The sequence below is a fragment of the Amphibalanus amphitrite genome, unplaced genomic scaffold, assembly GCF_019059575.1.
Source record: "Amphibalanus amphitrite isolate SeventyFive unplaced genomic scaffold, NRLGWU_Aamphi_draft 001753F_arrow, whole genome shotgun sequence".
NCBI classification, from domain to species: domain Eukaryota; kingdom Metazoa; phylum Arthropoda; class Thecostraca; order Balanomorpha; family Balanidae; genus Amphibalanus; species Amphibalanus amphitrite.
Window position 1 is genome coordinate 42,848 of NW_024883246.1, and position 71,456 is coordinate 114,303.

At 47.1% G+C, this 71,456-nt stretch overlaps 4 protein-coding genes and 1 long non-coding RNA gene across 6 annotated transcripts in view; 1 reads left to right on the forward strand and 4 right to left on the reverse strand.

The window, feature by feature from the left end:
* LOC122374995 overlaps positions 1-295 on the reverse strand; it is a 6,204-nt gene extending 5,909 nt beyond the window's left edge. The window contains exon 1 of one of the 2 annotated variants that reach the window (XM_043354123.1): positions 1-295. This exon is cut by the window's left edge and continues 198 nt beyond it. The gene's annotated coding sequence lies outside the window, so the exon portion shown is untranslated. The other variant, XM_043354122.1, reaches the window with a different exon arrangement.
* Positions 296-11,956: 11,661 nt separating this feature from the next.
* Positions 11,957-28,657, reverse strand: LOC122374996. The gene is made up of 6 exons (XM_043354124.1): positions 28,143-28,657; positions 21,487-21,531; positions 19,132-19,405; positions 16,936-16,963; positions 15,086-15,194; positions 11,957-14,144 (listed from the first exon to the last, which is right to left on the reverse strand). Exons 1-6 carry the CDS (start codon positions 28,186-28,188, stop codon positions 13,915-13,917), a joined length of 732 nt encoding a protein of 243 aa, XP_043210059.1. The 5' UTR covers positions 28,189-28,657; the 3' UTR covers positions 11,957-13,914.
* Positions 28,658-48,401: 19,744 nt separating this feature from the next.
* Positions 48,402-51,702, reverse strand: LOC122374997. Its single transcript, XM_043354125.1, has 4 exons — positions 51,624-51,702; positions 50,724-51,010; positions 49,664-50,055; positions 48,402-48,975 (listed from the first exon to the last, which is right to left on the reverse strand). Exons 1-4 carry the CDS (start codon positions 51,641-51,643, stop codon positions 48,856-48,858), a joined length of 819 nt encoding a protein of 272 aa, XP_043210060.1. The 5' UTR covers positions 51,644-51,702; the 3' UTR covers positions 48,402-48,855.
* Positions 51,703-52,637: 935 nt separating this feature from the next.
* LOC122374992 (phenazine biosynthesis-like domain-containing protein 1) lies at positions 52,638-60,675 on the reverse strand. The gene is made up of 4 exons (XM_043354118.1): positions 60,462-60,675; positions 54,941-55,261; positions 54,293-54,553; positions 52,638-53,351 (listed from the first exon to the last, which is right to left on the reverse strand). The coding sequence occupies exons 2-4, from the start codon at positions 55,226-55,228 to the stop codon at positions 53,028-53,030; spliced, it is 873 nt and encodes a 290-aa protein (XP_043210053.1). The 5' UTR covers positions 55,229-55,261; positions 60,462-60,675; the 3' UTR covers positions 52,638-53,027.
* A 4,333-nt stretch (positions 60,676-65,008) lies between these two features.
* Positions 65,009-67,037, forward strand: LOC122374993. Its single transcript, XR_006255316.1, has 2 exons — positions 65,009-65,223; positions 66,922-67,037. It is a non-coding gene; the product is annotated as an uncharacterized LOC122374993 (long non-coding RNA).
* Positions 67,038-71,456: the final 4,419 nt, after the last annotated feature.

Sequence of the window (71,456 nt, forward strand, 5' to 3'; positions counted from 1 at the left end):
TTCACTCTTGAAGAACACTGGGAGGTATCTTGTATGACAAGGATCAGGTCAAAGCCCCTGAATTCTTTGATTGCCGTCGATGAATATCGACGGAAGAGATCACTTTTCAGCTAATCGATCGTCCGGTCGACGAAACCCCTCGACCTGTAGCTGGATGAAACACTGCAGTTATAAAGCAACAGGGCCACTGCTGAAGTTGTTTCCTCCGACGTGCCCGCGTCTCCAGGTGTCGTCTCGCCACAGGTCCTGGCCCTCCCGCTGGTCGCCGATCCCCTGCCGGCCCCGCCACCCGACTGGATGCCGCGGCGGTCCGCCGGTCCGGAATGCACCATTATCGATCGGACAGGTGCCGCCGGCCGACAACGGGGGCGCACGCGGTGGCCGTCGGTCGACACTGGCGGGTGACACGGTACACAGCGTCGATTGGTCCCCGGAACCGGCGGATCGTTACCTGCTGGAACTGCAGCCCCGCCGACAGACGACATGGGCGGGCCGATCGATTCTCCACTGTGTACTATTCTGCGCCACTTACCGGGAACTGGATACGCCGCGGTAGAATAGCTGATTTCACCGTGAGTCAGTGAGTCATGACCTTTCTGATCAGATTTCTTGTAATAACACACGTCATCCTTCTAGAAAAATCCCAGGTGCATGCGTTAATGGATTTGAAAAGTAATATTGTGATTAACCCGCGCCCCGTAAAGTTGATGCCCGGAGGAGTTCTGAAAGTTTAGTGGCGATATCTACAGCCGTTTAGGAGATATCCACGGAAAAGGACAGGGGAGCCGTTTCGGCCTCTCTGTCCTTTTCCGTGGATATCTTCTAAACGGCTGCAGATATCGCCACTTAACTTTCAGGAACCCTCCGAGCATCAATTTTACACATTGAAACCAAAGAAAAAGTTCCAGAGGCTATGATAGGTTGGCCACAAATGACGTCAGAATAACGTCATGTTCTGCAATTTTCAACCCCGAAAAAGGTTTTGCGAGAAGAGCTGTCAGGCCTACAGCTTTGAAGATACAGAAAAATGTCATACATTAAAGGTGTAGAATTGACAGGGCTACAAAACTACTATCTCGGATTTTTGAAATTTTGGTATTTTGACCCCAAAAAATGAAAAAGTAATTTTTTGGATATATTTGCCAGAAAATCCAAAACGCTCTTGATATTAGAAATAACCGAAATACATATGATAGTACCTACCATCTTCTATCTACATACCAAATTTCAGATCCATATCTCGTTTTTTGGCCAAGTTATAGCGAAAAAAACTGTTCAAAAATGATGACGTCAAATTTTCAAACTCATTTTTGGCAATTCTAGACCACGCAGCGCAAAACAAAGACCATCATTAGACTCCCCGTGACAAGCTGCATCGAATCTATACCCGTTTTATGCAAAAATATCAACTTTGAAATTTGACTTAATTTGACCTGACCTTGACCTGACCTTCACCGGAAATTAACCTTAACTGGCCCCAAAGGCTGCCTGACCCACACAATCGTATTTGTCATGTAAAATGGCCCATAAAACATGTAGCACACGACGCTTTCATATTGTGACCCTCAGCTTGACCTGACCTCTGTGACCTGACCTGGCATCAGTGACCTCAGATAGCAATGTATGTGTTTGACGAACAATCTACCATCGATGATTTTCAATAACTTACCAATTTACTCGATTTCACAAAACATTTCTTGAAATGCTTGTGAACGGTGAAAATCTAACCTTTGACCTGACCTGTGACATCATCGGTTGGACCGAGGTCAATGAAATTTGGTCACAAGGTAATAACGGCTATTAACGCCGTTTGAATTGTGAAAATCGGCCGGTAAAGTTCCAAAATCTTAGGGGGGGGGGGGGCTAAACGGCCCTTCCCCTACCGGTGGTGGGGTCCGCCGATAGCCCTACGGGGCGCGGGTTAAAACATGTATATTCTGTTGACATTATGCAGTGGTTCTGCATTGTCGACAAATCATATTTCTCGAAGACAAAAGGCTGTTAGATTGATGCGCTGCCCATTGCTCAATGCTCACCCACTGAACGCCTATTAATTGAGTTAAAGGTGAGTTTTACCTTTGAAACCCAACTTCATCTCCATGCCGCAGAAAAGCATTCCTACCGTACTGATGCCGTAGAGAGACATCTGTATTTATCCGATTAATTATCATTCAGGTTAACCACTAACCAGTGTCATGGAAGATGAAGTTACGAATTGGTGGCCCTTTGGCTATAACTAGTTACTAGTTACGCCAAAGAGTGTAACTTATGAAGTTTCCCATTATCAAAACTGCGTGGAACTGGTGTGTGGTGTGCATATTTATTCTACATATTGACGCACCATGCTGTGCATGCGTGCGTCGTGCACGTAGATGTGGGTTCGTGTGTTCGTGTAGGTATGCGATGCATGCATATTGAAAATGCGTGTCGCCGTGTCATACCAAACAAGACATTGGCAGGAGTAAGGCCCTAAAAACAAGTGGCTGGAATTCCTTCAGATTTGGTGATTACCGCAAATGACCATCGCTATGTTTATATCACACCGACACTGACACTGAACATGACTCCTGTATCGTCTCCGCACATGGTATGGCGATGGATAAGAGCCATCTCAAATCAGAGGCTCACATATGCCCGGGTTTTCCCACCAGTAACCTATTTCCCCTGCCCTGAAAGCTGGGGAAGACTAATCCATTGGGAGCCATGTCCTGCCCGTTACTATGCATTAGGTGAAACAGAGACGAGTGATTGGCTTGTTCAGCATGGAGAGAGAGAGAGAGAGAGAGAGAGAGAGAGAGAGAGAGAGAGAGAGAGAGAGAGAGAGAGAGAGAGAGAGAGAGAGAGAGAGGAAAAAAGAAAGAGAAAGAAAGAGAGAGAGAGAGAGAGAGAGAGAGAGAGCCTGCATGCAACCGTGAAAGGGTCACGTGACCACCACGTGGCTGTAACTTTTGACCTGCTCTTACACAGGCCAATGCTTGCCGGACGATTGTATGCTCACCATGCGTATTGCTTACATATCAGCCTGTAGTTACTTATCTGTGTGCAAATTTTGAGGTAATTTAAAGGGGTCCACCCTGAATGACCTTGAACTTTTACCCTGAATTTCGCAGCCCCTAGGGCTTGCCGAGCTTAGGCATATTTTTTTTTTGTCATGATAACCGTTGTGCTGACTGCTGGATGACTGGTGTACCTAAATACCAACAGGTAATGCTAAGCGTGACTTCACAAGCCACTAACCAGCCACTAACTTCTGACAAACCTTGTTGTAGGTATATGACAAAGCATGCATAAAATATGATGGACTAGTTACTGAATTGACCGACAATCTGTTGATGTCAATTCTGGTTGGCCAGAAGACATACCTCTGGACATACCGTTGGAGGCTGACATTCGGACGTACCGTTGGATGAGCCAATTCGTTTGGTACTGTAATCGGCCATTTAAAGTGGCCATTTCACCTTTTAGTTTTGAGTTGGGATAGCCAAATTGAGGTCCCTGGCCTGTAGAGCACTTCATGGGCCGGATAAATCCGTTATCCACGGATAAATCCGCGGACCGGATAGGATTGGATTCTAAATTTGTTAAAAAAGAACGGATATGGGCGGGCCGGATTTGGGAATTGAAAGTTGAACCCGGATCAAAACGGATCAAAATTTTAACATTCAACATTGAAGTTAAAAATTAACCTAATGTGTTAAGCGGCAGGATGATACCTAGTTTACCAATGTGGTGATTTTCATGTGGTTTTAGGTTTATAAGCATGGTTTTTGGAACCATGATGGTCTGTGAGATGTATGGCTGTCTGGTCCCTTAGATTGAATTTGTTAGTCCAGTTTTGGGTGAAACCAGTTATTGGTGAAACGGATTATTACGGATATTTTTTGGAAGTTTGACTCCAATACGGGCCATGGGTGGGCCGGATTCTGATATTCAAAGAAAGGCGGATAATGGGCGGATCTGGATATGACTTGCCGTTGCCAGATATGGGCCGGGCCGGATCTTAAAAAGCCTATCCGTGAAGTGCTCTACTGGCCTGCACTTCCCGCCTTACCGGTCTGGGCACTCACAACATCGAGAATGGCTTTAATTCGGAGATATTTAGTTTGAATCTTGCAGTTTTCAGATTCTAAGGGGCTAATGCATTTGAATGCCCCCTTAGAATTTGTGACGTCAGCGCAGATCTAACGATTTTTAAATCTTCCAGAACGTTTGGTAACACGTGGTGCTATATGCTGCATTGCGCGCAACATTTGCCGCACTTAAGGGATGTCAAATTATTGCTTTTAAAATTCATATGCCGTTGTAGGAACAGCGGATGTCCCAAAAAGTTAATAAAAGTAAAAACATAATATCCTGAAAACCAGAGAATATTTTTCGGTGAAATTCGGTAGACATTCATTTTTAATCTTTTTGAACCAAGGGGCATCACTTTTATGTCAATTCATAACTTTTTGAATGTGGGAGGATCCCTTTAATACGACATGCTGCGATCTAGGAAAATCGGTTTAAAAACAAAACCGTTTAACATTTTTCTGTTGTTTCTTCGCAGGGTGATGTGTAACGCAACAATTGATTATGCAGACCATTAATTTAATATTTTTAGATTTTTCTTTTGTCTTGTTTGATTCATAGGTTGTGCCGCAGTCAGCTTGTCGCAATAGCCCCACCAACTTTCGGTATATCTGTTTTTAGGCCCCGAGAGTCATTTACCTACAACAACTTAATTCGAAAACTTCACTGTCATTGACTTAGAAATAGGCATTGCTAATCATCCTGGCGTTTAAAAAAATAAGGTCTCCTCGTCATATTATTACAGCCCTGGCATAAAGTGGTGCAATTTTATAAGTTATAACTGACCGAAAGGCTGTGTCCTACGGAAAAGGAAAAGTTTGATCATGGGTAAAGGTCTACCTATAATATAACAGTATTAAAAACAACAATTTTTGCCGGAAGGATCGAAAGCTCATTTCGAATCACATCGCATTAAAAAACGCCTAGCGTGATCGATTTGCTTCAATTTATTCGCGACTTCTCAAATAGCCCCACCCAGTGGAGCTATTTGAGACAGCACTTAATACTAGCCGCATCCTGTTTCTCCGGGTGGCGGCGCCCGGCCTTAATTGGCGCAAGCGGTAGACCCGGACTCAGATTGGTGTATCGAGGGTTCGAATCCCGGAAGCGCCATTTTGTTTCAAGTGAAGTGACTTGTTATGTAAACGTGTTCATTTTAATATCCTAACGTATTAAGCAGCCTGTCGATCACACGCCAGCCATTTACATATTTGTTTAAACGTCACATGCGCGCATCACGGCCTACCGCAAGTGCTATGCTACTATTAACTATACCATTTCTAGATAGAGCCAAGGCCCTAAATACAGATATAGAGCATAAGATTTGCTAGTCCCGACACTTTGCCCGATCGTTAACAAAGTGTGCTGAGCAATCGAAACTGACAAAGTAACAATTACAATGGATGTGAACAATCAGGCACTTTTATAGCGTTTATGCATATCATTATCACGGTGATAATAATATGCATAAACGCTACAGAAGTGCCTGATTGTTATATCCTGATTGCTATAGAATAGCATGACGCTACGCTGGTGGTAATATCACCAGCGTAGCGTAAGCGATCCAGCAATAGCCAAACACACAAACCGATCTCCTTCAATTTTTAAGACCGGGTATTGGGTGATGTTTTTTTATCCCCCGAAATGTGGGACTTAGCAAACTGGAACCCACAAAGGACGAACTCCTGCCTTGCATGTTGTCTCGGACGCGTATTTACAAATTGCAACCGAGCTCCGCCGTAGGGTATTTTATTTCCGCCGTAGTGTATTTCACTTGGGGGATTTTCTACCATACATCTGCCTGAGCTTAGGATAATTACAATTTGTCGGCGACGTTAAAAAATGATGCACTTTTTTCGCAGTATAGGATATCGCATGTGCATATTTCTGCCTTTTTGGGTGCGCTTTATCGGTTTTTCGTGAGTAACTCGCGTAAAAACCGCCCGATCGCGACGAAAATTTCAATGCCCCCGATTTTATCAATTTTACACCTACCCTGAAAATTTCATGACCCTGACCTAAATGACCTTTGACCTGTGACCTATTTGACTCGAGATCATGTTTGGACCGAATCGCGATTCGGCGTATGTCGGATCGCATTAGCCGCGCGGTTGCAGTCTTCACGTAGTTTCAAGCGTTGAAACATGTGATATGATGCTGGTCCCATGCATTAGGGTGGGTGTCAAGGTCACCTGAAGGTCAGGTCAGCTCAATGACCTTTGATGACCTCGGTTCCTTTTTCGAGTTTTACATGTTTCTAGGCTAGTTTTTGGAGCTGATTTCGAATTTAGCAACTATTTGAACATTACAGGGGGTGTAACGAAATTATCCGGACACCTTTCTTCCCGCTGTAATTAAAAAGCAAAACAATCTGTTACTTTTTCTTTTAACTGAGCTTGTAGCCACCTTTCATAAAAACACAGTGGTGAATGTTCTGGAGCATTTCAGCCAATGAATTCTCCAGCACACTGGCTTTGATGCGGACCAACGCCGTCTAAACCTGTGCCTGCGGTTGAGCAGTGCTTATGGCGGGTGGCTCTTCATTCACCTCCTGCTGAACAAGAGCCCACAGGTTTTCGATTGAATTGGGATTGCGACTTTTTCCAAGCGTTAGCCCAGAATGATTGAAGGTTCTATCGGCATCACTTCCCGTTCTTTTAGGGACTTTTAAGTAGCGCGCCGCCCCGCATGAAGACAGCGTGGCTTGAATCAGGCATCAGTGCGCGTTCAGAAATCGTGCCCTCCTATGCCGTCTGGTTGAGCGCCTCCAATCATGCTCCACCACCTTTCCTGGAAAAGCTCCACCCTTGCCTATGGGGCAAAATATAAGGGACAAAAACACAAAACAAGACAGATAAAAACAAAGCAAAATTAACTCATTATCTAATAAAATTCAGGCTGCAGCAAAAACATAGGAAATAGGTATCTATGTCAAATTAGAATGAAAGATTAAAATCAACCTGACCAGGCCTTACGGTCTGACCTGGTCCTAACCACCTAACTTCGCCTAACTTAACCCAATTCATCCTAGTCTACCACAACACTGCAGACTGCAGAGGTACCTTCCCGGAAAAATGACGCCCAGGGAGGTGACTGTCCAACTTATTGGAATACTACCATGATTGCTTGTCAAAATGTGTGTCATCATGCTATTATTTGACAAGTGATGTATAATAAATGTGATATTAAATAATTATCTCCTGACTGTTGACTGTTGAGTGGTCAAAATATTCAAATAATCAGGGTACAATGCTGTGCATAGTGCACACTAATCATGTTGTTTTTGTGTAGGCCCTCTGCACATTGTTGTGTGCACTGCTATGTGCACAAAAAAGTGACTGGTGCACAAAAAAGTGACTGGTGGTACATGACAAAACAAAAGGTTGTGCAACTGTGAAGTTCATGCCCTTGGTCAATCTGGTGCCAAATGCCTATAGCTATAGCAGGATCAGTGAGGGTTGTAGACATGCTACATACATTGTGCAATGTGCATTGAAGATATTGGCACAAAGTTCAACCGTAATTACTATGCTTAACACCTAATGTAGGAAGCGACATAAATGCCCAGATGATAAAACTCTCTGGTCAACATCACACAAATTTATTGACATACTTTGCAGGTACATATTTACATTCATGCCAAATACTTTCGATTTGATTCAGAAACTAGTTGCTAGTAAGCTTGCATTTTTGTAGGTACAACAACGACCATATATTTAATCATAAAAAACCTTCTCATGGAATTCATCACAACCTTTTTTACCGAACAAGTACCTAGCTACCATACAATGATTTAAAAAAAAAAATCCGCAATCCATCTATGTCTCAACAGTCAACTGACACAATGAATTTGAAATACCCTAACAAAACCTATAACTGTACATAAGAAGAATGCAATACTACAAGAACTTTGAATTTCTGAAGTTATTCTCACATGCTGGAATGTTGAAACTCTACTTTTGTCGTCCATTTCCACGTTTGATTGAGCCATCATGTCGAACTGTTTTCGTTCTTCAGTCATAAACTTTCGCACAAATCTTGAATTTTTACGCATCATCTTGAACCATGCTCCAGTCTTTCCAACAAGGTACAAGGTAACATTGAAGCAATTTTGATTTGTTATAACAGCTTCAGATCATGATAGGCTTGAGGTTTGTTACACCATTTGCCAAACAAATCTCTACAAAATGTGTATCAATTCCCAAACTAAGTAATTGATCATATCAGTATTATGTTTATATAAAGAAACTCAAAAAATCCACATATTGTTATCGAAACACTCCCACTTCAAGAATTCACAGCAAATAACAGTACAAGTACAGAAGCAAACAAACATTGCGCCAGATTTCGTATGAAACGCGCCATCGTCCTGAAGTTTCTACCACAGACGGTAGTTCAACCGCAGCCGTAGTGCGAAAACCCCTGCCCACCTTACCCCACGGCGGAGCTCGGTTGCAATTTGTAAATACGCGTCTCGGACAGTGCCCGAGGCAGGGGGGTACGCTCCGGCTGTTTAGCATTACGAAAAGTGGTGACAGACGTTTGTGGAGGATTGTCGACGAACTCTTGTTCCGCGAGCAGTACTTACACGCTAGCGGAAAATCCACCAATCAGCGCTCGGCAGTACTCGACGCTGATTGGCCCGGTGCTCGTGACGAAATTGCGGGGGACCGCAGTTATTCTCTATGGATCCGAATAGGCTTTTGGATTTCGGAGATGTTTCTTTAAGAGTATATGCTGTTTCGAGCTGTTTTCGAGTTGAAATTTATTTCTTGTGATTGTTAGCTATATAATGGCACCATGAAATCATGATTTTTAATAAATATTACCGATGTAATATCGACCGAAAAGACATGCTGTCATGGCACGGACTGCCCTGTGGCTGATGTGGGGCCCCTGGTGCCAGCGTATGGTAATAATGGGTTGACGAAGGGTTATTGGAGACTCTTAGAGCCACATCAGGATTCAGAATAGGGTCATCAGAGGCCGGGAACGTCCATCAGGGGTCTGAGTAGGCCTGTCATAGGGGCATACATGACACATCATCATATCATGGCCTATGGGTCAATGTAGATCCATTAGGGGCCGTTGAAGGGCCATCATTGTTCAGCGTGGGCCCGCAATTCCCTCTGATAGACATATGCCGTGCCCCGATGGACTAACGCTGGTCCCTGATGAATCATCACCAGCCCCTGATAGGTCTACAAAGCCCCCTGCTGGGTCTAAATTGGTCACTGATATGCCAAAATGGGTCACTGAGAAACCCGTACAACATCCCCTGACTGCACCTGCTGGACCAATGCCGTCCCCTCATGGGCCCACCACGGCTCTTGAATGGCCTTTTCAAGTCCCCTGAAGTGCCTTTATTGGCCTAAATGTACCCCTGATTGGCTTATGTGGTCCCTAATGGTCCTATATGGCCCACATGAGCCCTCAATTACCGGGGTTACATGAGCAAGTAAATGCATATCAGGAACGGATTTTCCTATTCGCTCACCATTGTAGTCCGTTTGTAATGCGTATTAATTCTGCTCATGTAACCCCGAGCAATGTCCCTAGACAGTCTTACCTTATATGCCACTGAGCCCTGTTGGGTCAGCACCGGCCCCTGATAGGCCTGCACTGGACCCACCGGGCCTTTACCGACCCATGAAGGGCCTATGTCGAGGCCTCATGGGCCTCCAATGACCACACGCCGGCATGTGTGGCCCCATCAGCAGTGGTCCGTCTATCCCATGTACTTACGGTCTTTTTGGCCGATATGACACCGGTAGTATATAGAAATGTTATGATTAAATGTCGTTATTACACAGTCAAAAGTCACGGAAAGAATATCCAAGGTCAAAAATGGCCTCAAACCCAACAGAAACTGATATAAATCCCCTTCAAAAGTCATAACACTATTAAACGTCATAGGGGAATAGCTGCAGTCCCCCGCAATTTCGTCACGAGCATCGGGCCAATCAGCGTTGAGCATTGCCGAACGCCGATTGGTCGATTTCCGCTAGCCCGCGCCCGGCTGGGGGTCCTGGATTTCCACGCCCTGCTGGGGGGGGGGGGGGTGTTTGAACACCCCCCCCTTCTAACTCGGCTCCTGGGCCACGTAGCGATATGCGGAAGGCGGCGTTCGAAAGAGCGTCAAAAATAATGAGGAAATCACTTCGGTCAATTTTTTGGTCAGGTCAAAGGTCAGGTCACCAGAGGTCATTGAAGGCAAAATTTCGCCGATTTCCAGGTCGAATGTCGACAATTTCCAAGAAGCCAACTCATAACTCGGGAACCAATAAAGCTATAGCGCCGCGGAAAAGCGCATTCGATAGTCCTATTAACGCCCTTTCTGGAATATTTTCTTAGATTTGACCTAACGTCAACGGTTTTGCCTGCAGGGGGCAAAAACTGCAAAAATAGCCGATTTTTTTTTCGGAAACAATTTTTCTGCAATAACTTTTGACCCAAGCCTTGTACGAGCTTACTTTTACCGGCATCGTGTTCCTCTCGTCAAGACGCATCGAATGAACTATAACTTGACCTTGAAAGGTCAACTTGAAAATTTGACCTCAGGTCAAGGTCATGACCTGACCGGAAAGGGTCATGTTGCATATCAGTCGATCCGTATCGTCGAGGTGAACACATCTAAGGCGTTTTAATCGCTCTAGCATGCCTCTATCAAAAGTTATTTGCAAGAAACCGTTAGATACCATTCGTGACCTAAGATGACCTCAGGGCATAAACAAGGGTCACGGACACCATTTTCATGTTCAGTGTGTCTAAACCACTTGTAATTCAGTGTTTAGGAGTGTTTATAATGTCTTTCGTCCAAAAGAGGCGCATTTCAATTTTCTCCCATTGATTTATAATGGGGAGGTCGCAAAATTGACCTGACCTTAGGTCATCGATATCAAAATTCTGAGATATACATTTTGTACATGCTATTGCTTTTAGCAATCGCTGAAAGTTTCAAAGCGATCGGTCACTCGGTATAGCTATGACAGACATGGAAACTTTTTATGAGGTGAGGTCACTTCAAGTGACCTGGTGACCTGACCTTGAATGACCTTGGTCTGAAATTTTCACAACATGTGTAGAATTGATGTATGATAAGGTGTACCAAAAACGGCGGCGCTCCGCGCCGCCGTTTTTGAGATATTCGCGAAAAACCACAAGGGGGGGTGTTCAAACACCCCCCCCCCCAGCAGGGCGCGGGCTAGCCTGCAAATGCTGCTTGCGGATATAGTCTTGAACAAGTGAGGGTCGCGGCTACTAATTATCGCTTGTCACCACTTTTTCGTCGGGAGCGTTCTACCTGGTTTATATAGCCTTGGCCCGAGGGGTTAAAGCACTGGACCACACTTGACAAAACTCGCAAAATTCACACATATCTAAACTTTATTTTGATGCAACTACGCATATGCGTCTTACCAACACAATACATCCATTGCAGGACAACTGCCTTTTGCACGCGCATCTTCTTTGGCATTTAACTTACAAGTGCAAGTTACATCGTGAGTGCATCAAGAGCAGGTAACCTACCGCCCTTTTTCGGGATGTAAAAGGTCCACTATGTCCCTGACCCTGATCATCCACACGCAGAAACCACACAAACGCCGCTCAGATCAGACAGGTTGTTAGGTAAGTAGTGACGCCCAACGTTTTTTTTTCGCATTATCAGCCGTTTTCACGACGGCCATCTGGTACACATTTGGTGCACATCTGGTGCAGATTAGGTGCAGATTTGTTCAAATTAGGTTCAGTGTGTTTCTTAGTAGGTAGCTATCAGCTAGGTTTGCATTAATTGCTTTGTCATATTATCAGAGAGCATCATCGATTAAAACACTGAAATAAATTCATAAAATGAAGATATTTGCTGTAAAAGAGATTAGGTGCATATTTGGTCAAATTAGGTGCATTCGCCGGATAGCCCGTCGTGAAAACGGCTACTGCCTCACTTTTTGCTCCGCTATTTGTTACATTTTTTAATGCAACGAAAAATTCAAAACATTACAAATTAAAGTTGTAAAACTAAATCAATTTATGTATCAATTGCTTGGTTAACTCAGGCAACTGAACAGCCGCAATCATTATTTACCTGAACTACCATTGTAAGGGTACATGTGGCACAGGTACACAGTAAAATTTCATGGGTCAAAATTATTCACAGCTTGTGAAGTGAAGCTTACTGAATGCTTAATTTATGCATCAGCCATCAGTAGTGCTGCTATCTCAGTCCGAAGTTCGAATAGAATAGAAAGCAAAACATTCAGCGTCAGAGCTGAGCAGAGGCAAACACCCTACAAGTCCGCGTCGAACAGGCATAGCATCACGCCCATAACCTCTAAGACATTCACGGAAGTCTACAACATGGTCGGATGCCGACCAGGGACCAGGAGTTGCTGACGTATCGCTCGGGGGAGCAGCACACTAAGCTCAGGGCCGCCGCTCTCGGCACGGGCGCAGAGCTGCCACGCCGCAGTCGGTTACAGCAGAAGTCGGGTGTCGGGTCACCGACGGTCTCGCGACGCCGGGCCACACAGTGGCGGAGTGCGGAGCCGCGCAGGGCCAGGCGCTACCGCAGAGCTGAGCCGTGCCCCACAAAGGGCACACCAGTGCATAGCGACTCTAGTGCCCCGGGCATAACTAACTGCAGAAGTGTCACAAGTCACAACAATGCTAAACAAGAGTGGGAAGTAATGAAAACATTGGGCAGCGTTACATTGTGCTCAAGGTAACAGGCATGAAGTACAATATCTTAATGTGAGCTTTTCATATGGATTTTGGTTTACTTAAAAGGGCGCTTTGGCAGTGTAGGGGTGCTTATGCACAATATCCTTAATTTTACACCCCTGTCGCCAACTACAATCGCGCATCACACGTACTTACATACATACGAACGTGCGTAGACCCGCTCTTGGTGGACGCGTTGCATGACATGCGAAGCTTTCGTTGTGCGAGGACTACCGAAATATAATCCTCAAAAGTAGCATACACTGTCCCATCTCCATCTTGATCATGATTCGCTTATGCGTCAACACGTTTCAAAGATAGCGTCACAATGCCTAACAAAGCCACTGCTGATGCTAACCAACTTCTGGTGCTCTGCCTAAGCCCATCCCTGCTTTCTAGTAAAACATACCTATGTGTAACATCGTGCACGTATTGTGCTATGCCGGAAAACAGCGACTGTACTGCATCGTGTCACCGAATTGAGACAATTCAGTGCCGTCGTTTTTCGAGGCGCGCTCTTCCCGCTGGGAGATGCAACATCACATCTATATGGCAGCTTCCTGCCGGGGCAGTAACAAAGGGACCCTGATCGACTCAGCAGGAGGCCGCACACCCTCTGTTGGTGGGGGTTTGGGATAAACGAGGGCCATGCCTTACTCAGGGGACACTAAGGGAGCTCAGCATGAGAAGAGCTAGAGAAAGAAAGCAAGAGTGGGTTTGGGATTACTGAGAATCATCTCCTGAGCTCATCCTATGAAGAACGAGAAAGTTGGAATAGGAGAGGGAGAGAAGAGAAAACCGAGAGAGCAGGGGTTATTTGTGTCATCCGCCGTTTTCCCGATTGTCAAACGTTTGACAATGAGCACACTCGTGCATAGACAATGTAAGGTGCGGTCCTATGGATCACAAGCTGAGCACATTAGCGGCACAAAGCCGCTCCACAACACGTATCAGCCTCTCTTGGAGGCAACACATAGTATCAGTCAACACGCATTAGTAACACCGACTTGTGCATCCACACAACTCGAGGATGACACATAAGGTATCCAACAACAATCTAATTTAAAGCTACAGTTTGGGACCAAGTCCCAGTGTTGTATCAGTGACTTCTCCAAAGTCCGCCTAGAACCCGCCAAAGTCGCCACCAAAGTCGCCAAAGTCTGCCTCGTAGTCGTAGTCGGCGTCTGCTCCGACGGCGTCGCTGTAGTAGTAGCCGGTGTCGAAGGCGGAGGCCGGCCCTCCCCAGCCCTGGGCGCAGCCCCAGCCCAGGCCGTGACACCACTCGTTGACGGCCCCGGCCAGCATTAGGCCCGAGCACAGGTCCTCCAGACTGCGCCGGCCCTCGCCAGTCCCTGCAGCGAGAGATGCAAGGCGTGGGAGTTATAGGATTATCCGGCGCGTAACAGGCACACTAATGTGGAGCGTGTTTTGCTGACAGTAAACCCTACGTGTTGACAGCTTCTCTCCATCAGAGGCCAAAAGCCTGTTTCTCTCCAACGTTTTGCTAATCCTGATTCGGGACCAAGTGTGCAGCTCAGGGCTAAGTGCAGGCGACGGCTGGATGGCCAGTTCGTCGTGCTCAATAACGACTCGCCGGCCGAGAACGCCATCTGTGCTGTGAGCGCCGAAGCTGAGCAGCCGACGTTGGTCGTCGAGACCGACGCGGCGGTAGCGTCGCTGGCGGCGGACCTCAGAGGATGAGCCCAACGGCCACACCAAACTACGCTCCGTAATGGCATGTAAAAAAAAAACTTTGGCTACGCTACACTACTGGCTGAAGAATCCAAGGACAGAAATGCCTATGCGTTGCATAGATTCTAATTTCTATATAACAAAGTCGCAAGTAGGTATGTAACGTAAAGTAACATCGCAGGGCACGCAGGCTGTCCCAGACTCCCTTCATCCGTCCTATTTATACTCAGAACCAACCCATCCTCATCCCTGATCAAATGATCACGATTCGCTGTTACGAGCCAGCAGTCACACAGCCCAAGCAACTGCGCATTGGAGCATGTCCCTCTGGGGTAAGCGATGAGTGGCTGTCGGGTCTGTCCCACCGGACACTCTCGTCTCCCGTCCAAATGGAAAGTGCCGAGCTCAGCCGCTGCGACGCACCGGCCGGTGTTCGATTCAGACATAACGTATTTCCCTTATCCTCCCATCCCTCGGTCCAGTTTATCTTTCAATAGACCGAAAGGTCCTAGCCTCACAAAATTCATGAACGGGCTCCATTAAAAGTGCCATCTCAATGAGCGTTCATTTTCAATGAGACTGCGAAATGGCGTGAACGCACCTCGTTTGTCGGCGCACTGTGCGTCGAGGCTGTTGGTGACGTGGCCGGGCAGGGAGAACGCTCGTGGGCAGCAGACCTCAGCCGCTACTGGACTGGGCGGCGCCGGCAGCTGCAAAAGACCACAATGCTCCGTCAGATTGTCACGTCCCCAAACACTGACGGCAGCTTCAACAGCAGACTGCTTTATCGGGTCGTCCCCCGAACGCTCTGCGAGCGCGATATACAGGGAAATTCATGGTAACACATCCACGCGTAAGCAAAATAGATTTAACACCTGAGGCACGGACGCATTTTGAAACTGAACGAATTTGATTGCGCTCACCGACGGTTAGCAATTTTACAAGCAATGTACATACCTATCTCGCGTGCTGAAGCTGAACACAAGCATTTCGGTGATGATTGAGACCGTAAAATGGCGTTTATCATTTACGGTGTGCTAAATGCTTACACTTAGATTGATCAAATGGGTCCTCCGTACGGTAAAGATCGGTCGGAGGGTCGGTTACGTCATTCGCAGCAGTTCATACCCAGCATTACACGCGGGTTTACAACTGCCCATTCGGTTATATCCTTTCCCATACCTGCTACATTGCATGATTAACCCTCGCATGTGTGCGGCGTTTTCCAGCTTCTAATGTGTAGGGGGGGGGGGGGGGGTCGGTTGGACCCCCCTTGCCGTTTGGCCCCTGATCGAGCTAGAGCTTCGCGGAAAAAACGAGCGTGTTGCCCGTGACGAGAGGAAGCCGATGATACCCAATTTTAGGGTCCTAGGTCATTGGTTGACCTTCCAGGTCAGGTCAATGACCCAAAGTCGGGAAAATCGGGACCTGTTAGAAAGTCGTAAAGTGTGGCTGCTAAGGGGTTTTTCGGGGTGCTGATCACGAATATCGTGTTAGTTTTGATCACAGATGATGTCTTGAAGCATTTAGACCAGGTCGGGTCAGGTCAGGTCAGGTCAACCAGTAGGCGTCGTGACGGGTATTCGTAGTACGTGTCAACCACCTCTGACAGCTTCGTAACATGTTACGAAGTCACCAAAACTACTTCGTAAATGTTCTAATGGTTGCTAAATTCGAATTCAGCTCCAAAAACTAGCCTAGAAACATGTAAAACTCGAAAAAGTGAACCGAGGTCACCCGAGGTCACCAAAGGTCAATGACCTGACCTGACCTTCAGGTGACCTTGACACCCACGGGAGTAACATCAAATCACATGTTTGAACGTTTGAAACCACGAAAAGCTTGCAAACGCGCGGCTAGTGCGAGCCGACATACGCTAAATCGCGATTCCGGCCAAACATGGTCTCGGAAAAGAGGTCACAGGTCAAAGGTCATTTGGGTCAGGGTCATGAAATTTTCAGGGTAGGTGTAAAATTGATCAATGCGAGGGTACTGAAAGTTTCGTCGCGATCGGCCGCTTTTTACGCGAGTTATTCGCGAAAAACCATGGGGGGGGGGGTCCATCCGACCCCCCCTACACATGCGAGGGTTAAATCGAGACATCCAGGCATTTAAACGGCACCTGCACTGTACCACACTTTTCAAAGTTTAATGCAATGCTTTAATATTACCAGCCGTGTGGTTCAAGGGGTGTGGTTAAACACGTTGAACCACACGGCTGCTGACGTCACTATCATATAGTTGTGAGCTTTTTAGCAGGTATGGGAAACACCTTCCAGCCCTAAGGCCGGGAATTCAATAAATGTCACCTCGCTTTTTTTAGCAAAATCACCTCGGGCCTAACGGCCCTCGGAGTTTTCGCTAAAAAACCTCTGTGACATTTATTGAATCATCCCGGCCCCGGGCAGGAATATATTACACAAACTCCGCTATGCCATCCGGATGGCTTACCGTGTTGCTGATGGCTGTCATCCACGCTCTGGAAACAGACAATCATATGTTACGTCCGGGTATACCAGCTCGTAGTTCTGGAGCCTGTGTTTTCAGCAAAAATAAACTGAAATCCTTTCCTGAATTGACCTCAAAAGCAGCTGCCTCAACACCATTACCACGATTATCTCAATTGACCCTAATCGATCCAGTGCATCAAAATGCCGGATATGTCCCCCAAAGATCTAGCAAGATTGATGCTAGTTGCTACAAAACGCATCGAGCACGATGGACGTCACTATCATTTTGTAAGACAAAAGCAAAACAATATGCGCAATATTTAGCTACACCATATTTATCGATAACGCCAAATAGAGAAAGGAGATTAAAAAAGAGGTTTGGGGCTGGAGTCGAAATACATGTGTCGCTTGACCAACTTAACGTATAAGCTTTATCAAACAGCTGAAAACTGAAATTGACATGCTAGACACTAGTGTGCCTTCTGAGCGATTACCATTCTGTTTAAATTATCACCGGTGAATATAGGTCGCGGGCAGGATCTTGTGATGGTCTTTTAATTATTTGAAACCCAAGATAGTGAATATCTGTAGTATTCTTCGAAAGTTAGTTTTGATAAATTTCTTCCATCCACATCTTAGCGTTACACATATACCCATTCATTCTAGCGTCAGTATCTTGTATGTTTCTGTGTCGACTGTCGATGTTGGTTGAATTGTTTTCGGACCGAGCACGCGGCTCCGGCTACCTCCTTTGCTATCCCTGGCGACGAGTTAGTGGAGCGATTTTTCCACGAGTATTCTATTCTTCCCACTTTTTCCTTAGCTCTGGGAATCGGCGATATCCCAGTAGATTGTCGAGCAATGACGCATCCACGAGAAGCGAATCTGCCACATCAGCTCAAGGGCGCCATCAGCACTGGGCCGGTTTTCCTTCCAATCAATTTGGTCAAAAATTAAGTTTGCTTTGTAGAAACAAAAATTACAGCACCAGTCTGCATGATTTATGAGAGAGAGAGAGTGAGAGGGAGGGGAGGGTGAAGAGATAGAGAGAGGGGGAGGGAGAAGAAAGAGAGAGAGAGAGAGAGAGAGAGAGAGAGAGAGAGAGAGAGAGAGAGAGAGAGCGAGAGCGAGAGCGAGAGCGAGAGCGAGAGCGAGAGCGAGAGCGGGAGCGGGAGCGAGAGCGAGAGAGAGAGAGAGAGGAGAGAGAGAGAGGAGAGAGAGAGAGGAGAGAGAGAGAGAGAGAGAGAGAGAGAGAGAGAGAGAGAGAGAGAGAGAGAGAGAGAGAGAGAGAGAGAGAGAGAGAGAGAGAGAGAGAGAGAGAGAGAGAGAGAGAGAGAGAGAGAGAGAGAGAGAGTTTGATTCAATAATAAGGACCGGGCCCCGGGACATCATTGAATAAAATATAATAAGGACTCCGGGTCCCGGGAAATCATTGCATGAAATAATCAAATATCCATCGGGCGCCGATCCGCGTCTTACATCACGTTCCGCTGCTGAAGAGCACTCAGGCGTGAAATGTCCATGGCGAGATCCGTCTGCTCGTCTCCATGCGGCTGCCATGCATTGTTTGTTCATTCATCGGTGGTTTTTGTCGGCGGCCGTGGCTGCGGCGCTGTGCGGTTTCCGGCGCCGTTATCTGCTGAGCGGGTGGTTTCCTTGGCCGCTCATCTGCCGAGCTGGTGGGTTTCCGGCGCGGGCTGCTCAGCGGCCGGCCGGACCGCTCGCGGCGCCGCGGCCGGCTCGGCTGATTGCCGCGCCGTGCCGCCGACCGCCAGGCCGGGGCGCCGTGCCAGATGCTCGCCGGCCGGCGCGGCCCGAGTGGCCCGGCTATCGATTGGAGCACCGCCGCTCTGCCGACGCGTCGGCGGCCGACGAGCAGACGCGTGGGCTCCGCCGCCGCCGGACACGGCCATTGGTGTCACCATGGGCCGCCGACGGGCACCGCCACCGGTGTCATTAGTGTCACCATCAACCATGGTGTCACCAACCAATGTCACCACCGCGCCAAGGGATCGTTGTTCATGTATTCAATGCATCAGTAACTTGTCTAATACATCACTAGTAGGTAATTACAAATACCTGCCTATGCTAGCGTGAGCAGCCGGCATCAATTCAATAACTACAAAGTACCAATTTGGCAGTAAGCCCTGTCCCGGTCAGGACCCCGCCGACCTGGCCGGTCTGTCACGTTACTCACTTGGCGTCGTCCTCCGAGTGGCAGATGAACCACTGGACGCGGCGCGTGGCGCTGCTGCCCAGCGCGATCACCCGCCGGATGTCCGTGCCGCAGGGGAACTCTGGCTGGCGCGGCACGGCGCGCGTGAACACGCCGACAGCCATCAGCTCCGGGGCGCAGCGCAGCATCAGCGCGCCCTCCGGCTGCCGGCGCTCCCGAGACTTGTACCAGAGCAGCGAGCTGTCCTCATACAGCACGGCGTACTCCTCGCGCCAGTTGGCGCCGAAAAACCGCTCTGGGAAAGGCACAGGTCGAGTCGAACGTCAGTCAATTCACACTCCTCTGTGCAAAAACGAAATCAATGTCTCGCCGTTAGTGCTCTATGTAAGTGAAGGTCGACCATGACCGTTTTGCAAAAAAAAAAAAACGATTACTCTCACTGAACATTCCGACAAAATAAACGCCAAACGGCCTCAAAAGATCATTTCTCGCGGTTCAGTCCTTGCTTATAATTCTGCGCGTGTTGTTTGGAATATAAGCATCTAAGCACAGCGCATGCTGTACCTATTAGCGGAACAATCTGCTGACATTAGTACCTAATTTATCTGTATATTGTGTTCATTGTTGTATTGTATAAAAGCATTACGGGCAAAAAGAGAAACAAACTCCATGTTTGAATGAAAAAAATCAATATTGGTACTCGACCCATTAATCGTAATAATTGTTTGGGTGAAGGAGCTCGATTAAAAATGCTTAGCAGGTAACGCCTCTCCATCTGAGCAAAAAAAGCTCTTGCACAATATGCACATCTATCATTTTTTTTTCACCGCTGCTTCGTCAGCTCCCCCTCACCCCCACCCCCACCCTTTCATTGTGGCTGCTCGCTCGACAACCGACGCCTCCCTCTTCTCTACACTTGTCCTTTTGTCATCATCGCGAGCCACTGTCGTGCCGGTACTTGCGATGTCCGTAATGCCGCTGCCAGCACCCTCACAGGACAAAGGTACGTACAGCCCTCAGCAGACTGCGTGGTAGGTATTCTTTTTCAGACAAAACTGATAATAATTCAAAAGTCATGTTATCAGTCGGTCGAAACTCACTGCAAATAGATGCGCCATGCTCCACTCCTTCGATAGGGCCTATCAATAAACAAAGCATTCGTCTTGTGTGGCAACAAAATGTAAAAGTTCGTTTTGGGGGCAAATATTAACTTTTGGGTTTTGTTTCCAAACTGGATGGAAAATGCATACGATGATAATGCCAATCTAAGCTGCGGAGTCTCGCGCATATTGCTATTACGATTTCCGAGTGCCCGATAGCATAGTATTCGCGTTATTCTCGGTTTTGTCGAAAAAAAGAATACCTACCACGCAGTCTGCAGAGGGCTGTACAATCGGCAGCGCCAGGTCGGCTGGGAGACGCTTTTTTCGGGCATATTTTTTGCTGCAGAGTTTCCATCGAAAATCGCTAGGACTGCTAGGAGATGCGGTTGAAACAATATTTAGAAATGACGCACATTTTTACACATCATTACCAACGTTCTTTTCCGTTGGATAAAGCTTATTCAATATTCATCCCTATATTCCCCACCCTATATCAAAACTACATATTTTTTCTAATAAAATACATTATGCATAAGAAGAATAAAATATGCCTCATAGTGGTAAGCCATTGGCTGAAAGACTAATAGATTACAAATCGCAAGTTCTATGACAGCGCTCAAGCGTAACGTGCCACTGTCACTACATTTCAATGGCACTACAATATAAGCAAAGGTAAATTATCAAGTAATCAAGCAGCTCCCAGCAGAGTAGAAGTTCACTGGCCAAGCAAATTGCGTCGCTTTGGTGAGCCTAGTAAACCCACAACTTCACCTACAAATTCCTCGCAAAACAGCCTTTCTGTCTGAAACAGTCTCAAGACTCTGCAGACAATCAGGCCTGCAGCCGAATTGACTGTGTGCAGTGATGCGGCGCAGGCCCGGGGTGATGTGCCCCGAGGCGGCCCCGATGACCCCGAGCGCCCAGTTCCTGCAGCGCGGTCATAAACAGGCTGTTGAGGTCGGGCACGGCTCATCTAACGCGCCTCCCGTCCGCTCACCAGCTGACCCGCCACCAAAGGCCCTGAGACCCCATAGACCGATGAACTGCAGCGCTCCTGGAGCATGGGATGATCAATGTTCTTATGCCAATATGTAATGTATCTTCGAGAGATGGGTAGGTGTTTGCTTTCATGTTGACAATTGCAGGATATGCGTGCACGTCAAGACTGCATCGGAGTAACACAGCCCAGATAAATATGAGTGCTAAATACAGACCAATCCAGCGTGCACACTTGAAAAAGCACGTAACCGAACAATGAAAAACATATACTTACTTTTATACCTGAATAAGTAGCCTTCTTTCACCGGTTTTGACACCGCTGAAAAGGAAAAAAGCAAGTCAAAAATGAGCGAACTCAATATTCAAAAGCCAAGGCATAAATGTCGAATGCAAGGCCGTCAAATGGAGAAGCAAGATTAAATGCACGGAAAACCTAATTTCTTACGCTAAAAAATGCACAGGCTGTCATTTTATATGACACCTCTTTTGGCCTGACTTAAATTATATTAAAATCATGGTCATACAAAATGATCAAAAATGGTCAGGCTGCATTTAGGTAGGCTAAAGTGACCATCCCACCTTAACCCGCACCCCGCTGGGGGGCAGAATCTGCCCCACTCCCGTTTTTCGCCAATAACTTCTAAACGCGTTACGCCCGCGACGTCAAACTTTGATTACTTTATCATACATCAATTTAAAACGTTTCCTGAAAATTTGAGCGAAATCCGTCGGAATTTTTTGAGAAAATGACGTTTTAGTGACGTCATGTTCGCCATTTTCGCCTAAAAAAAAAACGGCAAAATTTCAAACGTCGCTAACATCTTCATTTTCAAAGGAATCAAGACGTAACAAAAAACATTATACGTGATTCTACTTTGGCCGTTTTCACGACGGAACTTTCGCGGTGGAACCTATTTGATAGAAAGTACCAACCCTTTAAGGCCTTAGAATCCTTACAACTAAAGTCTTTTGCCTTCAAAATATTTTTAAAAGTTGTAATCCAGGCGAATCTGGGCATCAAATCGCTCATTCATTTACAAACAAGTCAATTTTCGGTTCTAGTAGCCCACCTTTCGACTATGAGGGATCAAATCAGCCTGGCAACTACATAGATACCCGGCTTCTGTTTCACCGGCCCGACGCTGCGCGCGCCCTGGTGGTGACCGGACGCAACAAAATTTTGAAAATTCGAGATAGTAGTTTGATAGCGCAGCTCATTCTGAGTCCCCTCATGCAAAGACATTGGATCTAGCTCAAACACTGAGCTCTTGGGAGCGATTCCCGTGGTTCAATGTTTTGCGTCGAAATCGGCCGAACATGACGTCACTCTGACGTCATTTCCGGCCGACCTATGATAGATACGAAGTTCAAATTTTGACACAAGGTGTCAAATTGATGCAGCCGAAGGGTCTCAAAGTTTGGCGGCGATATGTCAAGCGATTTAGAAGTTATTGCAGAAAAACGGGAGGGGGGCTATGAATAGCCCCCCCCCCAGTGTGGGGCGCGGGTTAAACATCCATCCTTGTTTAACCCGCGCCCGGCTGGGGGTCCTGGATTTCCACGCCCTGCTGGGGGGGGGTGTTTGAACACCCCCCCTTGTAACTCGGCTCCTGGGCCACGTAGCGATACGCGGAAGGCGGCGTTCGAAAGAGCGTCGAAAATAATGACGAAATCACTTCGGTCAATTTTTTGGTCAGGTCCAAGGTCAGGTCACCAGAGGTCATTGAAGGCAAAATTTCGCCGATTTACAGGTCGAATGTCGAAAATTTCCAAGAAGCCAACGCATAACTCGGGAACCAATAGAGCTACAGCGCCGCGGAAAAGCGCATTCGATAGCCCTATTAACGCCCTTTCTGAGTAATTCTCTCAGATTTGACCTAACGTCAACGGTTTTGCCTGCAGGGGGCAAAAACTGCAAAAATAGCCGATTTTTTCGAAAACAGTTTTTCTGCAATAACTTTTGACCCAAGCCTTGTACGAGCTTACTTTTACCGGCAACGTGTTCCTCTCGTCAAGACGCATCGAATGAACTATAATTTGACCTTGAAAGGTCAACTTGAAATTTTGACCTCAGGTCAAGGTCATGACCTGACGGGAAAGGGTCATGTTGCATATCAGTCGATCCGTATCGTCGAGCTGAACACATCTAAGGCGTTTTCATCGCTCTAGCATGCCTCTATCAAAAGTTATTTGCGAAAAACTGTTGGATACCATTCGTGACCTAAGATGACCTCAGGGCATAAACAAGGGTCACGGACACCATTTTCATGTTCCGTGTGTCTAAACCACTTGTAATTCGGTGTTTGGGAGTGTTTATAATGTCTTGCATCCAAAAGAGGCGCATTTCAATTTTCTCCCATTGACTTATAATGGCGAGGTCGCAAAATTGACCTGACCTTAGGTCATCGATATCAAAATTCTGAGATATACATTTTCTACATGCTATTGCCCTTAGCAATCGCTGAAAGTTTCAAAGCGATCGGTCACTCGGTGTAGCTATGACAGACATTGAAAGTTTTTATGAGGTGAGGTCACTTCAAGTGACCTGGTGACCTGACCTTGAATGACCTTGGTCTGAAATTTTCACAACATGTGTAGAATTGATGTATGATAAGGTGTACCAAAAACGGCGGCGCTCCGCGCCGCCGTTTTTGAGATATTCGCGAAAAACCACAAGGGGGGGTGTTCAAACACCCCCCCCCCCCCCAGCAGGGCGCGGGTTAAACCTTGTCACCATCAAATGCCCAGTCGTATCTGAGGCACCTCAACTATTCGTTTCTCATATCGGGACTTTCGAAGTCGCCGATGGCTGCTTTGCCCTAGGGTATAGGGCGAAGTTGCCAACATGCATAGGTTTAAAGTTTTACCAATATCTCCCATATGTGAATGCATTTGAAAATGAAACGAGTTGAAATGAAAGGAAACTTAATAGGGTTCACATTGGTATAAGAAGAATCTCATTACCTACGTTAAACCCGCACCCCGTTGGGGTCTGCCGAGCAAAGCGCCCTGGAACCACGGAACATAGCGACAAGCAGCAAACGGTGTTGGATAGCCCCAACAGGGAACTATCTTGTGACCCAATTTCATTGACGTAGGTCAAACCGATGACGTCATAGGTCAGGTCAAATGACGAATTTTCACCGTTTACAGACTTTTCAAGAAATACGTTCTAAAATCGAGTAAGATGCATTTCATTGAAAATCATCGATGAGGAGTTGTTTGTCAAACACATATTTTGCTGAGGTCACTGATACCAGGTCAGGTCACAGAGGTCAGGTCACAATATGAACAATATGACAATATGAAAACAGGGTCACAATATGAAAATATCATGTGATGCATGATTTATGGTTCATTTTATATGCCAAATGCGAATATGTGGGTCAGGTAGCCTTTGGGACTAGTTAAGATAATGTTTTGGTGAAGGTCAGGAAAAGCTCAGGTCAAATTAGGTCAAATTTCGAAGTTGATATTTTTGCATGAAATGGGCAATGGGCATCGATTCGATGCAGCTCGTCATGGGGAGTTCAATGGGCCTTTGCTTTGCGCTACGTAGTCTAGAATTGCTAAAAATTGAGTTAAAAAATTTGACGTCATCAATTTTGAACAGTGTTTTCGCTATAACTTGGCCAAAATAGGAGGTATCGATCTAAAATTTGGTATGTTCAGGTCTCGCGAGATTAAGCGGTAGGTTTTGCACTTCTACATTTCCGGTTATATCTCAGAAACTAATCGATCTACGGTGAAGCCATTTAACACGATCATGGCCGGCTTGTTACCCAACAAGTCGATCGCATCTTCAACACTTAAAAGCTTAAGACGACGAAGATGTAGCCTGAAGTACACTAAATTTTCTAGGTGCAAAACCTACCGCTAAAACCCGCGAGACCTGTACCTAGATAGAAGAGCATAGGGATTATCACATACCTGATAACTGATAACTGATAACTGTGATATGCGGTATATTCCGCATATCACAGTTATCAGTTATCAGATATATTCCCTTTTATCGAAATTCGAAAAACTTTTGGGATTTTTTTTTTTGGCATTTCCTAAAAGAAATCAACGTTTTAATTTTTAGGGGTCAAAATCCCAAAACTTTGAAAATCCGAAATAGCAGTTTTGTAACGCCGTTTTTTATCTATATAAACATGTAAAAAAAAACTTTGAAATTGCTTGGTAACTGCAGCTTTTGTGAGCGTTTCAAGATTTCATGTTTTTGCTCATTTTTGCTTGAACATGACCTCAGTTTGACCTCAGTAACTCCTGACCTAAGGTGACCCATGACTTGAAATTTTGTGTGAAGGTGTCAAAGTGATGCGCAGGAAGGTAGTAAAAATTTGGCGGCGCTGTGCGGCGCCGTTTTCCTGCTATTCAGGAAAAACCACAGAGGGGGGGGGGGGAATTGACCCCCAACGAAGCGAGGGTTAAAAAAGTGGAGCGTCGGCAGCGTAAGAAGCGTTGGGGTGGCCGTTTTGCCCCACTCTCCCCTAGTCTGTTTTTTTGGCAGGTATGACCAAGGCTGTAGAGCTACGACATGGCGCAAAAGGGCCTGGATGCTGTAGCCAACATTGCAACTTGAAAATTACAAAAGACAAAATTATAACAGAAAACAGCAAAACGTCGTCAAGTGGAAACGTAAATTATAACTCAAATTCAGATATCACGTTGGGTTAACCCGCGAGTTGCTGGGGGGGGGGCGTTAAACGCCCCCACTTTTTCGCCGGGCCATAGCATTAAAACGGCGCGCCGCAGGCGCGCCAAATTTTGGGTACCTGTAGAGAATTGATTGAAGTTTATTGTGACAAAGTTTCAAAAAAAAAAAATCGGTTGGAAAATTTTTGAGATATCGAGGTTTTAGTGACTTCATAATTTCTGAGTTTTCGACCAAAAACGGCATATGTTCAAAAAATCATAAAATCACAGAATAGACATACAGACATGCCGCAAACGCCATTAGACTGCCAATACCATGAACAATCAAATGGCTATCTTCGATTATTGATTATCGTTCCTCATTTCCCAAAATATTGAACTGAATCTTGGCAATTTCTCGTGACTACTTCACGACCATGATACATGCATTTCTTGAATTTAACTTTTTGAGCCAAACACGTACACATATGATAAAATGAATGCCACCATCGTGTTCTACGCCCCAAATCACCCATAAAACAAGTGTCACAGGCTGCGAATATCAGTTTTGATTTTCGGGGATATGTGCCTACCCGGTTGACCTGACCTAGACCCTGACCTATGTTTGACTGACCCCTACATGAAGCTGACACTCTTGTAGGCCTTATATGATGGATTGTGCACCGTTTTGACAGAGTTTATGACGAGAGGCGCCCATTACGAAGTCCTGAAGTCCGTGCTACTGAAAGCCCGATTTCAGGTGTTTGACATGACCTTGACCCGACCTGTGACCTCAAAATTCAACTTTAAAGTGCTCATCTGAAGCGTCTCGTCGCGTTCTTTCGTTTGCCGCCTCGTGCGTTTCGCTGCGCCTATTGGTTCTCGAGTTATCGGCTGGGGGCGTTTAACGCCCCCCCCCCCAGCAAACGGTGGGTGGCGAAATACCCCAGCAACTGCCGGGTTATCGAGAAAGCTTAAAAATGTTTCGAAATGTTTACTTTTATGTTATTTTATCTTATTTCATTTCGAGTAAGCGAGCGAATTGGCCTTTCGAAAAAAAATATGAGCATACGCGGTCAGCTGATGGTCACGCTTTATCCCAAGTTTACTTATCACGTCACGTTTATATCCCAGCAACCATGCACTGCTCTGGGCCGATTCGCTTGGTCTTTTTTGTAAGGTAGCTTCATCCTTTCAATCAAGTATTAGACTATTTGGAATGAAGGTGGCCTGTGGGTGACCCCCCACTGCACGTGCAAAATGAAGTCATCTGTTTTGTAACTATTACAGTAACTGGGTAATCGCTGGGTCGATTGCGCCGAACTTAGCATAATTATTGTGTGTAGGTATTAGGCAATGCATTTGCATGCGTCTCCGGTAGGGTGCAACTGCAAGTGCACATGCATGGGTCACTTTCAAGCTCTATATATCGAGAACGGCTGGGCCGATTGCGCTCAAGTTTGGCACATGATAGGGGCTGGTGCCTGGTTATGAGAATGCCGGGCAAAAGTCAGTTGAGACCCAGTTTGCACGTGCGCACGTGCAGGACGTCTCTTTCTTATCTTAACGGCTGGGCCGATTGTGCTCAATTTTGGTACGTTAGGAGCCGGTTAGTAGGGTGCCGTGCACAATTAAGTTGGGGCTACCCCCTCGCATTTCCGCATGTGCAGGGCTCCCCTCGCGCTTGCTTATTTGCTGCCCCAAAAAGCGTCTATGCAGTTAAAATTTAGATTGATCATCCCTTCGCGATCCTCAAGAGAGAAGGAGGTAAATAATATTCCTCATGTTAAACTTTGACAGATGCTCGTAGAGACGGGATGGATGACAAACATAAGCCCTGAGCAAGCCGCCTTTTTAATAAATGCGATAAAGGTAACATCAACGATCCAAGTTACTAGAAGATTGTTGTCAGTTTTTTTTTTAAGTTCGAATTACTCGATTTTTAAAATAAGTAGGCATAATGCATGCAAAAGCTCATGACAATGACAAGCTATGACACGGTCATGGCGTTATCCTAGCAATATAAGAAAGGACATAAATTACGCCCCCCCCCACCCCTCCCTTGCCCTTGACCCGTGATACGGAAGCCCATATAAGGTTTTTCAAATATAATTAAGTCAAGCACATCACTGCAGTGAACCACTATCACTGCAACGCCACGAACGGAAAACGAAGCACTGGATACAAAAGATCTTTCATTTTAGCGTTATCCAAACGGCAGCTCAACTCCAATCGCTGCTCTTTTGAAGTTCCATTTACGGCTCGGCTGAGATAGAGCCGTGGATAACTGACCTGTAAAACACTGGCAGGACTTCATTTTGTCCGTTTCGGGCGCCATCCCAGCTCAGCGACACCGGCTCTTGTCTAAATTGCCCGCGGCAACCGAGCGGATGGTGCGGAGCAGTGTCGACCTGCGATAGATCCGCGGTTGGGCTGAGAGACTGAGAACGGCTTGTCTCGTTCGCTGGAAACAAAACTTCTCGGCAGTCTGAAGCGAGATGCAGGATCAGTTCGGCAGCCAGGCTGAAATTCCGCCCTGGAGTCCGCAGTGGTGACCGCACCGGCAGCGCGCTGCCGCGGTACCCCGGTGGAGATGTCCGCTGCGGCCGGCGGAGATGTCCGTTCTGGTCGGCTGCGGGCGGAGCGCAGTACTGACCGCCGCGCCGTCGGCCGCCCGATCCAGCAACAGTGTCATCTATTGATCTCACGGGCCGGCCGGCGGCGCCCAGACGTAGGCAGTCAGGTCAAGGTAACCGCCTCATCCCACTGACACTCGAGAAAATGGCGATCTTCGATCTTGTGTTCCTACGGGAAATAAACGTTACGGTAAAACAGTAATCGATCTAGTGTTCGCTGAAGTCGCCAGCCATCATGATAAACTAGTCATGGGCATTATCAAGCACCAGTCTAAGCTCTGTATCAACACAGTGGCTGGCGTTGGACCCCTATCGCGTCGTTTCTGGAACGCCCTTTCATTGCTTCCAAGTCATTAATCAGCTCCTCCAGTTGTTCGGGCTGGTTCTCTGGCACAACTCTGAGGCAGAGTGGAGAGCACGATACTGTACATTTACGGTCCATCTCAACAGAGCTTAGCTTTCTCGAGAGACCTGTTGAAAGGATACCGCTGGATGTGACAGTGATGAATTTGTGAGTACAAAGAGCAACAATTTTGTGCACTGCGGGTTTATCAACACTGGATGAGAATCGTCAGCTGGCCTGACCTTTCGGCCGGACATGCCGGATGCCTTCAGCTTTGAAGTGGATTGACGACACGGGCCCTGTGACCTTTAATCATTTGATCTCTGGACATGGGCCACATCGCACTCAGTCACGTCTTCTCACGTTAATGACGAAGGTGTTGGAGGTTAAGAGGTCCATGAGATTCATGGGCGGAGAAGCACCATTTTTTTTTTTTTTTTTTAGCTTCCGTGGAAGCGGGACTCGCACGCGCCTTTTAGCGTAGCCAGTCCCACAAGTACTTACCCCGCGTTTGATGTCTCGGACGAGGATTCTACGTCGTCCGGCCAATCACGTTCCATAACCGCAGCCGAGCCCCCGCTGACCTTGAACAGGATTAGCCGGACGACGTAGAATCTTCGTCGTCCGAGAGACATCGAACGCGGGGTTAGTCTTGGCCCATCTGCGTGACGTCATTCTCAGTTCGACGAATCCGGGACTCTACTCGAAGGCTATCAGTCAGTACTCATATTCACTCCAAATTCAAACAAAAACGCGTGATACCTTACCTATTAAAGTTCTTTATATAAAACTCCACGAGACTGCCTCAGGTTAACCCGGCAGGCGGTGGGCCTACCAGCCACCTTCCGCGCGGTGGGGGAGGGGGGGGGGCTTTTTTGCCCCCCCCCCCCCCGTATCTCCGAAACTACTGGACGGATCCGGAAAATTCAAACGGCGTTCGATAGCCCTGTCAAATGTGTCGAAGGAAACCAAATTTCATTGACCTCGGGGTCACCGATGACGTCACAGGTCAGGTCAAAGATAAAATGTTTCACCGTTCACGGGGCTTCTAGGGAAAGCGCTATAACACCGAGTAAAACGCATTTTGTCGAAAATCAGCGATAAGGCGTCAGTTGTCTAGTACATATGTTGCTATTAAAGGTCACTGGTCATACCAGGTCAGGTCACAGGTCAGGTCACCAAAGGTCACCAAGGGTCACCACATGAGCCCAACTTTACTAAGGTTATGCGATGCATGTTTTATGGCCAGTTTTTCATTTCCAACTCAATGTTGTTGGTTATAAGACCATCAGGTACGGTTTAGGTCACTTTCTGGTGGAGGTCAGGTCAAGGTCAGGTCAAAAAAGGTCAAATTTCAAAGTTGATATTTTTGCATAAATTGGGTATCGATTCGATGCAGCTCGTCACGGGGACTCTAATGGTGGTCTTTGTTTTGCGCTACGAGGTCTAGAGTTGCTAAATATTGAGTTTGAAAATTTGACGTCATCAATTTTGAACAGTTTTTTCGCTATAACTTGGCCAAAAAAGAGGTATCGATCTCAAATTTGGTATGTAGATAGAAGGCGGTAGGGACTATCACATATATTCCGATTTTTTCGAAATTCAAAAAACTTTTTGGATTTTTTGGCTATTATATTCAAAAAATCTATTTTTTGATTTTTGGGGGTCAAAATCCAAAAAAAAATCGAAAAACCGAAATGGCAGTTTTGTAGCCCTTTTGATTCCACACCTTTTATGTCTGAAACATTTTTCTGTATCTCTAAAGCTGTAGGCCTGACAGCTCTTCCCTCGAAACCTTTTTTGGGTCGAAAATGGCAAAAATGACGTCACTCTGACGTCATTAGCGCCCAACCTATTATAGCCTTTGGAAAAAAATTGGGTCACCATGTGCGCTAGCTGCTCCCGGGAGGGTACTGAAAGTTTGGTGACGATCGGCGCAGCGGTTCTCGAGATATATTGAAAAAACTAAAGGGGGGGGGGCAAAAAAATGCCCCCCACCGCCTGGAAGGTGGTCATCACCTGACCCAAAAGGGTCCTGTTGCCTGTCAGTCAAGGCGTCGCAGTATCCAGCGAGATAAATACATCAGCCCCGCATGATGCCGACTTGTACTACTAAAACTACTGAGCAACAATTTATTACTTGCCTCATGAGCTCGCATGACCTTTCAAACAACCAGCTCATTATCAGCTCAGCATCCCGGGTCCCGTTGAACAGCACGTCGTCACGGTGCACCGGACGCTGACCCATGACGCCACCAGGTAATGGCGCTCGGTTTCCATGGAAATGTTAGCAAATAGCAAGCTTCCACTCAACCATTCTGTCGACGAATCCCCGGAAACCGCGCCAATAGGTACAGTCACCAGCACTTGCTACTAATCACCTCGTTTTTGCTCAGTAGTTTGAAGACCGATCAATTCTCAGTCGAGCAAGATACGTCAAACGATCAGTTTGGTCCTCCGATTTTCGAATATCTAACTTGTTTTTGTATGTTCGAAGCATTTTGGGATGAGGAGCCAAAAAACGTCTTTTCTGCCCTAAAGTTGCCCCAAGAAGTCGTACAACCTAGCCCCGCCTCTGATCCACAGACCACTAGTGCCATCTCTTGTCAGCCGAACAAACCGCAGAAGTAAATAATGTCACGTGACCTTTGCACACGCTACAATTACTACGCAGTTGTAGTGGGGGAAGCGGGGCGGAGGCGTGGAGAGGGACGCGATCGGTCGGCTGGGGTCAGGTCGCCGAGGTCAGAGGTCATCCGCCGGAGGGTGTTTGGGCGGTTGGGCCGTGTGGGCTGGGGCCTGCGGAGTGGGGAGCGCCTGGACCTGTCTGGAAACAAGTTCTACAGCGCTGTGGCAGTCGAGAATATTGTGAGAAAAGAGAGAGAGAAAGAGAGAGAGAGGAGAGAGAGGGAGAGGGAGAGGGAGGGAGGGAGAGGGAGAGAGGGAGAGGGAGAGAGGGAGAGGGAGAGAGGGAGGGAGAGGGAGAGAGAAGGAGAAAGGGAGAGAGATAGAGGGGGAATGAGAGAGAGAGAGAGAGAGGGAGAGAAAGGGAGAGAGAAGGAGAAAGGGAGAGAGATAGAGAGAGAGAGAGAGAGAGAGAGAGAGAGAGAGAGAGAGAGAGAGAGAGAGAGAGAGAGAGAGAGAGAGAGAGAGAGAGAGAGAGAGAGAGAGAGAAAGAAAGAAGAAAGACTGGAGGGAAGGGATAAGGACGGGAGGAGAGAAAACAGAGACAGAAAAGGAAAACCAGGGAGGGTAAAATGAGAGAGGGTAATGGGTAAATCAGTGAGGGGGAGCGAGAGAGAAAATATTTAAATGTGTCAGCTTGTTTCGTATGTAAAATGTAAATTTGCTTTCCATCATTTCAGCTTCGGATTGGAAATTAAATCTTAGCATTCTTATGATAAACAAACGCTGACGGGATGGGGACGTTTTTATGGTCGTCGTTGGCAGCTCTGCACTAATGGGGATGATGTTGAGGGTTTCGCAAATATTTCATAAAAGAGATGCTATTTTTTGCATCACCTATTAAACATTTTTTTTTTTACGTTTGCTATGAAAATGTTAGGCCCAGGGCCAGTTCCTTCAAGATCAGCTCCACGACTCCACAGCTTACAACAGGAGCTAGCTAACATAACAATTCACCCGAGCCGTGCTGATGGCATGAACTTTCCGTCGAGTGCTTTCACGCCCCTCCGTCTAACTCAGCTCCTGGGCCACGTTGCGACACGCGGTAAGCGGCAATCGAAAGAGCGTCAAAAATAAGAAGGAAAACGCTCGGTGATTTTAAGGTCAGGGCAAAGGTCAGGTCACCAGAGTTCATCAAAGGTCAAATTTTGTCGATTTCAACGATTTTAAACACCCGACGACTAACTCTGGAACCAATAGAGCTACAGCGCCGTGGAAAAGCGCATTCGATAGCTCTTTTAACGCTCTTTCGCCAACATATCCTCAAATTTGACCTCAGATCAACGGTTTAGCCCCCAGAGGTCACCGCTCTGATTGACTTCAAATTTGACCTCAGATCAACGGTTTAGTCCCCGTGTTTTCACCGCTCTAGCACGTCTCTGTCAAATCAAAAGTTATAGTAAAAAAAAAACTACTGAAGACCTTTCATGACCTGAGATGACCTCATGGGCACTCAAAGGGGGCACAGGAGCAATTTCCCGATTCAGAGTGTCATGTTTACATTACATATGAACCGATGTTTGAGAGGGTGTAGAACGACATTCGGCCAAAAGAGGCTCATTTCAATTTTCTCCCATTGATTTATATGGAGCAGTCGTAAAATTGAACTGACCTTAGGTCACAACTCACAGATATAGAAAAAAATCCGAGATACCCATTTTATACATACTGTTACCCTAAGCAAGTACTGAAAGTTTAAAAGTGATCGCTCAGTCGGTGTAGCCACAGCGAGCTTTCTAACTTTTTCTGAGGTAAGGTCACTTAACGGTACCTGGTGACCTGACCTTGAATGACCGGGATCTGAAATTTTCATAGCATGTGCGAAAAAGATGTCGGAGCGGGTGTATCTAGAACAGCGGCGCTACGCGTCGCCGTTTTTTAGATATTCGCGAAAAACCTAGGGGGGGGGGCGTAAAAACTCCCCCCAGGACGGCGCGGATCAAACGGCCCCTGAGACCTCGGGATGGTGCCCCTGAGACCTCGGGATGGTGCCCCTGAGACCTTGGGATGGTGCCCCTGAGACTTCGAGATGGTGCCCCCTCAGACCCGGGGAGAATGCTCCTTCAGACCTCGGATTTCGGAAAAGTGCCGCTGGAAACTTGGAATGGTGCCCCCGGAGACTTCGAGATGGTGCCCCCAGACCTCGCGATGGTGCCGCCGGAGACCTCGGGATGGTGCCCCGGACCATCAATATGGTGCCCTCTCCGACCTTGGGATGGTGCTCGCGGAGAACTCGGGGTAGTGCCAGCTGAGAACTCGAGATGGTGCCCCGCGGACCTCGGGATGGAAATAAATGGACAATATTAAACTAAAAACTAAAAAACTAAAATTAACTAAAAAACCCCAGGCGAGGGACAGAAATGGGCCTCCGGGAGACCCCGAAAACGGTACCCTATTCCGATAGACCTGGATGGTGCCCCCTTAGGAGACCTCTGGGTTAAAGCTCCCGTCGGTGACCTCCGTGATGAATTTAAAAAAAAAAACTCCGTGATGGGCCCCGGGAGACCCAAGGGGGGGGGGAGAATGGCCCCATGCCCCCCCCCTCTGGATCCGCCACTGAAATGATCTGACCCAAGACCTTACCTAAAAACGACCAAAAGCCTTCCTTCATTGTCCGAGAACCGCTGACAGTTGATAGCTCAATGACACTAGAGCCGTGCATAAGGAGGCGTGAAAACACTCTCCTCATCTCGATCTATTACGAGAGGACCATGTCAGGGCGTGAGAAAGGTGTTCTCAAAATAGATGACACTGTATGAATGAGTAAATAATTCGCGCCCCGTTGTGTTATTGGCGGACCCTACCACCTGATGGGGTGGTGCAGCCGTTTCGCCCCCCACCTGAGATCTCGGAAAGTTTCCGACCGATTTTGAAAATTCGAAGAACGTTTGATAGCCCCACCAGGGAACTACCTTGTTACCAGGTTTCGTTGACCTAGGTGCAACCCATGATGTCACAGGTCAGGTCAAATGTTGCATTTTTTCACCAATTTAGTCTAAGGAATGCGTTAAAGTCAGTTAAAACCCGGCGGCCGCTGGGCCTCCGCGCCACCCGCCGGCCGCTGGGGGGGGGGGGGCATATAGTTGCCCCCCCCCTTTACTTCTGCGACGATATCGTCGCAACGCGAAGAGATAGAGAAGCGAAACTTTGCACACATCTTCCTGAATACCTAGCCGAGGTTGTGTCCAAATTTGGTGTCGATCCCATTTGAAATGACGTCACAGTGACGTCATAAGTGAAATTATAGATTTGCGACTCTCATATTCCTCACGATACATCAGATATATGGGACCGAATATAAAGGGTCAATTATTGGTCAGAAACTAGATGGAAGTGTAGTTAGATGTTTTAGGATGACAGCAGGTGCTGTCTAGTTCATTTACAGTTGAGTTTCATGCTCAGCGTCATCAGAAACGGTCCATATCGGAAAACGACAAAACCTTATGACGTCACTGTGACGTCATCTTAGGTACTACAACCACCAAACTTTCCTCAAACATTGCCTAGGTATTCATTTGAAGCTATGCCAAGTTTCACGTTCGTAGCTCATCAGGTTTCGGAGATATTTCACAAAACGTAAAGGGGGGGGGCAACTTTATGCCCCCCCCCCCCAGCGGCTCGTGGGTTAACACATCAAATAAAAGGCATGTTATCGAAAAACCGATGGAGCGTGGTTGCCCAATACATATGTTGCCTAAAGAGGTCACTGATGCCAGGTCAGGTCACAGAGGTCAGGTCACTAAGGGTCACAATATGAACCCAACTATGCTAATTGCTAGGGTCACGTGATACATGTTTTATGGTCAATTTTACATTTAAAATTCAATGGTGTGGGCTAGACGGCCATTTGGGCCGGTTTAGATTGCGTTCTGGTGGAGGTCAGGTCAAGGTCAGGTCAAAAAAGGCTAAATTTCAGAGTTTATATTTTGCATAAAAGGGGTATCTATTCGATGCAGCTCATCACGGGAAATCCAATGGTGGTCTTTGGCTTGCTCTGTGTGTTCTGTGACGGCTAAAAATTGAGTTTGAAAATTTTACGTAATACATTTTGAGTAGTGTTTTTTGCCATAACTTTGCTAAAAATGGAGCTATCGAGTTTAAGTTTGGCATATCTAGAGCAGATAGTTCTATAACATACATATATTCCAGCTTTAATTTTGAATGTTGTTGGTATTTTCGGGGTGTTATACTTCTATAGTTTTGATGGTCGAACTAAATTTTTGTTAAGAAATCAGAGTTATCAGTTTTGTGGTGCTGTTTATTTTACATCTTTTTTATCTTGAATATTTTTTTGTTATCTTCAAAACTGTAAGCGTGACAGCTCTTCCCGCTAAACCTTTTATTGGGTCGAAAATGACAGAACATGACGTCACTCTGACGTCATTTGTGACTAACCTTTTATAAGAGCTCTGGAAAAATTTGGTCACAAGGTGTAAAAATGATGCCCGGAGGGGTCTTGAAAGTTTGGTGACGACCTACGCTATACTTTAGGAGATATCGACTGAAAAGGAGAGGGGGCTGTTTCGCGCCCCTCTCCCCCCCAACGGGGCTCGAGGCTTTCAGTTGTTGCTCTCACATAACTCTTGGTTATATTACAACGTAGTGGAATTGCAAGTGGCAATATAAGCTTCCTGCCAGCGCCGGACCCGAGTTTAAACATGCAGGCTGAATTTTAACATTTGACTTTAAAAAAATTTTACCGTTGAGCTTTTTAGAAGTTGTATGAACTGTTCAGCTCCTTTTTTGGTCCATCACAGCGGGCTTGTGTGTCATTTGTCAATCAAAATCGAATTAAAAACTTTTTATTGGTCTGGTTATCTCGCCAAATTCTTAACTGAATCGTTTAGAAGCTTTTGATTGGGCACTGCCCACGTTGTCTGTCAAACTTTTTGTGTCAACGAGAAGAGGCTGCTGACATCGTTTGTCGCGGTTAGATAATACCAATCCACGTCCCAGTGTGGCTGCTCGATCGCACTTTCCCTGGCCCACCTCTCCCACCAGGCTAGGTTTTGCCCGGCACAGCCCGCACAGCCGTCGCCTCAGTGCCTCGGGCGGTGACCCGTTCAAAGGGGCTCACAATTCGTATGGTGCCGTGGCTCTCAAACCAACACAGAACGGTGAAACGCACAGGCTAACCTTCCATATAAGGCGAACGGCTGATTCTGGCGCCGGGGCTTCATTCATGCTAAGGCGCCCAATCACAGCGCCGCATTTCAGTTAGTGTCGGGCGCAAAAGCTGCTATGCTCCGCCCCTCCATCACGTGACCCTGCCCTCACGTGGCCTCAGTCACGTGGTGTTTCCACTTCTTGGCGCATGGCGGCGCTAGTCTCGCAAGGGCGGTGGTAGCTTGCTCCCCCGCCGTCCGGGGGTGATGGGTAGCAAGTGCTGGTGACTGTACCTGGCAGCGGCGTGCCTTGAAAGACGGCCCCGGTCGTCGCGACGCAGCCGAAGTGCCGCAATTTTCCTTCTCACGCCATAAGAACAAGTGTGACCCAAAACTACCCCCATAAATGTTTCTTATGAATGTTTCTTTTGTCTTTTACTCACCTTTTATCTTTTACCTTTGACGTGACTCATGAAAAGCCTTATATACAATGAGGATGCTGTTGAATACATGATACTGATACTGATAGCAGGGGGTTGGGACAAGCACTCAAAGGATTTCAAGTTTTGTAATTAAGTTATATAAGTTTCATATTGAAATTGAAAGACTGTATTTTTTGCTTATAAAATACAAATTTTCGTTTGTAGAATATATTCCTTAAAGGCGAAATTCTCCAGATAAGAAATGTCCGTGACGTCACCAGGGCTTTACTCAAAACACCCGACCTACCTGTTTCTTTTAGGTATCTTGGCAATAACCGCAGCTGTGGCTTGCGAGGCCATGTACCGGGTGTCCCAAAAGTAAGGTCATGATTTAAAACTTAAATATCTCGAGAAGTAAGAGTCCGAATCACGTCCAATTTTAACACGTGCAAGGTACATCCATAAAATTATTTTCTTGCATGCTTAAACCATTTTTGATCATAACTACACCGAGCAGTAGGCATAAAACTGAGAAGGTCGAAATTCAACTCTTAGAGAGGGTCCGTCATTAAAACAAAGGGTAAATACCGCCCAGTTTTCGGCCCTAAGCAGACCCTATCAGCTCGCCCTATCTCTGAACTCATGCATAGTTTCGCCTCAACCGGTAAAACGTCAGAAAAAAGGTATAATGTACGCACAGGGCATGTATACTTAGCCACCTGTGCTTCGAGGTCCTGAGGACGACAGCGGGAATCGGGTGACAATAAATCAAGAGAGGTGGCCGAGAGTCCTCCCAGTGGTTCTTCCGCTCGTCGCAACGCAGCTGTGCCGACACCATCAGCCAGCAGTGGTTTCAGCAGGATGGAGACTATGCTTGCACCGTCCTGAAGATCATGCATTGTCTCCGAGAGTGGATGTGAGATCCCGTAATTTTCAGTCAGGGCAACGCCATTGAATGGCCTCCGCGGTCACCTGACGTTACACCTTCATATTTTTATTCTCTGGATACACAACGGAAAGATTGTCTTTTAGGACAACCCAACGAGCCGGGAAGAACTAAAGGATCAAGGCCCTAAATACAAGGTTGCACGGACTTATTTCTACTAAACCTACCAGAATATAGTTTCACGGTTGATTATTTAAATAATTATTCAATCAAAATTTCTTTATTATTATCTCGTAATCATTTATAAGCAATTTTATAAATCAACTTTCAATTTGCTTGCCTTTTACTAGCAAAATAACTTTTCTAGTATTGGGTCAACATAGTGGTGTAGCAGTAGGAACCACATCTGGCAAAACCCCAATGCCTACATACAGCAGAAAAGCAGCCACCAGGTGTCGCCACAGTCGCCACTTGGTCGCCACACAGATGTCGCGCGCGTCGCCAATCGCCACACTACCGATTTCCATAAGGACGCATATGTACGGATATGTATCGGAAAGTCGCCCTTAAGGATTTCGCTTACATCCTTTGCTTATGAGGTCGGTGGTTGGAAATTGGGAGGGGCTCAGCTATTTTCGACCACAGATATGCCTTTATCACATGATGAGGAACATGCTGATAAGCGTTTTATGCGTCATAACAGCACAAAAGTATTTTTAATCATTTTTCAAAAATAGCCGTTCTGCCGTATCTTTCAGTGCAAGGTGCCGTCGGTCATCCCCGACGTGACGTCACGCAGGGACTTTGCCAGATTTTCCTACTAGACTTCGACACCCCCTGATCCCTTCGAGCAAACATAGGCGGCATCTCACCAGAGAATCGCTCCAGAATAGTGGAGGAAGTCAAACGTAGTCTATTCATGCACGCGGCCCGAAATGGTAGCCATGTAGAAAAGCAGCAAATGTGGGGCTACGAGCCAATGTATTGACTCATATGTATGTCAGAATAAAATTTTATAAAATGCTCTTTCATATGATGTCCTATTTATATCTATCCATCGCGTATTTTTGGCAGTGTGGCCAAAACAAATGATGACCTTACTTTTGGGACACCCGGTATATGGCACAAAAGCGATCCTGATGCGGCCAGGCGTCAACATGGTGGCAACGCAGGATGGAGTGAGCCGACACGCCCTTAAAATCCTGGCAGACGACATTGACGTGAAGTATATCAGAGTGGAGCGAGAACCGGGTGAGGTCCTCACTCCTCACGAAAACGGCTGCCTTCGACCCGAGCCGGACGGCCTACATACTTTTGAATTCGGCCTTCCGTGCTAATTATCCAACTGGGATCGCTCTCCCACAGCCTCGATCGAGACTAGTATCTATGACCGTGGATCGAGACAGTGTCGAAGACGTCTGCGCGGACCTGGTTCCATACCTAGCTCCACACACATTCCCTGATAAACTTGAGCAACAGCAAAGCAACAATAGTCGTCGCGAAACGAAGAGTAGACACTTTCACAGCCGCCGTGTGCAGACTGCAGAGTTACTGCGGAGCAAGAGTGGAAACGCGTCTATACGCTTGGAGTGGCAAGGGTGAATGGTATCGTGCTGTGGCACTGTTCATTGAACGTACGTGTGGTACGGGATCTCGTTAAAGAGTCACTTGTTACATTGTTTTCAGTAGCATTTTTTCATTTGCTGTCTCGCAGGTTTCGGACGGGATGCAACCTATGCATGGCCTACTGCAAGCTACACTGCTGGAACGGGCGACGCCACGACAGTCATTTTCTAAACTTTATTGGTAGGGGTCTAAAAATCCGCGACATTGTAAGGTTTCTAAGTCACGTCAAGATTGGTTGAACATACCTACATGAGTATTCTCATGTCCAGGGCTGCGGAGTCGGAGTCGGAGTCGGAGTCGACAGTTGTGACCGGAGTCGGAGTCGGAGTCGGAGTCGATTTTAGAAACCCGAGCCGGAGTCGGAGTCGGAGTCACCGAAAATCTGTCGACTCCGCAGCCCTGCTAGGTCTGCGGAGTCGGAGTCGGGAGTTGGAGTCGGTCGGAGTCGACAATTCTGCCCGGAGTCGGAGTCGGAGTCGGAGCTGGTTTTTGAAAGCCGGAGTCGGGGTCGGAGTCGGAGTCGCCGAAAATCCATCGACTCCGCAGCCCTGCTCAGTGCTCATGTCATTCTGTAAGTTGTATTTCCCAGTAAAAGATCCTTTTGCACCGGGGCCAAGCGGAGGGAGTTGCGAAGTTAGTAGTTACGACCTTTTAGGACCGTGCCAGGCCCTACAAAGGAGGCATACTCATTAGGCCCAAGCAGGGTTTATCGTAAAGTTACTAGTAGGGGAAGCGGGGGTAACACCGCCCCCCTAAGCTTTTCGCCAAAATGAGAGAATATGTGTGAAGTCTCTTGGTAGTTATTGTCTTGGTTACAATATTTAAACATTTTCTCACGTGTTTTAGGTACTTTTTTTGCATGCTCCTAAAAGGTTTTCATGTATCACGACTTTTAAAAATACCTTGCATATTTGCCGCCTACAAATTGTGTGGGTAACCCCGCCACCGGTGTTGATGTTAACCCAACCCATTCCTACGAAAGCTTCTTCTAATTGTTCAGAGATCGCGTGCGATGAGTTTCCTGTCGGTAAGTGGTAATTTTCGCAAATAATCGGTAATGGACACCTAAATAGGTATAGGTTCATCAGCTGTTTGCCAGTTTTATACAGCTGGCAAGTGCTTGGTCGGGATGCATGAAAAAATATAAAGTAAAAAAATCAAATAAGCTACTTATTCCCGACTTAGGAACATCTACGAACATAAAAAAGCGTGTCTTTGGAGTTTCATCACTTATCACGCTACGAACAGGAAACACCGCAACCTCAATCGGGGTAACACCGCCACGGGGTGGCGGTGTTCCCCAATAAGTGATCACAAGCAAAAATCGCCAGCGGCAAGAATGTACTACACGGTTCAAGCAAACCTATCTTACTGGACAAAGCCGATCAGTTATTTTTCGATGTAATCAAGTAAATCAAAATGAGTCTTCTTAAAGACATTCAAAAGTGCTCCCAACTCATCGAATTTTTATAAGAGAATGTGCATTTTTCTTTAAATGCCCACATTAAGCTTCGATTACACGGAATCACCGGAACACAAATCAGAAGACGCTTACCTTCGTGCGGTTAATAGGAAATAACGGATTTTTACACTTCACATTTCATACTTTCGCCGCCAGATGGGGTGGCGGTGTTTCCCACAGTGGCGGTGTTCCCCCCGCTTCCCCTACGAAGGGCCTGCTGACGGCTGTAATGCAATCGTAATTCCTATGGAAAATGACCAATTTTTAGGGCTCTCCCAAATACCTATGCTGCCAAATCCGTCAATGAATTAACTGTCTCTAGAAATCCAAACATGAAACTTTATTGACGTTTAGGTATGTTTAACCCTCGCCCGCACATGGGGGGGGTGGTTGCCACCCCCCCCCAGGCAGTCTTTCTGCTCTGCACTCAACATTTTTAAAGCTAGAAGGCTGATTTTTCGTATAGCTGCTCGTCTATCCTTTCTTGATGTCCACTGAAAATTTCAAGTTTCTGTGATTTTTGGTTTCGGAGATATGACCTTGTTTTTCAGGTCATGTCATGACCCAAATGGCCAATTCTCAACATCTTGCGTTTGCCATGGGCCTTGTGAGCTTTTGACACCCTGATTTCGGCCTTTTTTGCCAGTCTTACCTCCCACCTATCATGGAACATGTTGTCCGACGATGTACAGGGGTCAAGGTCAGGGTCAAGGTCAACCTAGGTCATCTAAGATTATTGCGTTTTAGGCAAGCTGAATTTACTTTTTGTGAAGTTTTTTGACTGCATTTTTGGTAAAAGCTTCTCAGATCATGATTTCATGTGATATGGACCAAAAACAATCGGTGCACACATCAGTATACACACAGACACACACAGACATACAAACACATATAATTGACCTTGACCTAACTTGACCTGAAATGACCTCAGCAGCAAAATTCTGGTCGGATAGTGTGACAAAGAGGTTCTAGCTGGCTTGGCACCAGAAAACAGCATCGTCATCGGTATTTGATAAGCTGCGCACTTGATATCCAACGGTGACCCAAAACAGCAACATTTTTTAGTTTGACCTGACCTGGAAGGTCAATGACTGACCTGAGAAGGTAAAACTGGGTATCATTGGATTCGTCTCTTCCCAAAGAATCTTTTTGGTCTTTACTGCTAAGCTCTATCTCCAACAGGAACGAAATGGCGCGGGGGGGGGGGTGGCAACCACCCCCCCCCCCCCATGTGCGTTCTAGGATGGAAAAATGGCATGTGCGGGCGAGGGTTAACGGCCTAGACACTTTAAGTATAATCAGAGCACCGTACTAGCTAACTTTTCTCTCATTGATGCCATTACGAATCCCTAGTCGGCGCACGAATAAACGGTTGTCGATTCTGAACCACCAGTCGGGCGTTTCGGAACCGCCGCCCAATAAGCACGGTGCACGCCGCAATGCGGCGACGTCACTAGACGTATACTTGACACGTTACAGAGATAGGGATAAGGCAGCCCTGGGGAACCGTATAGAGATTCACTTATAACGTCGTAGGTCAGTGACCCGACCTGACATGAAAATTAGATTGGTGTCAACAACGGGCTGGAATCAAAGGCAATGTGTGCCTTCTTCAGCTTTTATCACCAATGCGTTCTGAGCGACCGCGAAAAACCGGTTCTCCCCCTCGGCTGACGGGGGGGGGCTAAAATTTCGAAATAATTGTTTGGGCTCCGATGTCAAAATTTTTGATGGGGCTCAGGCCATACCAGACCCGCATAGGACGACATCCATGACCATCACTGTGAAATAAAGCTGCCAGAACTACCGCTAGGTGGCCATGCGGCGCCGCTCGATCTCCACATCTCTGCAGTGGGTCATCCTGAACGCTGAACAGTTGCGGTACATCTGCAATCTGCATATACGTTATAAGCGTGAGCCAGCAAACCTTTTAACCCGGTGGCCGCTGGTCCTCCGCGCCACCCGCCGGCCGCTGGGGGGGGGGGCATATAGTTGCCCCTTACTTCAGCGACGATATCGTCGCAACGCGAAGAGATAGAGAAGCGAAACTTTGCACACGCCTTCCTGAATACCTAACCAAGGTTGTGTCCAAATTTGGTGTCGATCTCATTTGAAATGACGTCACAGTGACCAGTTGCGGCGGAACACCTTCAATTAAGGGGGGGGGGGGCACTGCCGACTTTTGGTCCCATTCTTTCCATGGACAATGCAACGCCCATAGGGCTAATGTTAAAATGCCAAAAGCAAAGGGGGCATGGTGCCCCGGTGCCCTCCCCGTTCCGCCGCCTATGACAGTGACGTCAGAAGTCAAATTATAGATTTGAGACTCAGTTTCCTCACGATTGATATTCGATATGAGACCGAATATAAATGACCGATTGTTGGTCAGAAACTAACTGGAAGTGTAGGCACTTAGATGTTTTAGGCTAACAGCAAGTGCTGTCTAGTGTCTAGTTCATTTACAGTTGAGTTACATGCTCAGCGACATCAGGAACGATCGATATCGGAAAACGACAAAACTTTATAACGTCACTGTGACGTCATCTTAATTTAGTGCTACAACCACCAAACTGTCCTCAAACTTTGCCTAGGTATTCTTTTGAAGCTATGCCAAGTTTCACGTTCGTAGCTCATCAGGTTTGACGTAATCAATTTTGAAGTTTTTTTGCCATAACTTAGCCAAAAAAGGGGTAGGTATCGATCTCAAATTTGGTATGCCGATGGAAAACGGTGAGGACTATTACACATATCCAATTTTCTGAAACTCGGATTTTTGGGGCGAATACCAAATATTTAAAAAAATCGAGATAGTAGTTTTCTAGCCCTGGTAAATCCACAGCTATTATGTTTCAAACATTTTTCTGTATCTTTAAAGCTGCAGGCCTGACACTTCTTCCCGCGAAACCTTTCTTAGGTTAAAAATGACAGAGCATGACGTCATTCTGGCGTCATTAGCAGCCAACCTATCATAAGCTTTAGGAAATTTTTGATCACAATGTGTAAAGTCGATACCGGAAAGGTCCTGAAAGTTTGGTGACGATATCTGCAGTATTTAGGAGACATCTACGGAAAAGGACAGGGGGAGCCGTTTCGCCCCCCCCCCCTACGGGGCGCGGGTTTTAAAACTATGATAGCAGGTACACGTTATGCAGTGATCGTGCTCGTGACACGTTATTTTGATATTGTATTTTTTATAGCTACCGGCAAGGCGACATCCTGTATACCCATACCCAGGTAGGTCACTCCCAAGAAAAAAGTGAGATATCTATAATTAGTAGGTATCCGAGACTCTCACCTGGGAAAGGCGATGTTGTTAAAGGGACCCTCCCGGCTCCCACCTTCAAAAAAGTTAATGAATTGGCATGAAAGTGATGTCGCTCGGTTCGGAAAGAGCGAAAACGAATACCTATCTGCCAAATTTCATCGAAAAATGTTCACCGGTTTTCAAGATATTAGACTTTTACTTTTGTTTACTTTTTGGGATCTCCGCTGTTCCTAGCGAATTTATTTGAAAGTGCGGCATGTGTTGCGCGCAAAGCAGCATATAGGGGAGAGTGGGGCAATGGCGGACGGTGGGTAATGCCGGCCACCCATCTCTAATGAGTACTTTGTCCATCACTAATCAGCTGATGTTGTTTACATTTCAGTTGAGCGCCATTCTAGCACGTGGTGCAAGTTTGTCACGGTAGCTCCATTATTTTCATTTTTATAGCGTTAAATGTGTTTTTCGTATCTGATTTTTAATTTTTGTTGCATCTATTTGCTGACTGTGAAATGTGTTAGCGCATTTTCAGAAGTGCTGCTTTACAATGACCTTCAATTAAGCCTTTCTTAGGCGACTGCTGGATGTGAGGCGTTTGCGGCGCAATGCCTTTGACTGCTGCCTGCTTTCTTAAAATAAAGCTGACCTCGGGGTAATACCGGACACGTGTCCGGAATGACTCAACGCGGTTTTGTTTGCGACTTCTGTCGTTAAAGCTCAACGTTTCGGGTTGCTGTGTTTACGGCTGTGTTAGTTTGCTTGCTGTTTACGGTTGTGTTAGTTTGCTGCTCTGTTGGCGCCGCGCTGTTGTGTTGCAGCGAGTGCAGTGTTGTGTTGCAGTGCAGTGTACTGTTAACTGCTGAATACAGTTGTCGTTTCTTAATCCTCACTTAAATTTCCATCGAAAGAACGGTTTAAGGATGAATACCAGTGACGATATTTCGACTTTTGTGCTATTGCACTTAGTGGCCGGCATTACCCCTCGCTTTTTTGCACCTCCATTTTTCACCACATTTTCGCGTAGGCTCTGAATCTGTCATCAGTGATCTGAGGTACTAAAACTGGGTGCTATCTGAAAGCCTATTCCTTTGGCTATAACCACAGTCAAAATCACCATAAAATAGCTTCAAATAGCTAAGCTATTGAGCAAAATGCTTATGGTGTCGCCATTGCCCCACTCTCCCCTACCACCGCGTGCTACCAAACGTTTTAGTAAAAGATTTAAAAATAGTTAGATCTCCGCTGACGTCACAAATTCTAAGGGGGCATTCCAATGCATTAGCCCCTTAGAATCCGAAAACTGCAAGCTTGAAATTCCATATCTTCGAATTAAAGCATTTTTCGAAGTTGTGAGTGCCCAAACCGGTATTTTCAGGTCATGGCCACCAATCTGGCTATCTCAGCTCAAAACTAATGTTAAGGTGGGATGGTCACTTTAAAAATTAAAGTGACCTTAACAATAGTTTTGAGTTGAGATCTCGTCAACCTCGGCAAACGATCTCGGCCCGACGTCGGCTCGACGTCGGCTGGACTTCGGCTGGACGTCGGAACTTGCGGGCATATCCGACGTCCAGCCGATGTCGGGCCGAGGTTGAACCGACGTTGCGCCGACGTCGGGCCGAGCCTCGGCCCGACGTCGGGCCGACGTCGTCATGTTTACTGGGTAGAAACACCAAATTTGGTAGGTAGGTGGGCCCCCTGGAGTTCTCGCCCCTGTGCAAATTTGGTTGATCTAGGTCAATATTTAGGGGGGTTTTGGGGGGTATAAATGTAAAAATTTCGCTAAAAACAGGTCAAAAGTTTTTCGCTTATAACTTTTGATCTAATTAAGATAGAGCAAAAAGAAAAGCACCAGTGAACTCAGCACGTCAAGGCGCGTCGAATGATATAGTTTTTAGATTGTTTAAGTGTACTTAAAGTTTTTTCTTAAATTTCAAGTCAACTTAAATTATTAAGTTAAGTTCAAGTTAACCAAATTGCATCATATCGCATATCATTCGATTCGTCTGATCACCAGGGACACAATGATACCATGTTTTAAGCTCTAGCGTCATTATGTGCCAAGTTATTGGCAAAAACGTCATTTGACCTCAGTTGACCTCATTTGACCTGACCCATGGATAAGTACACCAAACAAAGAAGCACCAAGTGACCTGCTGTTAAGTACTGTGGTTTCAAAGCACAAAAGTGATAGAACGAAGCGGATATCTCCAGTATTTTCCGAATTTAGTATTTTCCCATAGGCTTAACATTACAACGTATTGACCTCTAACTGACCTCAGGTCAGTGACCTCAAAAAACCCGAACTATATGCTATACAACTCAGTGAACATAGCACATCCTGAAAGTTTGAAGGAAATCAGTCCAAAACTGTGAGTTGGACAGGTGCAAAAAGAAAATTGAAATTTGACCATGACCTTGTACCGCTTTTTCTTACCTGGTGACCTGACCCAAGGTCACCCGGACCTGAAATTTTCAGGTCATATGTAAAAAGGTTGCCCCATAGGCTGTGCCAAATTTGGCGGCGCTGCGCCCCGCCGTTTTTACGCTATCTTCGAAAAACCTTAGGGGGGGTCGCATCGACCCCCCCCTGCCAGGGCGAGGGTTAATGATGACGGTCCTAACCAAAATACTTATGCTCAACAAGTTCGGGAAAGTGACGAAAATGCGCACGATATTTGATTATATTTAACCCCCTCGGCCGAGGGTCCATTCCGAGGGTAAAGGGCCTTGGGCCAAGGGGGAAGGGGGTGCCCGTCCTTTTTTGGTATGTACATGATGATGTATAGGTAGGCTACAGCAGGTAATAAACGATTATTGGTATTTCGGACACGCTTCTTGCAGACTGCAGGTCAACATATGTAGAGCAGTGTTCTCTCGCGGGTCGTTCTACGGCAAACTAAGGCTGGAACAGCTTTGGACGAAGACACAAAAACCCCGCCGAGTTGTTTTGCCACTGACACCGTTTCCGTCATTCTAAGACTTACCGGTAGTGGATGACGGCAAAAAGCACCTGTTTCGGCGGCGCGGCTGCCGCTGATGGGTTGGGCGTCCTTCGCCGGTGTATCGACCGATACCGGTGCCGGATGGGAGCGGGATCAGTAGCGCTGGCCTGGATCTGATGGGCCGGGTCTGGGTCGTGCGGTGACTCCGGTCACATGTCCGGTCACAGCAGCGTCCAGCTCGCGCTAGTTCCGGATCGGGGGCGGACTGGTGTCCGGCTGGTTAACGAGATACCCAAGGAGATACCTATCGGCCGCGCGAATACTAGTCTGACCTCACTTATACAATGTTGATACTCCTTACCCGTTTTGTCTATGCGTTTTCTGCGTGTTTTTTTTTTTTTGCGAGTTTGTGTGATTTGCCTAATATCGTTCAAGAAAAAAGTTATTACCAATAAAACTTATTTAATATTGATATAAAAGTTAATAAAACATTTATAAGTGATTAAAACTTTATATGAAAAAAACGTAATGTCGTTTCTTTCTAGAACGATATTACGCGTATCCCGCAAACTCGCAAAAAAACGCACGCAGAAAACGCATAGCGTAGCCAGGCCTTTACATCTATAGAGTGTAGTTCTATAGCCTACGGTGTTCTATACAAGGAGCTCTATAGCCTTGTTACACATATTGCAGGCATGTTAGCACTTAGCAGTGGACATATTTGAAAAGTGAAACAAAAACAACTATGACACTGAGTATACCATTTAAGCATGAATCTCAAACAAATCTCAGGTGATCATATACGGAAAAAGACCGATTTAATGTGGCCTTCGTTGACTAGAAAACGCAGAAAGACTCCCAATTATTCTGCCATGCAACGTCCTTGTGCTATGTTAAATTTCAAAATTATTGGTCGGGCTCAGGCCCCACAAAGCCTATTAAGGAACGTATGAAACGACACCAACGGGCTGGACGATTAACTGAGCTCATGGTAGCAGCATGTAGCAGAAATGCTTTTAGATTTAGCATCGAAACGGTATGGTTACACTCGCACACTGGTCACTTAGATCTTTTTGGCTGGTGACCAGTGAACTGAGCGCTCATGTTCAATCGCTGTATTCAGCATAGGAGTGTTAATCGTACAACAGACCTCTACTCTCGATTTCATGGAAAACAAGCTATCAATGACAATATTCATGTATATTTGCGCCATTTACCAATACGAACAGAATGTGCGAGCTTGTCGCCCAGCACATGCAGTAGTCGCTTAGGATGTAGTAGATATTCCAGTACCACACATCAGACATCGTGGAGTTATATGTTACAGCACAAAAAATAAATGTTTTCAATGGAATATATAGATTAATAGAAAATAGGAATTCTACTTTATCATCACAACTGCACCGGGCATCGAACCCGAGTCTCTAAATCGCTCACACCAAAACCGTGGGCCCGTGGATCAAGTACCTGCTGACTAACACTGACTCTTCATTTCAGCGATACCTTCCCACGACCCTGTAACTGAACGAGTACCGGTCTTGGGAGCAACACAGCGTAGCCAAAATCACTACACTGCGATGTCAAAGAAGTCCCGCTCAGCCAAGTCTTCCCACTCGATCCACCGAGGAGATCCTCAGTGGCGGCAGGCGCGTCCCAGGACGGCTGTGATGCCACAGACGAGGACACAGCCCATGGTGACGACAGGGTACATCCAGCTGATGTCACGGCTCGCCCCGGACACGGACCGTCCGCCCTGCCGTCACAGATAATTACGTGTCAGACGAGTGGTTCATCAAGTACAGTGTAGGTATAGGTCACACGCAAAGGTTAAGAGTTCCGTTGAAACGTCTGGCCAACAGATCATTAGGTGTAGGTAAGTATTATTTTTGTATCTTGAATGAGACAATGACAAGCTCGATGGTTTGCATAACACCGTAACAGGGAATTTCGATCGTAATCCATCGATTCGCCCGTCCGCTGCCCCTCCCAAGCCCCCCGAGGACAAGTGCATGAACCAGAACGCGTCGTCGTCACGGAAGAGCCGCGTGGCCCTGTGACCGAGCTGTCGGTGGCGTTTTTACTGGGCGACCCGTGCTGTCACGTTGGTTGGCACCAAGGAACATGGGGACGGGACAGGGCGAGGAACAAGGTCGCCTGTTGTCCCGATGACACATAAAGCTCGCTGTTGGCATCGACACTGTGTGAAAATGATTGGCTCGCGGGCTGACTTTTTGCAGTGCGGCAACACAGATTTTGACCAAAACGGTGTTTTGGTCAATTGGATTGTGCGGAAATACAAAAATGACATCGCCGCGGAAGTCTAAGGTAAACTGAAGAAAATATATTTGATATAATTTCGTTGTCAAAACGACTGAACACAGACCCAGGATGTATGAGGGTAATATTTCGGCAGGCCAGCGCCAGTTTGCGGTGCAACTCACCACGAGTTTGCTGAGCTGGAGGTGGTCCGCGATGCGGCGCAGGTCCTTTCCGACCTGGCGCAGCGTGTCGGTGACGGAGATCTTCCTGAGGCGGGCTGCCAGCGCGCTGGGCCGGCACGGAGCGCTGACCCGCCGGCTCGGCACCGGCGCCGGAGGAGGAGCGCTCGCCGCCGCCCTGTTCTCCCTCCGGCTCAGCCGCCTCACGTGCTGAAGGTAACCGAGACGCAGCTGCAGACTGGAGAACAGCGCTGGGTGTGCAGAGACGGACCCCAGCTTCCCGTCCTCGGTGTCAGTGCTGCTGGTCTGAGCCCGGAGAACCGGGGGCTCAGAGAACTTCCTGACGGGACGGGACATCGGCTGGGGAGCATCCTCCGAAACCTTCACTGCGGGATCTGAAAATGGAGACGTAAAGTGAATCGTGAGGCACAAACTTCGCTAAAAATGCATGTGGTGATGTTGATTGCATATTCAAATTGTTACATGACTTACGCGACACATCGAGCAATTAAAATGATTGTCTCAAACTGAATGGTTTACCTAGTCACTGTTTTTATATATCACAAGTTCTCTTTAAACATAAAAGCTATCAAATTTGTCTTTAAAGCGACTATTTTAATCAAATGGATTTATCCAACGCTGTGGTGATCGTCTGATCGTAACAAAGCGAGATACCTACAGTGCCTTTTAATCCCTCCGTCTAGGTCCGGTCGCTATAGGTCACATCTGGGTCGCCATAGGTCATCACACATCTAATTTTCGCAATTAAAAAAGGGAAAACTATGCCTTGTATCTCGTATACGGGCAAAACATGTTCAAATACGCTTCCACACCGATGAAATAAATTCGATATCACTTAAAAAGAATGCCTCATTCGTTAAAATGAGTCAGTTGATTTTGCTCCCGGGTGTAAGGAAGGTGGCAAACATTTCCTTATTTATCTCTGGTCTTAAAAATCAAAGTTCCAGATATGAAACGTTTAACTCATCCCAAAACAGAAATCAACGCAGATTCAGCCAATCGTTGAACGCGGGCTGGCGGGCTGGCGCTGTCCACCACTCACCGCCAGCCTTGCCGCCGGTCCTGCTGTCGGTGGCATCATCAGCCGCCGTCCGCAGGTGGCCGAACACGGTGCTGACGATGCTGTCCCAGCGGAGTAGCTGGTGGACGAACGGCCAGCGCAGCGCGTCTCCCTCTAGCTCGTCGCTCACGGGCACCGCGCCGGTCACGAACAGGTGGCGCAGCGGCATGGCGCCCCGTCCCGTAGTCCCGGTGGCGTGTCCCACCGGCCGCCGCCCGACACACACTGCCAGCGACCACCGCCTCGGGGGTGACCGGGCGGCCGACCAACTGTGCAGCGGGGGGGGGGGGGGACCGGGACACCGACACCAGCGCGACAACGACCCACTGACAGGTCTAGGTCAGCTTGCTGGTGGGTGTTTGTGTGCGACTGTGACAGTTGTGGGAATGACAGTTCGCTCAGATTCACCAAGAAAGACGGCAAAATAGCGTCAGGCACAATCGGAGAACATTCAGCGGTGAGAAATGAGGCAAGCGATGACGGGCTGGCACGTATTGGCATACCTAGCTCAACCGAAGCTTAACTTAGTCCGAAAAAAAAACTTTCTCTGCTTGTTTTACACCACCTTAAAAATTTCCCATGAGAAAAGAAAGAGAAACTCAGTCTTCTTCAGACAAAAATGTCTTGCCCCGCCTCGCCCTACAAACTGGCTCTGATGCACGAAGTACTATAGGTGTAAATAAGTATGTAACTTTCCGACACAGCCTTACGCTTTAGGACGATTTGTTCTGACTGTGGTCTAGTGGATAGGGGGCCCGACTGGTGATTTTACAAAAACGAGCTACTGATGAATTTTACCGATGTGGTGTTTTGAGAGGGCGTATTAGGTTTTTTTTTTCTCGATCAGACGGTCGAAGATCATCCAGGCGGAAGATTACACACCGTGCATCTCGCATATTCATGTTATCTTTGCGATCTACAGATCCGATCTGCAATCCTTTGTTTGAACAAATTTGAAATGAGGTCAGTGGTCACCGTAGCACCGGAGACGGTAATGGTTTTCGAGTCTATTGGCATGTGCACTGTAGACCGCTGGGGCGGGGCTGAAAATAAGCGGAAATCAATATGTGTGTCACGATCGCTTGTCACAAGCAAAACATAGCAGCAGTTCTTTTGGCATTTCTTAGTGCCAACCGGGCGGCTGCTCAGCGACGCACGCGTTTTTACTCACAACAGTTTTTACCGCAGCGTACTTTTGTGCATTTAACGGCAATCACCACCGCGTGTGCCACCACCACCGTTTCCCTGTGTGCTTGTAAGTGTGCAAAAGGACATGGCTAGTAATACCTGCTAAAAACGGTGAATAATGACAGAACCTTCAGTGCCCCCCAATCCCCATTTGATCAATATTACAACTACGCCAGAAAATTCCTGGCCTTGACCTCTTTCGCAAGACCACGTCAAACCAGAATGCCGATTCGACATGTCAGCGCATATTTTCTATGCACTTTCAAACTTCTTGTGTTGGAAACGTGCCAATCTGTGAAATAACGGTTCTCCCATGGGTCATGGTAGGTGTCAAGGTTGTGAAACCGTTTTCACGACGGCCATCTGGTACACATTTGGTGCATATTAGGAGCAGATTTGGTCAAATTAGGTTCACTATGCTCCTTTAAAGTTATCAGTTTGGGTTGCACAGATGCTTATAGACTTCAGTTTTCAAATTATCAGGCTTTTTTCTATTAAAGCATTGAAATAACTTAACGATGTGAAGACATTTGTGGCATAAGAGATTTGGTGCAGATTTGGTCAAATTACGAGTAGACGTATTGGCCCGTCGTGAAAATGCATTCATCACTAGTTTTCAAGTTCATCAGTATTGATTAGGACTTACTTTTAATATCATTATGCAAATGCTTTTGGTTCAACGCGAATGGTAAATAGGGCGGCACGCTCCTCAGCACTCACAGCAGTTTTATTGAATGTTCTTTCGACATGGTTGAACATTTGACAAATAAAACGACACTCAAAAATAGCAGCAGGCAAAATATCAGTGGCGCACCAGTTCACTACTTTTGTCGGTAGAGCTTGAGAGCCAACAGTGACACCGCACGGAGTAAGGTGAAAGGGGCTTAAAAGACAGATAGACAGAGACAGATAACAGAGACCAGCTCGTGCATAACGCGCAGGATAGGGTTTATTTCGCGTTGTATACCGTCGGTTCTACATGCAAATACACTTCCAGTAATTTGATAACCATGCACTCGGCACCTGCATATTTAGTGCCAAACCCCCGAAAATGCCCCACATGGATATAGCACGGCCCAGCGTTCCGCATTCACCACGCTACGGGATCCTCAGCTTTCCCTGGAGGACGACGACGGCCTCTCCGTAAACGAGGACCCGCTGGCGGTCCCAGTCGACGGCCAGGCCCAGCTGGCCGGCCCTGGCCGAGCACTGGCGCGCCCACAGTCGCTCCGAGTCGAGCTGGCGAGCCCAGTACGGCGCCAGCACCGTGTGTGCCGAGCCCGTCACCGGGTCCTCGGGGATGCCCACCCACGGCGCGAAGTAGCGGCTCTGGAAGTCGAACTTGCCGCCGTCCTTCAGCGTGACGATGACGCCGCGTACCTCACTGCCGTCGTGGAGCCGCGGCAGCTGGCCCACCTCCGGCTGGAGAGAGAAATCATAAATAATAAAAATAAATAAATAAATAGTTACATTAATAAATACCTAAATAAATAAATAAATGAATAAATAAATAAATAAACAAAAAAAAATAAAAAATAGAAATAAACAACTTTCATGCAACTAATCGACGTGTTTTTTGAAAGCTCATGTCTTGTTGTTTAATTGGACTTGAGGTTTAAGCATAAATGCGGCGACGATGACGTTGCATGTAACTAGGTCACCCTGTATGCCTGGCCAGTGGCAATCATTGCATTCCTTTCGCAATCGTGCTGCCTTGGTAACGGTAGGGCCTGACGGGCACAGTCCATCCAAAATTCAAACAAATCAGGTGTTATCGCGGGCATTCAGAACGTCCAGCGTTAAGCATGAATGGAATGCTGCAATTGCAACATTTCGTGTCGCGCAACAGGCCATGGTATGCACATTGCTCAAGCCACGGGCGCTAAATGACGCTTCGCGACCCTACAAACATTCATTCCTGAGGAAATAAGATACATTATTTGATAAACATAACCGATAAATTGGTGCAGTTTTCCCAAAAATATATATTCAAAGTGCGAACGCATTTGACACTTAGGAATGCGAGGCAAGACCTGCTGGCATCCGCTCTACACTACCTATACATTACAGTCCACAGTTCGCACCACATAATGCACATCCCAGCCCAGCTTACGTCGTTAATCTTATTCGCACACACCTACCTATGTAAGCCTTTCTACCCTCTATGTATATCAACGATATTTGGCATCGGAAAACTAAATAACTACAACAACCTTGACCATCCCAGTTGGCGGGTTCGCAGCGGCCAGCAGCTGCCGCCCTAAGCACTGGAATGTACGCCTTGTGACAACAATTTACCATCTCTGAACATCTCTCCGTACAACACTTATGTCCCAGGTATCTCTCGCTCTCCTTCCTCTCACCTTGAGCTCCTCCAGCTGCCGAACGGTGCAGCTGTCCTCCAGTCTCAGCAGCAGCTTCCCGGTCTCCTCCGACAGCTGGCTCTCGGCCACGGGCAGCTGCCCGCAGACAGCAGCCGCCAGCTGCGCGAACCGCTGGGCCGGCACCGGCTGCGGCGCGTTCAGCGGCAGCTCCAGCTCTATCCTGTCCTCGTCCCTGACGGCCGTCAGCCGCAGCTCCCAGCGCGTGACGAACGTCAGCTGCGGCTGCTTGTTACCCACCACCTGAGGACAGTACCGGCGATATATTATCACTGCACCGAGACCAGGCGATAGGTGTAACCAACCAACTGGGACAGGGCTTCTGGCAGTGCCCACAATTTGGGTGCATGTGACAAGTAAGAAGGCATTTTGTTTACCTCATGACAGTTATTTCTGGACTTCTTTGGACTCGAAAAGACTAAAAATAATTCAGGGTTTTTTTACACTTTCTCGTGATGAAGGTTGGGGCAAATTGGACGGCCCTTCGTAGCACTCTACAATCGGCATTCGCTAAAACGAAATAAAACATAGTCCAGAAGTGAATGTACGCCTCCATCAATCCACTTCCCTTCCCTCAAGGATCATAAGTCACTACTGGAGGACGTTCCGGTCCCGGTCCAAGAACTGTACCTTGACGAGGACGGCGGCGGCCGCCATGGTGCCGTGTCCACAGAGCTTCACCTCGGTGGTGGGCGTGAACCAGCGCAGGCGGAACGTGTCGGCCGTGTCAAACTGGTCTCCCTCGGAGAGGCGCGTCACAAACGCCGTCTCCGAGTGGTTCATCTGGGCGGCGATCCCCTGCAGGAGGACGTCTGGCGCCGACGGGTCCTCCAGCAGGCAGACGGACGCCGGGTTCCCCGCGAACGGCTCCGCCGTGAACGCGTTCACCGTGAACACCTCGATGGAGCGGCCCTCCATGGCGCACAGTGGGAACAGGATCGGCGGCGGCACCTGCAAGAACGAAAAGAACGGGCTTGGTTGGAAGCTTTGAGATAACGGAATCTCGCAGGAAACACAATCTGACCTTGCAGACACTTGAGAATGTCAACATGGGCCGGGCCAGCGGCTTCAATAGGGTCAGGGTTGAACGGTTCTTTGAAAATCTCGAGGCTTGCCGCTTGTCTTGATGGATATCGTCCCGATAAGCATAAATGACATCGACATGGACCCAGGGTTCAGCATACTTCCCAAAGTAATACCGAAAGTGTGCAGCTGATTGGCAAGGAAGCAGCAGGGAATATATATATATATACCATGATCTTCCTGAGGAAGAATATTTCGAACTGCACAAGGCCATATACCAGTAAAACGCCTTTTGGGCGAAGAACGAGCGAGCGAGATAGTGAGCCCTGCACGTGCGGAAGGGCGAGAGGGTACTTCCAACGGACTTGCGCAAAGCACCCTTCTAACCGGTCGCTAGCGGTGTACCAAAGTTGAACGCAATCGGCCCAGCCGTTCCTGAGATCTGGAAGCGGCATTCTGCACGTGCGCACGTGCAAACGGTGTCCGGACAAATTGCCGAAAGGCGATTTACCGAATGTCATTTTGCCGAATGCATTTCGCCGAATGTCATTTTGCCGATGTGCTTTTTGCCGACGTGTCAAAAAGTCGAAATGCTAAAAGTCGAAATGCCATTTGCCGACATGCCTTTTTGCCGAAATGCCAATTTGCCGAAATGCCTATTAGTCGAAATGTAAATTTGCCGAAATGCGATTTCCCGAAATGTCGATTAGTCGAAATATCAATTAGTCGAAATGTCAATTAGTCGAAATGTAAATTTGCCGAAATGTCAATGTGCCGAAATGTCAATTTGCCGAAATGTCAATTTGCCGAAATGTCAATTTGCCGAAATGTCAATTTGCCGAAATGTCAATTTGCCGAAATGTCAATCTGCCGAAATGTCAATCTGCCGAATTGGCAGTTTGCCGAAATGTCAATTAGTTGAAAAATGTCAATCTGCAAACCTAGGCTAGGTTAGGTTAGGTTAGGTGGTGTTTATTTACTTAGGACCGATCACCAGTTTACTTTTGGTGCAATCCCCAAGTAAGAAGCAAATCACATGATATCCTTTGACCACCTGATTTCATAACTAATAATTATTCATGGCACAAGCAAGTTTAAAAGCACCAATACCATGTGGAAATAAACATCAAATTGCTCGCGGCGAAGCAGTGCAGTGCCGAAGGCAATGCCTTAGGAAAGATTACAGGCAAAGGTAAGTCAAATATTTTTAGGTCAATCCTCGCCGGCCGAAGGGGAGGGGTGCGGGTGCCGAACCCCTATAGGTTTTTTTTTCGCGATAGCTCCAAACACGCTGGCGATAGAGAGCTGAAACTTGGCATAGCTGACCTTTGATTCAAGCCGGATCTTTTTACACCAACCGCATTTTCGGGTCAGGTCAGGCCACCGACCTATGACGTCATAAGTGAACCTCTGCACGGTCTTCAGATGTCGCAACTTCGCAACGCCCTCACGGCCAGAGGAGCTTTCACAGGGAAATGAAACTTGCAGGACCTAATATCCATTACGAGTCTCACAGCTTGTATATCTCAGATTTTCCTTAAGGTTATTTGAGGTCAGGTCATTTTCGTGACTTCGTTGTAATGCATTATATTTATAAGTCAAGAAGAAAAATGAAAACTGCTATTCTGGCGCCGGGAACGACCTCTAACTATCTCGAGCCCACAGAATCGTGATTTGACGCACTCCTTGCAAGGTTAGATGCGTAACTTTTGCAATGTTGACCTTGCGTGACGTCATTTATGACGTCATCAAGGTCATATTAGTTTTTCGTCAATAACTCCCGATCAAATTGAGCTAGCGAGTCGGAAAAGCCACCAATGGACTCAAGAAGACCTGCCGAATCGAATGATATGCGACATGACCTCTTTCCACCAACTTCATGACCTGGGGGTGCTGACCTGACCGTGACCTGAGGTCAACACCCTAAGTTGACCTGACCCAAACAAAAATCATATCATTTGACGCGCCTAAGCGAGGCAAATACGATGCTGCCAAAATCGCGGCCCTGCGGCCCTTTGTGGCGAAGTTATTCGCCACAAACTGAACCGTATCTTGGGGCACTTGATCTGACCTCGGAGGTCACCGGCAGAGTCGGCCTGCGCTACGCTACGTTACGCACTACGTTACGCTACGTTTGCTTTTTTGGCCAAAACTACGATACCGAATTACGATACGTTATATATTGCTACGTTACTGAATTACGGTATTTGTTCATTAACGCAGCAAATTATTTTATCGTACTACGTTATGCAATATGTCATCATCCACTTATACCCAGTGAAAACGGTTAGTCTCTAGTAAGCCAAATACTGCGCACAATGATCGCCGGCTTTGCAGCATCGTCGGTGCGGCGGTGCCTACGCGCTACTCGCTAGATGCGCTGGACTTCCGACAGGGAATTCCCTGGGACTCCCCAGTGGGAAATCCCCGGTGTCGGTCCGGCCGGAAGAAAGACTAGTGGTATTCATATAGCAGGCGTCTCACATCCGTGTAAACGGCCGGAGGTCTGGTGACGATATGAGTAAACTGTAAAAAAAAATTATGTACCTTATACAAATACAGCTGACCTGTAATTGCTACGGAATCCATTTCGTAGTTCCTACGTTATTCTATTATTTTCCGTACTACGCTACCGAAACATCCCAATTACGCTACGCAACGGTACTGACAGCTACGTTTTACCGAAAACTTCAAAATAACGTAACGTAGGCCAACTCTGGTCACCGGTTGACGTAGGACCTTAAAATCGGGTATCAATCTCTGCGTCTCGTAACAGCGCACACGCTCGTTTTTTTTCCGGGACGCGCCAGCTCTACCAGGGGCGAAACGACTAATAAGCATTTCGGCAAATTGGCATTTCGGCAAAAAGGCATGTCGGCAAATGACATTTCGACTTTTTGACACGTCGGCAAAAAAAAATGACATTCGGCGAAATGCATTCGGCAAAATGACATTCGGCAAATCGCCTTTCAGCAATTACCACCTCGGCCGGCGCGTACATATGTAGAAAACCAATAGGTCCGGTGTGGGTTAAATTGTTGTGTATCTGGCTTCAGGCCGAGGGCCTAAGGCTAGGTTAGGCTAGGTTAGGTTAGGTTAGGTTAGGTTAGGTTAATTTCGGCTAATTGTCATTTCGGCAAATTGACATTTCGACTAATTGACTTTCGGTAAATTGACATTTCGACTAATTGACACTTCGGCAAATTTACATTTCGACTAATTAGCATTTCGGCAAATTAGCATTTCGGCGAATTGACATTTCGACTAATTGACTTTTCGGCAAATTGACATTTCGGCAAATTTACATTTCGACTAATTAGCATTTCGGCAAATTAACATTTCGGCGAATTGACATTTCGACTAATTGACTTTTCGGCAAAGTGACATTTCGGCAAATTGACATTTTCGACTTATTGCACGTCGGCAAAAAGGCATGTCGGCAAATTGCATTTCGACTTTTAGCACTTCGCCCTTTTGACACGTCGGCAAAAAGACACGTCGGCAAAATGCATTCGACATATTGACATTCGGCGAATAAGCATTCGGCAAAATGCAGTTCGGCAAATTGTCCTGTAACCCGTGCAAACGGGGTCCAAAATGACTTTTGCACGGCACCCTACTAACCGGTCCCCAACCGTGCACCAAATTTGAGCGCAATCGGCCCAGCCGTTCTCGAGATCTGGAAACGCCCCCTGCACGTGCGCACGTGCAGTAGCACCCTAACCGCAACACATGGGAATGCATTGCCTGGTGGGTGCCTACCTGTATGCTAAGTTTCAGCAAAATCGCCCCAGTAATTACCGAGTTACTGAAATGGGAACAAATTTGGCACCTCTTATTGTTGTATTTTGCACGTGCACTGGGGGTGACCCACATGCATCGAGAGTATCCTATTTTGGGAAGAAGGGATGCTGCTACCCTACAAAAATTACCGCAAGTCAATCGCCCAAGCGGCTGCTGAGATATGAGCCTCTCAAAATCACTACTTTTGCAAAACAGCTTGAACACCCTTGACTTTTCACGTGGCACGTGCCACGACGGTCACTGAGGTGTATCAAAAGTAGTCAATTACGGGGTAGAAGGAATGGGGCAACCCAGCAAAAAAGACCGCAGGCCAATCGGTCCAGCGGTTGCTGAGATATAAGCCTCTCAAAAGCGTTACAGGCCGGGCCGGGCCGGGCCGGGCCGCTCATACTGAGATTTTTCCGTTATATTGAAAACTCACTTCGCTCGCTGCGCTCGCTCGCTCGTAATAAGAGGTAGAACGGTTAGCCGTTTGTTTACATCGGTGACCTTGACAGATGGCGTCAGCGGGTGTCTACCAATTTTCGCCAATATAAATCTTCCGAGGATTTTATACTCTAAGGCAGTTTGATATTAACCTTCAGGCTCCCTTAGAGCCTAAAAAAGATAATTTACTGCACGGCAAAGTCTTAAAAATCGACAAAACCTTGACACCCCGTAACGTCATCTGTCTCCTGAGCCCTCCCTATGTGGCAGCATAGAACCGTAACCCCCTGGAACTGCATGCTGGGGCTCCCAGCGACAATCTGCCACTGAAAACCGACTAGGTTACATGACCACCGACCTCAGCTGAATGGAACACTTCGCAAACACGCAAATCCATCATCGTAATGGTTTGTACCGCTGACATTGATAATCATGTATCTAAACTACCTATTACAGTGAATTACACAATACACGCTCGAGGCCGCCTGCTATTCTTCTGCAGCTGCGGAATTCGCGTTACGTCCTATAGGAACGTATAGGTATAGGAACGTTACGTTCCTATATGAATGCAGTGAGGACGCACTCAAACGCAGTGTTATAACACCGCCTTCTCATCTCATCTAACATTCATCAACTCCAGCCTCGACGTAGTTTTCTAGGGTCCATGGAGACTGCGTAATGCGTAAGCGATTAATGCGACCAAAGGACCTAACATCATGGCCGATGAGTGAATTGCCGGGGTTACGTGACTCAATCGAGTAAAATCGCATAATAAACTGATTTTCTACTGCACGTAGCATTGTGATTGGTGCCTGTTTACGTATTTTGCTCATTTATCCCCGCGGTAAGTGAATTTGGCCTGGTTACAGACAGCAATACTGCCTTGTGTGTGACTGACCTTCAGATTGTCCCGCGACTGGTGGCTGCGTTCCGACAGTGCGAGTGTCTACAGATTGCGGAGAGGACCGCTGGAGGCCAGGACCCGTGCGACAGTGTCGTCTGGTCGGGACAGATCCCCCGACTTTAGAGGGCGTCTGGCAGTGACAGCGGCCAGCGGCGGATCCAGATCGGGGAGCCCGGGAGACGGGTCCTCCCCTCAAATACACAACCACACAGGCCAGATCGGTCGGTGGTCAGATTCCGCGGCTGGTGGCGTGGTTTTGCGGTCCCTGTGATGCAGCTGATACAGGCGAGACATGGCGTCGTGAATTCAAGAATGGCAGAATGACGCGTTAGGACGAGTGACGAGTGACGCGTTTAGACATCTTGGAGTGTTAATTAAAGGGACCCTCCCACTTTCAAAAAAGTTAATGAATTGGCATGAAAGTGATGTGGCTCGGTTCAAAAAGAGCAAAAACAAATATCTACCAAATTTCATCGAAAAATATTCACCGGTTTTCAAGATATTAGACTTTTACTTTTGTTTACATTTTGGGATCTCCGCTGTTCCTAGCGACTTTATTTTGAAAGTGCGGCATTTGTTGCGCGTAAAGCAGCATATTATATACAGTTCTGCGCCAGCCGCGCCACGGTGCGCACGCGAGCGAGGGCTCTCCTCACCCTAGTGTCACCCAGTGTTGGATACCTTGTCCTTGCGAAAGTGCAGTGCTCAATCGACCGACTGTGCCGTGTGAACTCGTGAATCATCATCAAGATGTGTCATCTAGACCTACTCTACAGTTTGGTCGTCCTCTACACCGTCCAGAGGCTGATTGCAGCCGCGGCGCCCGCTGTCGTCCCGTGGCGTCCAGCTCGGCGTGCGGCGCCGGCCGCCGGCCCGGCACGTAACTTTGACACGTCGCCGGCCGCTGGCCCAGCGCGTGACCTTGACATGTCGCCTGAGGCGTCGGCCGCCGAGATTGACCGGGACAGAGTGGGAGTGATGGGCCAGCTCCGGCCCGATCCTCCGGACCGCTCCCACACTCTGCCTCCCACCGTAGGTCAGCTGATCACCGGCGCCGCGCCGCCGCCGCCCAGCCTGGCCCGCCGGCCGCCGCCCGGGCGCGGAGCGGCGGCTGACTCTACACCGGTCAGCGCTCGGAACCGGCGTGGGGGAAGGAAGCGAGCCCGGCCCCGCCGCAGGAGAGGGGGAAAGGACTGGCGTCGGCACGGAGACAACACGGCGGACCGCCTGCTGATCGGACAGCTCAACGTCCAGTCACTCAAGCCCAAGATCGCAGACCTACAGACCGACCTTCCTGACTACCAGTACGATGTGTTAGCATTGTGTGAGATCTGGCTGACGCCTAGCGTACCGAATAGACTTCTGAATATAGACGGTTACCGGCTGTACAGGTGTGACCGTCCCGACACTCGCGGACTAGCCAAGGGACGCGGTGGTGTGGCGCTCCTGGTTCGTGACGTGTACCGTGTTGAGATTTTAAAAACTCCTGTGACTGGTGTACTAAACTCGAATCTTGAAGTGCTATGGGCTAAGGTATATGTCGGGAAGTGTCGAGGCATGGTCTTCGCCTCAGTATACCGTGTGCCAACGAACACTTCAGCCCAGGTCACTGCGGACTTAGACGACTTTGAGGGGCAGGTTCAGCACATGCTAGCCACCCACGCTGGTGCTACACTGGTGATCGCTGGTGATTTGAACTGCTGTCAGCTCAAGTGTGCAGCCGACTCTCCTGGACAGCGACTCCGCCAACTTCTGACAACATACGGACTGACAATCAGCAACAACCGGCACCCGACCTACCGACCGGCCGGCTCGCTGCTGGATATCGTGGCTGTCAGCCGCCCTGACTACCTGCTGCGCGCTGGCGTCACGCGCTGCCACTATGGCACCCCGCACGATTACACCCGAGCTGTGCTGCAGTGCACCGGCAGGACCAGGGTGGCCGGCCCGGTCACACAGCGCCGGCGACTCGGCCGGATCGACGCCGACAGCTTCAACCGGCAGCTGAACAACATCGACTGGAGCCCAGTGTTCCGGACACAGCTGACAGCCAGCAAGTGGGAGTCGTTCTGCGACATCTTCCTCGGGCAGCTGGACACAGTGGCACCCGTTACGAGGGTGCAGCAGCGACCTCCTGGGAGCCTGTTGGTCTCGGCACCTACCAGAGACCTGATGGCGCGACGGAGACAGGCCCTGCGCCCTGGTGGCGACCGTGAGAACTATAAGGAGCTGAACCGTCTGTGCCGCGCGGCTGTCCGGAAAGACCAGCAGGCCCACATCAACCGGGAACTGGCCAAAGCAGGGCCTAGCAAAGTCTGGCGGGTACTACGGCCCATCATCGGCAGCAAGAAAGAGGCTGCGGTTCCCAGCGCCACGCCCGACGCGCTAAACGACTATTATGTGAGCATAGGGCCAATCACAGCTGCCAGCGTCCCCCCGCCCACGGTACCAGTGCCGGTCAGACTGCCGCGTGTCACGACGAGCCGGTTCAGACCGCAACCGATCGACATGGACACGCTCGGCCTGCTCCTGCTACACATGAAGCCGTCAACTTCAACAGGCAACGACGGGATCAGCGTCAGCATGTTCCGCACCTTCTTTTGGGGCATGGGTCACGTCCTGTTGGACATAGTCAACTCCAGCCTGACGACCAGCAACGTGCCCGGCCCCTGGAAACATGCAATGGTAACGCCAATCCCAAAAGGACAAGGACCATCGGAGCCAGCAAACACTCGCCCGATCTCCATCCTGCCGGCGATAATGAAGGTTGTTGAGCGGGTCGTCCAGCGCCAGCTGGTGCAGTACTTGGAGGCCAACCAGCTCCTGTCAACCACCCAACATGGCTACCGCAGCGGCCGCAGCACCGAGACGGCACTCAGCGTCATCACCGACCGTGCGCTGGAGGCGATGGACGCTGGAGAGGTGTCGATCCTGGTGCTGTTGGACCTCTCCAAATGTTTTGACGTTGTGCCGCACGGGAGACTGCTGGATAAGCTCGCACTGTATGGGGTAGATACCGAGTGGTTCGGCAACTACCTAAGCGGACACACTCAGCAGGTGCAGATGGCCAGTGGTGACGGTGGATACGTGCGGTCGAGTGTCAAGTCAAACACAATTGGCGTGTTCCAAGGCGGATCGTTAAGTTGTATGTTGTATTCGGTGTTTGCAAACGAAATGTGTCTGTACCTGCCTGACGGTGTCACAATCGTGCAATTTGCAGACGATACTCAACTTCTTGTGAGCGGTAAAAAGCGTGACTTGGCACAGGTCATCCAACGCATGGAGCAGGCGCTAGAGTGTCTCTTCCAGTGGTTCTGCGCAAACACTATGAAGCTAAACACCGCTAAGACGCAGGTCCTTGTACTAGGAACCCCCGCTATGCTGCGAGGACTGCCGCCTGTCACACTGACTGCCATGGGTGCTGTTATTCCGGACTCTAGAGTTGTCAAAAATCTCGGAGTGGTCATGGACAATCATCTCAGCTTCAGGTCGCACATCGATTATGTGACAGCTAAGTGTACTGGTGTCCTAATCGGTCTGATGCACGCCAAGCACGTTATACCGAAGGCCTCTCTGCCTGTGGTAGTAGAAGCGCTCGTGAACTCCGTTATCAGATATTGCTTCTCGCTATACGGTACGTGCACCGCTACTCAGATTCATCGTGTGCAGAAACTGCTGAACTTCGGTGCTCGAGTTATTAGCGGCCGTCGTAAATACGACCACATCAGTGACGTTCTGTGCGACTTGGAGTGGTTGAATGCCCCCAACCTTGCTAAGTACCATCGCATCAGTTTGGTGCACAGGGTCACTACGACTGGAAAGCCGGAAGCGATCGCACAAACCATCGGTGACACCCTGCGTCACTCGTACGAGACGCGCAGAGCTGCCGACCACGCGCTGCCGAGAATCCGCACGGAAGCCGGTCGCCGGCGGCTCTGTTATAGCGCAGTGCGTGAGTACGACTCTCTGCCGTTTGACGTCACCGTGCGAAACTTTCGGCGCCAGCTCAAAAAGCATCTATTGAAAGAACAGTGTGAGGCGCATGGTTAGCTCAGGTCGAGTGGTTGAGTGCTGCTTTTTATGCCTGGTCTTTTACTTGTGTTGTAAATGTTTGACGTGTGCCAATGAAAAACCATGCACCATGGATTTGTCATGAATATATTATCTGTATCTGTATATACCACCGCGTGCTACAAAACGTTTTAGTCAAACATTTAAAAATCGTTAGATATCTGCGCTGACGTCACACATTCAGAGGGGTATTCCTATGCATTAGCCCCTCTGAATCAAAATGCTGCAATTTTGAAATTCAATATTTCCGAGTTAAAGCATTTCTCGATGTTGTGAGTGCCGAAACCGGTAATTGTGAGCCAGGGACCCCATTTTGGCTATCTCAACTCAAATCTAATGTTAAGGTGGGAGGGTCCCTTTAACATTATGAACAGGGGACGACGAAATTTGCCACGCTGTGCCTCACCGTTAGGGTGCAGGCCCCGTGTAAAGGCGGACATTTGGCCAGATGGGGATTAGAAGAAAAAAAAACATGTTCTTGATATTATCAAGAGCTTTGGAAACTGCATACGTTCCATGCGCTTATGAGACATTTGTTGCGCAGTGTGTCCTCCCTGTATATTGCCGCCAATTTCTCGGCATTTTCAGCGGTTCAAACGTTTCTTCTGGGTTTCCGTTATTTGAAAAAGGTGTCTAATCGCCCGATCAATGTAGTGGAAGGGGTGAGTCGGCCAGTGATGTCGAGGTAAGCCACCAATTAAGTGCAGCCTGCTCTTCAGTCTTCATGGACTAGACTGAGATGCTTTTTATTTCTGAGTATAATTTGAATTATAGCCCCATTGGTGTGACATCGTTCCTCACTTGTTGCAACAAAATTTGTTACTTCTTTATCCATTCATATTCTTTTCCTAAAGCTGCTGTTATTTTTTCGCAACTTGTTAGGTCACAACCCTTTCACTAAGCCTTTACGCAAGCCCTTCGTAACCCTTTCGCAGCCTTTTTATAACTTATTCGAAACAACCCTTTCGTAAACTCATGGTAACCCTTTCTCAGCCTTTTATTAGTTTATTCAGAGTAACCCTTCATAATTTATTTTTAACTATGTGCAATATTTTCATAGCTCATTCAAAATAACCCTTTCGTAAATTATTTGCAACCCTTTCACGACATTTTCCTGACTCATTCGAAAGAGGCTTTTCATTAACTTATTGTAACCCTTTCACAGCCCTTTCATAATTCATTCAAAGCAAAATTCTCATAGATTATTTGTGACCCTCTGACAACTTTTTCATATCTCATTCATAAAATCTCTTCATTAACTCATTGTAACTCTTTCGGAACCTTTTCGTAACTCTTTTGAAGGAACCCTTTTGCAAATTCTTCATAACTCTTTCACAGCCTTTACATAACTCATTTCAAACAACACTTTTGTTAACTTGTTGGAACCCTTTGGCAAAATTTTCATAACTCATTCGCAGTGTCCCAAAATTTGTCAATTTGGGTGGAACAAGACATCCAAATGAAAATAATTTTCCACTCCTACCTCCAACTTTCAAGAGCAATTTACTACTCATGAAAGAGCATCTACTTGCATGATCGCATCAGATTCTACCATTGTACAGAGAAGTGTGCAATTTTTCCTTCTTCTGTTCTTTATTTTTTTTTTTGGGGGGGGGGGGGGCAGGGCTAACCTTATCAAGAATATACCACCCTCATCCCTTTTTGGAGAGGAATTTTCCCCTCTAACACCCAAGCATTAATATGATTTTGTGACACTGCAGTCATTCGACACTGCCCTTTTGTAAATTATTTGGAACCCTTTCACAACATTTTCATAACTTGTTTGAAGTGATCTTTCATAACTACCTTTGACATCAGCTTCCCAAGTATGTATTGATCTTCCCTATTTAACATTGATGTAACAAGTAGTGCCTACTAAATTTATTAGTATGCCATTACCACCCAATGTCATTACAACATGCTGCTGAAATCAGAACATGTGTCACTCATGTGCAGTTTCAAGGTTGTGGTGGCTCTGCAGTCTGCAACCCACTTCATTAAACGGCTGCTTGTTAACTCCTCAGATAGTAGGCATATTTTTCTAAGTCTAACCTGCATATATTTATTTAGGCTGCTTTGAAAAATTGACTTACTTTCTTTGAAATTGGTATCCCATTTGTCAAGTACCTAGGTAATATGCTCTTTTTTCTGGGCTGATTCATAGTAGTGGCAGTGTCAGTTATCAGTTTGTATTTATTGTTTTACAAATTAGAATATTACCATCAGGCTGCTCACGCATGAATGTGAAGTTTCACTGGTGGGGACCGAAATTCCTCATAATATCTATTTACCTAGGGCTAAGGGGTTTTAAATATGAGCCTTCTGGTGAATGACAGTGACACTGAAGAAAATGTTTTTGTGACAATTTGGCTTTTCTTTCCAGATGAGTGCGACACCTACGTGCATCAACGTTTAGTGGACCTAAAGGACATCGTCAGCACCGAGATTTGCCAGCTGGAAACGCAGTGGGGCTACACGCAATGGAGGCACGCGTACCACTCGTCCTAGACAAAGAAACGTCCTCCGTGCTTCCGACGAACTTCAATCGGCGCGAAATTCCTAAACCTCGAGTCACGAGTTCATTCAGAGTAAAATAGCATGGCGAGGAAAAATCACTGTTCGGGACGAAAAGTGGAGTTCAGTAATGTAGATAAAGCCGGCCGTCACAAAATCATATTGTTCTTGTTTTTACCCTCCTGCCATGGATTTCCTCGGCCTCCAAAGCGGGATGCAGCTGCGACTGCTACTTCTAAAAGTGTGTAAAAGTCATGAACCTATCGGACGATAAGTCGTGATCTCGATTAACTTCGCCACGAGGTTGCGAACTTAATGAAAATATTCAGTTATTCAGTATTCAGTTATTTCATGTTTGTGATTTAACTACTGGGCGGGCAGAATCTATGCAAGTGTTTACCCAACAACCTGTTAAAAAAACAGGACGGAATGCGACATGCCTTGACGCAGGACGGCCGGCGACTGTTGAAGGCAGCTAAAAATTGTTATGTGACTTGAATTGCGAGCGAATGTGCACCTATCAAAATGTTGGCGCATCAGAATCTGGTGCGTGAGCGTGCGTGTCAAAATGTGTTTATGTGTGACTGCATTAGATTTGTGATAAATGTATTGATATGCTACTTGCGAAGAATATACATTCTATATTTACGCGACGTTGATTGCGTCAATATGAAGAGATTGAACATGAAAATAACTGGCCCGCACCCTGACAGGTATCTCCCATCGCCGCCATCCCTAGGTACCTACATGTTTGGATCATGCCTACTGATACTTTGATTAGGTAGTCAATTTTTAAGATTAAGTAAATTATGTTCAGGTAAGTGAAGTTCTCCAATTTTACTCTTACCTTGAAACGCTTAAGTAGCCACATTTGAAAGACATAGCTTTAGCGTTTGTCCCCTCACCTTAAAAATCATTTTTGCCCGGACAAGGCCTGAGACCGCTATTGCACCCAGTGATTGGCAATGAAGACACGGGGTAAAAGTAGCTTAGGCTAGGCGCAATGGGGGTATGGGTACCATCATTCGAACAGCAATTAATTGCTGTTTGATTATCTACTGGGGCATTAACGTAATATTCAAATTTGACTGAGTTGTAAGCATTGAAATATAGTAAAAGTGTATGTTATATCGACCGATAACGAAAACAATCGCGTCAAAAGTAGCATAAGCCATCACTGACTTGTGACTAATATGCATTTTTAGAATGCTTACTTTGTGGGCTTTCGTATTCTGGTGGGGCATTTATCGAAGGTGTCATTTATTCATTAATTTTATTAGTTAATTATGGTGATACCACAATTTTGCCTAGTGCTTGCTTATCAAGACACGAGAAAAAAGTAGCTTAGGGTAGGCACCATTGAGGCATGCGTAACATCATTCGAACGGCAATTAATTGATGTTTAATTATATACTGGGGCATTAACGTAATATTCAAATTTGACCGAGTTGTACGCATTGAAATATAGTAAAAGTGTATGTTATATCGACCGATAACGAAAACAATCGCGTCAAAAGTAGCATAAGCCATCACTGACTTGTGACTAATACACATTTTTAGAAAGCTTACTTTGTGGGCTTTCATATTCCGGTGGGGCATTTATCGAATGCGAAATATGTGCAATGATATTATCAGTTAATTGAAGTGATGCAATTATTAACTAATCAAATTATCCATTAAAATACCTATTTACATCGCGAGATGTATCATGAAATTAAGCTATAATATGAAATGCATTTTTCTTAAATTTTCAGTAAAGGCTTCGTTGACGCATAACGTATCGTTACTAAATAATTTGAATTAACGTGCGATCCGTTGCGATAGTTCCGACCGGCCGCCGATGGTGGCGCTGGTGTCGCTCCGGCCGTTATGGCCGCGGCCGCCGCCTATCGCCACGTGCTGTGGCTCCTGTATATACCTGTGTCTATTCATAACCTTCCCGAGACATAGACAAACTTACATAAACATAACTCCGAAACTTTAAGATGTAGGTGAGGAACATTTAATCTTTGTCATGGCTTGTGTTACCTAGTGCGAGGCCATATATAGTACCTACTTGCCTAGTGGATAACTGTTTTATTTGTGTCGTAATAATTGTTGACAAATGATCACCATTCGAATGCCTTTTTTGTGAAAATCCGCGAGAGAAATTATCTCGGATCATTGACCTATGATAATTGATAGTACCTATAGGTCAAAATATGGGTCATTGGCCTATATATAGGCCAATGTCTGGGATATATTTGAGGCAATACAAAAGCACGTGCATCAATAGCGGTTGCGCTTGAAATTCGTTATTTAGGTTTAGGCTTCGGTCTTAATTAGTTTTTTTTTTTTAGACTATAATGGATCTGATATCTGAAGTCAGGTAAGATATTTGTGAGTCATTAATGGCATTATCGGATTTTTTCCTCGTGTCAGAGCTGTCTCAATATTGAAATGTCAATCGACATACTAGCCCAGCGAACTCTTTTATCACAAACACTGACAAAAAATTATCTTGGTACAGATAAAAGGCTTAAAGGGACCCTCCCACCTTCAAAAAAGTTAATGAATTGGCATGAAAGTGATGTCCCTTGGTTCAGAAAGAGCGCAAACGAATATCTACCAAATTTCACCGAAAAATATTCACTGGTTTTCAAGATATTAGGCTTTTACTTTTGTTTACTTTTTGGGATCTCCCCTGTTACTAGCGACTTTATTTGGAAGCAATAATTTGGCAGCCTTAAAGTGCGGCAGACGTTGCGCGCAAAGCAGCGTATACCACCCACGGACGTATAAATAAACTGGACCCGCAACCACCTCCATTCAGGTGAAGCCGACAAGGCGCCATCTTACGTTGCCAAAAACCCGTGCTCTGATAGGTCATCGAGTCAATACAATTGGAATTGCGTCTAAACGGATGATCAGATCGAGATGCTGGTGGTACCGTTCGACGGGTAATGCTTTGAGGCAGGTGATGATGCATGTCAAAGGTCATTCGGTGTCACGTGGCGCGTGCCACGTGCCGACAAAGTCAGGAAGGGCAAAAACCTTTAAGCCACGCTCCAAATTAAAGGGTGGGCGGCACAGGTGCCAAATTCACAGGTCACATGTCCCGGTGTTCGACCATTAACATATGGTATGCTCGGCAGCAGGGGGTGCGGAATGCACGCGCCAGGGGCGAAAAACATGTTTTGAGGAGGCATCCTCCGATTCCGGAAAACCTTGACCTAGGCACACCAAATTAGGCACACTGACACGACTGGACGAGCGCTTTAACCCGGCCGGGCCCGGGGGGTAATCCCAACCACCGCAGCCCGGGGGGGGCGTTTTTCGCCCCCCCCCCCCTGTCTAACTTTGTAAATAAGGGAGCTACGGAAACAAAAGCGATACCAAACGAAAGGTCCTTACGAGACGATTCTAATGCACCTAAAATTTTTGACCTCAGGTCAATTTTCAAGGTCAGAGGTCAAGGTCAAAGACCAAAACCGGCACATGTGTAGTGATCTCAAAGTAAGCCTTCTAGAGGACGGCAGGCTGCATCAAACCGGCAAAATTGGGTGTCAAACGAAAGAAAAGAATCTGAGGGATTCTGAAAATGTGCTCCAAATCAAAGGTCAAGGTCAAGGTCACGCTCAAAATTGACCTCAAACTTGGCACTTTTTCGCACATCTTGCGTGCTAACTTCCAAGATGTTTTGAAATGTTTTGAGGCTTATCAGTTCCCTATTTGTGGTTCATCTTACGATACAAGGCTGCTCAAAGTTCAAGGTCACAGAAGAGTATCCCTGCTAGAGGCTATTTCACTGATTCAAGTTAGTAATAATAAATAAGACAATTTTGCCATCCGGAAGCTCTAAATGAAGGCTTAGAGGAAAATAGATGCCAGATTCGTGATCAGCGGGTACAAATCCATCATAAACGACTTTCAATGTGTCAAGGTCAACCAGAGGTCATTCGAGGTCACATGAGGTCAACATGAAACTTGACCTTTTCCGAACAAAATATATATCATTCGACGCGGCTTGACAAGGCGAATGCGATGGTACCACTGCCGTAGCTCTAGGACCATTTTTGTCGAAGTTATTTGCGAAAAACTAAAACCACATTTCGGGGTCGTTGACCTGACCTCTGACCTCAGGTCACCAAAACTATTTTTCCATTTTTCTCTATGTCAAACGCTACACAGCCGTGCTCGTAATTTGTCTTTATCTCTAAAACTCTATTTTTAGCAGCTATTTGAAGTTTGCGTCTGTGACGCCGAAGTTTGCCGTGCAGGGGCCTAGAAAAATGGACTTTGTGACGTCATCAAGGGGGCTAGATCCAAATTTTTTACTTCAGAAGATGTCAAATTGATGGGAGAAAAGGTATTGAAAGTTTCGCCTTCCTATCCCTAAGCGTTCAGGAGTTATCGCAAATATTC

Coding starts and splice junctions, on each gene's coding strand:
- LOC122374996 (XM_043354124.1), bottom strand. CDS start 28,188: ATGGCGCCCGAAACGGACAAAATGAAGTCCTGCCAGTGTTTTACAG. Junction 16,964..19,131: donor CACTCGGAGGACGACGCCAA/GTGAGTAACGTG, acceptor GTCTGTTTCCAG/AGCGTGGATGACAGCCATCA. Junction 15,195..16,935: donor TGACAGCCATCAGCAACACG/GTAAGCCATCCG, acceptor GGTCTTTTGCAG/CTGCCGGCGCCGCCCAGTCC.
- LOC122374997 (XM_043354125.1), bottom strand. CDS start 51,643: ATGAATATGCGAGATGCACG. Junction 50,056..50,723: donor GACCGGCGGCAAGGCTGGCG/GTGAGTGGTGGA, acceptor CTCCATTTTCAG/ATCCCGCAGTGAAGGTTTCG. Junction 48,976..49,663: donor TCCAGCTCAGCAAACTCGTG/GTGAGTTGCACC, acceptor CTGTGACGGCAG/GGCGGACGGTCCGTGTCCGG.
- LOC122374992 (XM_043354118.1), bottom strand. CDS start 55,228: ATGGAGGGCCGCTCCATCGAGGTGTTCACGGTGAACGCGTTCACGGCG. Junction 54,554..54,940: donor CCGCCGCCGTCCTCGTCAAG/GTACAGTTCTTG, acceptor TACTGTCCTCAG/GTGGTGGGTAACAAGCAGCC. Junction 53,352..54,292: donor GGCAGCTGGAGGAGCTCAAG/GTGAGAGGAAGG, acceptor TTCTCTCTCCAG/CCGGAGGTGGGCCAGCTGCC.